This window comes from Malania oleifera, chromosome 7 (genome assembly GCF_029873635.1).
Source record: "Malania oleifera isolate guangnan ecotype guangnan chromosome 7, ASM2987363v1, whole genome shotgun sequence".
NCBI lineage: Eukaryota > Viridiplantae > Streptophyta > Magnoliopsida > Santalales > Ximeniaceae > Malania > Malania oleifera.
Genome location: NC_080423.1, coordinates 1558737 through 1614826, shown reverse-complemented (window position 1 = coordinate 1614826; position 56090 = coordinate 1558737). Strand labels below are relative to the sequence as shown.

At 36.7% G+C, this 56090-nt stretch overlaps 1 protein-coding gene across 2 annotated transcripts; it reads right to left on the bottom strand.

Moving 5' to 3' along the window:
- Positions 1–2327: 2327 nt before the first annotated feature.
- LOC131160004 (proteinaceous RNase P 1, chloroplastic/mitochondrial) lies at positions 2328–46369 on the bottom strand. Of its 2 annotated transcripts, XM_058115284.1 has the most exons (7): positions 46240–46369; positions 44348–45676; positions 31954–32043; positions 31674–31855; positions 15314–15434; positions 2743–2811; positions 2328–2647 (listed from the first exon to the last, which is right to left on the bottom strand). In XM_058115284.1, the coding sequence occupies exons 2-7, from the start codon at positions 45533–45535 to the stop codon at positions 2519–2521; spliced, it is 1779 nt and encodes a 592-aa protein (XP_057971267.1). In that variant the 5' UTR covers positions 45536–45676; positions 46240–46369; the 3' UTR covers positions 2328–2518. The 2 variants fall into 2 exon arrangements, with proteins under 2 accessions (XP_057971267.1, XP_057971266.1); XM_058115283.1 differs by lacking the exon at positions 46240–46369 and having other exon boundaries at positions 44348–45686.
- Between the last annotated feature and the right edge of the window lie 9721 nt (positions 46370–56090).

Below are 56090 nucleotides of genomic sequence, written 5' to 3'. Positions count from 1 at the left end.
CACATGTTGGGGGTGCAAATCCCCATTTTTGGGCCTTGTTTGTAAGGATGGAGTATAGTTCAATTTTTCCATTTTATTTTTATTGATTTGTTAACCAACCCACTCTGGACAAAATTAATCATTGCTTGATCCCCTCTATTATCTAGCTTTTTCCTCATGAAGATCAATCCAAAATTTAGTGATTTGTCACCTTAACCCTTTCCTTCTTAGTTGTGTATTTGTGTGACCCATCACCCTGTATATTAAGGTTTTTGGGTTACCTTAGCCATGGGTAAGACTCTAAGTCTCCTTTCTCTATTATCTTAGGTTATAATAATCAATTTTTTTGTTTGTGTTATCCTCACACAAATGTGTGCAAACTTGCAAGACACCCTTGTATTGAATCTTAAGAGAGTAGTGACCATCAACTTAGTGCATTAAGACTCATCTTTAAGGGGTGATGTCTATCTTTTAAATAGTTCATCTAGTGTGCCTTAGATGACTTTAGGATACGTCCTCTTGATATACCTTTGCATCCATTTCTTAATTTAAAGTGTTGCTATATGCCAACGGTGGATCTTTACGTTTATGATAATATGATCATTAATGAGCCCCTATGGCTTCCACATTCCAACTCTTCCCTTTTCTATTCATGTTACTTTTTCCTATCATGCATCTCAATTATCACCCTATTTTTTTCTCAAACTCCTCTTCTTTCTTTACAATTCCCCTATCCTCTTCCCCTCTATCTTCAAATATCCATTCTTTTCCATCCTTATCTTAATGACCCTCCCCTACTAGGCTTTTTATGGACTTATCTCTCCAATGCCCATCTCCCAACCCTCCTCCCACTTCTATAAATGCTCATCCCATGCAAACATGTTCTTAAAGGACATTCATCTTCTCATCCATCTACTAGAGTAATCTCCTTTGCTTCTCCTTTGGAAACCACTTGTTTTTTCAGGTAATTAAAGATCCAAACTAGTCGAAAACCATGGTTGATAAGCACAATGTCCTACTTGCCAACAACACCTAGTCTCTAGTTCCCCCACATTCAAGCAATCACATGGGGTGTTGCAAATGATTTTTTTCATCTAGAGTAGCATAGTGATTATTCAGCCAAGTGATTAAAATCAAGCTCGAGTCATTTGCCAAAGGCTTCGATCAATTGGAGGGTGTTGATCACAACAACACCTCAAGTTCTATTATGACATCCTCTAGAATAATATAAGTAATCATCAGTTTAGAAATATCTTTTATTTGAGAAATCAAGCAAGTTGAAGTTCAAAATTTTGCTCAAATGATTTTCGCCATGGAACCATGTTCATGTAGCAGCCTCCTAGGTTCATTGACCCTCAACAAAAAAACTATCCACAAATTGAATGGATCGCTTACACACTCAAGAAGTCTCTAAAAATGGATTTTATTTCTTGTGACAAGACAGTTGATCAAGACATTCACATCAAGCATATTTCCATGAACCAATTGTCAACATTTATACAAAGGGTTGAAGCTCTACCTTTCTTCGCTTAATTCAATTTAGGACAAGCATAATTTGCCTCAACCCGCTTTGCTATGCCTCAACCCGCTTTGCTAGCAAGAGGGTCGTAAGGATAGGACTTGATCCCATGTGCTCTTATCTTCTTGTTACAATACATTTTCTAACTTACGTATGCTCTTGTATTTGAATTGCTTCCAAATGAAGTTAGGAACTAGATGATCTATTACTTGTAATTATATTTGTATCGTAGTTTGATAATTGGTTAATTGTTTATACTTCATGATGCCATCCTTAATGTCAAGGATTATATTAAAACTTTAAATTTTACCCCTAACTATTTGTTTTTATGGCAACCACATATGGAGGTGATAATGAATTGCATCCCTAGTAAAAAACTAGCTCAATCCACTACCCACTCGATCCCCACGAACAAAGTTTTTTCCCTTGTTCCATCCTCGTTTTAATTTTGCAAGAAACAATAACACCACATTCCCACCTTGTCCTCCAACCCTTCTCATCTTTAATCCTCTTTAGCCCATGTTTAGAGTACAAGAACTAATCCATAAGAGTGAAAACCCACCTTGAATGCAAGTAAATCCAACTTTTTGAGATTAGAATGCTAGGGATCATTCCCAATACATCGTACCATTAAACATGAATTTCCAATCCTAAAATTCTAAATTGGGTAATTAAAAAATTAAAAATCCCCACACAATAATGATTCCGATTCTTAAATAATATCAACCCATGAGTGAAAGAAAACGAGTTCCATTTCTTAGGAATGACAATTAGTAGACTTAAAAATTCCTGATCTCACTTGTCCTTGTTTCTCAGCTTTAATCGAGCCTTTGCAATACACGTTCATTTTCATGGAATTTATAAAGTAATGATACAAGGGGAATAATTATTTTACAAATGAAATCAAAAATGTAATTGAAAATCATGATCTGATTAAAATAAATTATTTGTACTTTGGGAGCAAAAGAATATTTCTACAAACTCTCTCTCTCTCTCTCTCTCTCTCTCTCTCTCTCTCTCTCAGGAAAATAGTCTACTTAGAGAATGGGATGAAAGAGTCCAGGGCCTGGTGGCACACACCCATTGCCTTGGGGTCTCAAGATCATTGCCTATGACGGTTGGTACATGCCAACTACCTTTTGCTGATTCCTGCATGGAACACAAATTCATAAAAATGAGAGTTAAATGAAGAAAGCAAAAACTTGGTACTTCAATGACTGAGAACAGGAGTCATGACAACATACCTGAGTAACAATCGAATATGGAGGAGGCATGTGGAGAGCAAGTCCATGCCTCGAGAAAGTTAATCGGACCTGCAGATTGTTATGAAAAAAAAAATTACTATTCAGAGTGCCAAATAAAAGAATGTATTGTTTCATTAGCCATGCAGTCTGGTTCAGATGCTAAAGCTGTATTTGGATTCTAAAAGCGTAATCCAAGGATATGGACAGAGAAACTTCAAGGTGCAAGAGAACAAAATCGGTCAACTGATTGTACAGACTAAAAGAATCCAATACTGAAATATCACAGTAATCCATCTTGCGTTCAAAGTCAACAAATCACAAAGGGTTCAGGATAGTCATTCAGTCAACAAGAAAGCAAAGCACAGGGATGGTGTATAAGAAACAAAATCCAGTACAGATTTCTGTACAAGGACTAAAATTGCTATGTTGAAAAAAATGACCTCCAATTCTTACAACTAAATAGGATAGAATGTGTATAGTGTTTTGGCAGGATTTGCACGTAGGTTCAGGCAACAGCTGTCCACATGTACAACATCTTTAAGGAAGCACAATTCACAAACAACATGATTTAGCGCAACAAAGTTGGGCCACATCTCCTTGATGGGAAAAAGAAAAGGTCAAATCAGAAATATCTTCCTCATAGGCATCATCAGCAAATACTCAATATCCACTCAAAAACTCTGATGGTTGTCAGAAATGTGAAAATTTTTGCAAGTTCCAAAAATTGTGCTGCAAAGTATATGAGGCCCAGGAAAAAGCAAGCTCAGAAACCAAAGAATTTATGACATAGGATTAAAATTTTATCTGGGGCCTATTTTGAACCTTTCATGGTCTGATTGAGTCGTTTGAGTCCTAGCTTAGGTTTTCTTCATGCTAGTTAGCTGATGATTCGGCTTAATTTTTCATTTCTTTAATCTTACAGAGTAGAAGAAGCAATTTGGGCATTTCACTTGGCTGGACATTTTTTCCCACCAATGACCTCTCTTAGAAGCATTTTGGGTTTAGTTGAGTTATTGTGTCATAACATGTGGCCTTCAGTACGAAGAAGTTTTGAACAGAAGGTCAAAGCTTCAATTTTGTGAAATTTCTATTTTGTAATCTGTGTCCTACTAGAATTAGGAAACATTAAAACATCTCTATGCATTTATGTGCCATTTCAAATCACAAAGGGACAAGTTTTAGTCAATTTTCTTCACAGGAAGTAAGCCGGAAAATTGTGTAGGATATTCCTTCATACTGAATTTTCAGCATTGCTAGACTAATTTCACACGAGTATCCATAGCTTCCCCTACTTTATCAACCCTAATCATTTTCTCCATTATTTTCCTACATCAAAACTTGTGCTAAACATCTCCAAAATTCCCCATAGAACCACAATTCACTTGCATCCTAGATTGCAAAGTGTTGCAGGCCAAACATCCTGCACTATTACAACAGTTATGGCACTAATCACAGTAGCTTGGACTTGGGCTTGTCAGCCAAAAGGAAATCACAGAACCATCACATGAAGTATACACAGTAGTCAAGGAGAAGAGTAGTGAATCACATGATGAAAAAGACTGCAGCATTCATTTGATTAAGCAACATCTGAAGGCTACAAGTGCTTAGTGAGGGACCCAATACAAGGTAAATACAATTATAAGGACTCAATATTAAGGTAATTACAATCATAAGTCTAGTGAGTTGAACAGAAAATAAACTTGTCCCTTTTCAATAACCTTTAAGAGCAGTTAAGGGTGCAATTAATACAAAATTAACTAAGTTCATATAATTCTTGACCAAGAGGTGCAGATTCAGTGGTTATCTCAACCAAGAGGACTTCAAATGTAATATTATCGAGTAACTGCAGCAAAAGATACTTCAATTAATTTGATAAAAGTAGAAAAAACATGATCAGTTTGAATTACGATACGCCTACATTTAATTAAACAAACAGGTTCAAAGGATTCCCCTTGGGGTTGCTCAGGTGGTAAGGTGAGGGTCTTGTCTGCCACATGCTTGAGGGTTCAAGCCCGCTGCCCATGAGATCATACTCAAGATATTAAGGGTCTGCCAAACATTCCCCGGGTTTGGTGCCGCAACATAGTGTCCAATGCGGCGCAATGGTGGCAAGAGTCCCCGGGTCATAAAATATATATATATATATATATATATATATATCTTAACCCCTAGATCCCTATTTGTAGGTGTTGAGACTTGAGAGATAGTTTGTCATACCCCGTGGAAGAAAGGCTTAAAAAGGATTTGATGTTACTACCCATATCAACAAGGTGCACATTTCTTTTCGGGAGCCTTCCCATAAGAACTTCACGGTTAAGCGTGTTTGGCTTGGAGTAATCTTGGGATGGGTGACCTTCTAAGAAGTTTTCTCAAGAAGTATGTGAGTGAGGACAAAATACACTGAAAAGGACACGTGTTGATCTGTGGGGTCAATCATTAGTCCAATAGGGCTCGCCCCCCACTATTGTCTGGTCCAGGTGGAAGACGAGAGACGCAGTGCTCCCTAACAGACCCAGATTAGGGCGTTACACAGTTTTTGCCAGTTCCTTCTTCATGGCAATTCGCAAGTTAGACACGTTCCTTGCTCACATAACTCCGATAGTCCAAACATTGCGCCCTCACTTGCTCTATGTTTGAATTTTGAAAAAGGAACTTCTAATATCGCTTTCAAATATCTCCATGACCAACACTTGATTGAAACAAATAAACACAAGGTTAACAACTATTCCCATGCGCAATGACTCTAAATTAGATCCATCAATGTGTAACCTTATATTTAGAAGTTCATAGCCTTCCTTTTGATCTTTTTAAGCCCCCTTACTTCAATTCTTCTCTACTCACAGTCTTTTGGCAAAACACCTCCTTTGTGAACACCCCCTGGCTTATCCTAAGTAAACCAGAGTCTCTGAATCTAGGGAAACAAAAGTCATGGATGGCAAAAAGACTATTTTCACTCCAAATAAGCAAAACTTCCACCCAGATTGTTTCATGGGAGTTGACGCCAACATAGCTTTCATTTGGCTATTTTTATCCCCATTTCCTCTGAAACATGTATTTCTTCAGGTTTCTGCAACTACTAAGCTTGTCATGGGTCCAGCTTTCCCCGATGGTGCTCTAGCAGACCTCCACAAACTATTTCCACTTAACTCTGAGAACCTTTAATTGTACCAAAGAGTTTCTGATGAAACTGTTAACTAGTTGAACTGGAAAAAAATGGAGAAATAGTACAAAGAAGATTCGAACTAGAAAAAACTGGATGATTTGAGTCTTTAAAGAAAGAATGATATCATTGCAATCGCTGATATTGTTAAGGACATCAGTATCACTTGCGAGTATTCCATTTGTTGGTCGCCTCTATTCAACATTTTTTCCTTTTTTGGTCCCCTACAACTGTTTCTTTTTAAAAAACCTAAAATGGTTCTGGTAAGAGATTCACAAATCACAAGAATGAGGCCTCTCACATTGAACTTTGGGGCAATCCTCCCTTGATCTGCCCACTTCCTCCTTCATCTAGAAGCTTTCTCTAAGTAAGCTTGATCAGTCTCTGCATATTGTTTAGGTAGATACAAAAATTGGTCTAAGCCGAACTCTGATCCTTGAATCAACATTTGATAGACAACCAACTGCTACACCTACCATCATAAAAGAGAAAAATGCTTGGGAGGCCCTAAGGGGCATTCAGGGGACCTCTCAAATGCTTAAATTAGCTCTCACCCACAGAGAATGTAATATGTATTTGAGAGTTACCAAAGAGAGCAGTCCTTACCTTAGAGCCCAGAAGCCCTTTAAAATATAAGATCATGCAACAGGTAGATCATTAATAAAGGGCTATGGGAGTTAAAAAACTAGCCCAGGGAATGTTCCCAATTTCTGACTCCATTTTAGATTTGGCTATGGAGATTGTGGGTTGCCATGGCCAACTACCTTCTTGGGGCTATTTTCCCCATATCAGTGGCCACTGGCCCCCTACTTTCAAGCCAAGATATTTTCTGCCTTGGGTAAAGGAAGTAGTTCTTTTCTTTTTTCAGGCTCTAATTCAACGCTCGTTTCCCATTTCAGGCTGTAGCCCTCACAAATTTAAAGCAAACACAGGAGCTTTTTTTGAGCTCTACGCCCCTTTTCCATTTTGGGCCCGTAGCCCTTGGAATCTTTGCCCAACCTTTTATGCAATCAAAGCTTTTTCTGAGCTCAATGCTCTGATGACCTTAGAGCTCCAGGTTGAGGGATAAAGCCCTAACTACTTGAAGGCTACAGACTAAGAATTAAAGCCCTGACAAACTGAAGGCTAGGCTGAGGGCTAAAGGCCTAAAACCTGAGAGCTCCGGGCTGAGAACTGAAGTCCGGAAGACCAAGGAGCTCCAGGCTACAGCTGAGGTTTTTTCTTTTTATTTAATCAGTGAAGAGAAATTTATATTAGAAAGGCATCAAGGGATGCCATCCCATGATACAAATCATCAACCACTCTGTAGAGTGTCGCAAACATCAAGGATTACATTATGAAGAGAAATTTATAATAGCAAGGGATCAAGGGATGCCATCCCACGGTACAAAACATTAACCACTCTGTATAGTGTCGCAAACATCAAGGATTACATTATGATCGTTAGCAATTTACCCACTAAGCCAGCTGGAACCAACAGCAACCCACTGCTCCTTGCAAATCTGAAGCAGAGTAATTGTATCTTTAAAGGCTCTCTAGTTTTTTTCTTTCCAAGCACACCTTTAGATGGAAAGAGGGATGAGGTTCAAAGCCTTTTGCTTCTACTTGGTGGCTCTGAGGCCTTTCCAAACCCAACTCTCCCCTCCAACTGAATTTGCCATAACCCACTTCTGCCCACTCAAGGATAGAACCATGTCCCACAAGTTCCTTGTCCAGGGGCAGCTTCCAGAAAACAACCAGAGGCCAGCCTCGAACTGGAGGAGCTTGCAGACCCCAGAAAACAAAAGTTTGTGAACCAGAGCCAATCATAAGCTTCCAACAGGAGGAAGCTTGCGAGCACCCAAAAAAGAAGCTTGGTGTTTTTTTTCTGGAACTTATTATTTACTAAGAAATATAAATGTAATTCAGGAAAGAGAGTATTGCCTTGCAGAAAAGAGAGTGCCGCATTTCAAAAAAAAATGTCAGTGAATGGAATTTTGATTCCTACCACAGGCGAAATTACTATTCCAGAAGAAACACTATTCCATTGAAAGGGTGAATTAGCACTCTGGCCGGAATGCTATTCCACCCTCATTATGTAAACTAAACATCGGAATGAGAATTGAAGTCTGAATTCCAATTTCGTTCCAGCCTATTTCCATGAACCAAACATAGTGTAAATTCCAGCTTTTATCTCAATTTGTTAGTTTGGGAATGGACTAATTACTCTTACTCTGTGTTTGGGAGAGGCCTTGGATTTTGATTTCTATGGATTTGAACAAAATTCGATATAGTTTTGGATTTGTGTGGATTGATAAATCCAAAAGTATATCGAATTTTGTTCAAATCCACAGAAATCCAATTTCAAGGTTCGAAATCCATGCTCCCAAACGCAGCATATAGTTCATTCAACCTAAACCTTCCACACCAATTTAGACGTCAAATTAAGCTCCAAGATTTTGGTGGGATTGATAGTCTTAAGGAGTTAGGTTTATTTTATCTTACTTCTCTTGCAAATTCCTAATGTACGGAGTGGTGTATGTTGCAGAATATTGATGACGCTATATGCATTGTATATATACCTTTATAAAACCATTAACTGTGCAGTCCAAGGTCGTATTCGAAAGGTTATCATTGACTCTGATGCTCAAGTTGTGGCAGACCTCATTAAGAGGGTCAGGTCGAGTTTTTGCGATTTCATCCCAAACAAAGCGAATGGTCAGGAAGATGTAAATAAAATGCCAAAAGCTGCTTCTACAACATAAGCTTTAAAGAAGAGAGACATCAACAATAAATAATAGGAAAAAAAAAAGTCTCTATGAAGAGAAAAAAGGCAACATATATATAATTATAATATATCACATATATATTACATGATATGATGGATATGGAATATGCTTCTATTGTCCTTTTGATATATTTGCATGTTTGCTTTGTTTGCTTAAGCTTCCTTGTATTGTTTAAATGAATTGAGAAACACCAATTTTTGCCATGAAGAAGACTGGAATGATAGTTTGGTGTGCTCAATGCATTTTTTCGGTTCATTGCCCTTCCTAACTTGTAATTAGGTCTCAAATCCAGATTTCCTAAAAAAGGGAGCCTTTCAAAAGTTGTTTATTTATTTTGGATAGAAAAAGAAGTATATTAAGGAAGAAGAAACAAGTTACAATCTAAGAGAGGATAAAATATCCTAAGCAAAAAAACAAAAACAAAAAAAACAAGAAACACAGCGAAAGAAAGAATAAAACAAGGGAAAAGTGGAAAAACTAACAGAATCTAATTTAGAAAGCCCCTCTTAAAACCCCCACCATCATAATTCACAGAACACGGCAAATTAGTTAATTCCGGCTGGCCTTTCTTCACCTTTCTAGTGCCGCCATCCAGGCGAGCTTCAAATCCTCCAGGATCCAACATCCATAACCCCATCTTATCCAAAAGATGTTGAGGTGCTACATCCTTTCCATTAGTTTACTCCATGGGAATAGGAAAAATCCCATCCATACACGGTTGCTCTTCTCCCAGATCATCTTCCTCAAAAACAGGATTCCCTCCAAATCCTCCTTCACACACATGATAAATCCCCAAGTAAATCAGATGACTCAGACATATACCGTTGCTGTTCTCGAATTTCATCCAATAACAGACATCATCACAAGCAAACTCACTAGCAACATCACGTCCATCCTCCAACATATCTCCCCATTCCTTTTTCTCCTTATCATTAACATGCTTTTCTTTTGAACCCGTGTCTAGACAGTTAAGAGCCACCTGCATCACTGCCCCATGAAGATAAACCTTACTGCCCCTACCCTTCTCATTGATAATTCCCTCATCACTGCTTTGTTTCCCACAACACCAAGATGAACCTGAAGATCATCCCCTACAAACTGCCTGAACCTTCATATCCCTAACCCTATCGATACTAGGCAAAGAATGCTCATCAGTCAATCTCATTGTTCCTACTTTTCTCACCCACTAAAGAAGCTGGAACATCATCTGAATTCCCAGATCCACCTGCGATTTCCTTACTTTTACAGAAGCTTACCTAACAAGACTTACCGATCCATAAGCTTGCCAAAAAGATGTAGCCACCTCCTCCGAGTGCAGATCAACCCTTTTAGAAAGATTAGAAGTTCCCTTCATCTGCAAAGCTTGAGGAGGCACCATTCAAGAGACTGCATCTTCCACTCCTCAACAAATTTTGATTGTGGCACCTTATTCATATTATAGGCCAGGCTATTATGGGAATTATGAGTCGTACATACTTTGGGCTTTTAACTTCTGGTCTAGCTGAAGAATGCCTTCTTTGAATACCCAAAATGTGACTCAAATGCTAGGTAATATTTATATGCCCAGCCCCACCCACCCTAAGCTCACACCATTTCCATTCAACTCACCAGGATCACTTTTCATAAGGCCCAGCCACTCCTCATCCTCTTGCATCCCTTCTCAGAAACCCTAGCCGCCTCAGTAGAAGTAGCCACCACCTCAAACTCTGAGTCAATGGCAGAGGATGCAAAGCAAGGCATCAAGCTGAGCATTGCACTCCCAAAACAATCAGAGATTTTATTTGTTCCTTTCGTCACAACACTGCTCCAAAAACGAATATTACTTTGTATCCCCTTGCCTCTATTGAAAATTCAAAATCATTAGCCATAGTGCAAGATTCCTTAGCCATCGCACAAAATCCCTGCACAAAGCCTCGCCACCCATCTCCTTTAGACCCACTGGGAATAAAAACAGGAGTTCTTTTACCTTTCCATCCCAACCCTAACTCCAAAAAATTCCCCATATTTGTTAGCCAATATCTTACCCTTCCAATCCTCATGCTCCAATAACCCCTTCCCAATTTTCCAGAAAATGATGGCATACCCTCCGAAAACCATTTCTCCAGCAACGAATACAATCTTACCCATCAATTTCGATTTGCATTATGCACTAGCACAACTAAAAACTCACCCTTTCCCCTTCTGTCCAGTCTCAAATTGAAGGTTTTCCCTTCAATCTAGACTGATATCCTGCATTCCCCTTCCTTCATGGCCTACGGCAATAGGCTGGAGCTCCAATGAGCATAATGAGGAGGAGGAGGAAAGTTTCACAAGACATGAGAGATCTGCAAGATTGGGATGAACTAGTTGCTCTGTTGGGGAGCCTTTCTAAAGTTTAGAGTCAAATTTTGTTTTTTGCTTGTTTTCCATAAAATTGTAAGACGGAAACTCATCCTTTTACTTGGATTCCTATCACTTGGAATGTCGTGGCTAGAAGTGATGACTATTTAAGTAGGGTTCTATCACTCAGTTGTATGTTCTAGAGGTGGTGGCAAACCCTGTTAAGGTGTTTGGGGGCTAGGTCATAGAGAGAGAAATAGGTCTAAGGATTTAAGTTTCCAAAATGAAATATTCTTAAGAATATTTCCCAAATTTTGAACTTCTACAAAAGATTGTCCAAAGAGAAAAGGAAAAGGGGAAATGTAGAGACCCAGAAAATTTAATTTACGAAAATAATAAAGGAAAAGAGAAAGGGAAAGAAAAGAAGAAGGAAGAGTAAAGACAAAGGGGAAACAACAGGGAATCGTCAACGAACCTATGTCTCTTGTCGACGAGCATCCTTCATTGGTTCGTCGACGAATCATTTATATTTGTCAACGAGAAAGTACCGAGAGTCAGGGAATTTAAGATTCGTCGACGGACCAGCTTCTCTCGTCGACGAGTGTTCTTCATTGGTTCGTCGACGAAGCACTTAAACTCGTCGACGAACACTGGCCTATAAATAGGCGTTCCGTCATTTTCCAGCGAATTTCTCTCCCTCACTCTCTCTCTCTCATTAGGGCTTCGGTCCTCCTTCTCTCTCTCTTCAATTCTCGCTCCGTTTAAACCTGTTTTGACGATCAGAAACCACCACAAGGATCTAGGGAAGATTCTCTACAACTTAATCAGAGCGGATCGTTGATTTGGGGTTCTGGTGCACCACTTCAAAACCGAGCTAAGGGTGTTAAATATTAGTTTTATTGTTAATTTGGAGTATATAGGGCCTAGGAAATGCTAAATGAGAAATATTCTGGGAATTGAATTGATTAGTTTGGGAAAAATGTGAATTTCAGGGTTTTGAACTTTGAACGTCGTGGGGCGTGGATTTAGGGTTATTAGCAGGCCTCTTAGTAAGCCAAGTAAGGGGAATAAATTATAACAACTATTTTGGAAAATAAATTGTTGATTTAAAGTATGTGAAAATGAAATATGATATTTTGCCAGTGGTTATTATGTTATAAATAGTAGATGAAAATTGTGTGGCATGAGAAATATGATATAACAAGTTTATACTGGGAATGTAGTTGAAATTGGGATATATGATTTGCACTGAGGAAAATGAGATTATGAAATATATATATATACTGAAATGATTTATACAGAAATGAAGTTATGGGAAATCTAGTTATGCTTTATATACATAATTGTGATAGTATGATATTTTTATATGGAAATGATGAAAAGTGGCATACAGAATGGTTTTATAGAAAACGAAGAAATGTGATATATATAGATGTGCAATCTATTGGAAAATAATGAAATGTGGTATATTGATATATTTTATTGAAAAATGTTGAAATACATGAGATGAGATATACACTATTATGATAATGGAATGTGTGCAGAAAATGATGAGAATACTACTGAGGTGATGAGATGAATGTGAATACTGAATTGTGGATACTGAAATGGGAATACTAAATTGTGAATACTGAATTGAGAATATTGAAATATGAATATTGAGATGTGGAAATGAGTACCCTGATGGACTGTTGTTGATAGAGAGCACGGTACCGTTGCTAGTGAGATGATAGTGCAACCACACAGTCTCGTAGAGAGTGTGGTGAGACAATCGAATGGGCCTGTGAAGGGTTGTGATGCCCTCCTGAGGTCCGGACCAGGATTGGGGTAGGTCATTCGTACTACAGACACATGCCCCCTTGATCTAACCGGGTAGACCAACCGCGGTAAGGTCCAGCCTTCAAGCCGCACAACCACGTCATAGGGGGAAGCATGACGACGAGATGGGAATATCCTCAGGGCAGCCATGAGTTACAGACACGTGGTGGATTCTATACTGGCAGAAACTCATGAGCTGGATTGTGATTACTCATTACAGACACGATAATGAACAGCCAAGGGTTACAGACACGTTGTGAAATATACTGGAGGATACCCATGGGCTAGAATGTGAAAATGAAAATGAGAAAGAAAAGCTTATGAAAGCTATTGAAATATGAATATGAGAAAGAAAAGTTTATGAAAGAAAATGTGAATATGATTTTGAGAAATAAAAAAGTACGTATATGATTATGAAAATGATAAAAGAGCTTTAGAAAAATATGTTTTACACACATATATGATTATGAGTACATATCTATATATTTTCTCCTAGCTGTTATATTTATTAAAATTGAACGTGATATGATGTAATTGAACTCATACTGCTGCACACTGTGAATAATTTATTCCGTCTTACTGAGAGGCGTCTCACCCAAATATTTTAATATTTCAAGGAACCATAACAGACCAAGACATAGAGCTCCGAGATAGAGGGGAGTTGGTAACCTGAAAGATAGGGTAAGCGTTTTGTGTTGGGGATGTGTTTGTGTAATCCCCTGAAGTATGTTATGGATTTTTGGGATGTGTATGGATGTATAGAACTCTGGTTATTTGTATTCGGGATGGTATGTAAATATGAACCTCCGCTATTAGGTATGTTTTTATATGATGGACTTATCACCCGCTATTAGGTATGTTCTTATGTGTGATAAATTCTTATGTGTGCTAAATTAATTAATAAAACAAAATACATTAGACACTTCATTAATCTATTAGACACATAAGACATACGAATAATACAAATAAAAAATAGCTAGAAAAGAAAGAAGGTTGAAGTTGAAAAATATAAAGGTTGAAGTTGAAAAATATAAAACATAAATATCACATTACTAATATTATAAAAATAAAATATTTTCCTAACAAGTTAGTATTTTCAAATTGTTAATTAATGCATCTATTGTGAGTATTTAAAGAAATAGTAAATTTTGTATCATTGTCATCCTCTTTATAATCTTTCCTCCCTCTTGCCACTTGGTATATTGAGAATGATATATGAAAGAGAGGGGAAAAGTGAGAGAAAAAGTAAATAATAAAATATTCTTTTGGTGTAACAGTCTTGTAGCGGTTACGTAACTGCCATAGCGGCCTTTACGTAATGGTCGCGGTCCGTAACGGCCGCTACGGCCGTGATTTTTCTTCCCACCGATTTTGCGGTGTGTAACGGTATCAGTAACCCAAAAAAGCGCGTTACGTAACAGTCGCGGCCTTTATTTAAAACCATGGTCTTGTGGCCTCTTGTCCCATGCAACATCAACACTCCTTGTAGATGCTCATTAGAAGAACCTAGAATAACTAGCAAATGTGGAGGCCAGATGGAGGAGCGCAAGTTGAAGAAGCAGATGATGAGAGAATATTGTGTAAGAAGAGTAGACAGTGCGATGATACTTCTAGTATCAATATGCAGTCTTTATTACCCACTCTTATCCATACAAACCTAGTGCTTTTCAAGTCATTAGATGACGAGATAATTCTGATGATGAAAATAAGAAAAATTTTCAACATTTTGCACTTGTTTTAGAGACCTCAGGGGTGACATTGGGTATTCAAAATCCCAAACTTATTCAGATATCAGACTGGCAGGATAAGTAAATAGCACAACTCAATTTTAGGATTACAATATATTCAACGAAACCTTGATGTGGCTGTTCTTTCTTACTGAATGTAAAAAGCTAATTTTTTGGATATTAATGCATCATCCTATTTATCAAAGTACCTCAACTGATACCTAGTTGTATAGCTAATTTGAAATGTACTAGGGTTCACAAATACAGTTTCCGTTAAGCTCTCTTAGGAAGTGGCAGCAAATACTAGAACATTGCTTCCTAATGATTCTGAAATGAAGGGAATTCTTTCCTGCTTTAGGAGATTGCAAACAACTAATAAAAGGGGAAGTAATGAGAATATTTGAGGATGACTAAGATGGTATGAGCACTTACTATAATAAATTAGAGGTTGATGGTTGATCACCTTATTGTGGATTCAATCAAATGCTAACACAGAAAAATGTTTTCCTTTTTTTCATTGGAAAGAACTACAAAGGAATACAGCTTTAATTTTGTGTCAGTTATAAGCAGTAATTACACATTATCAAAGAAATTGTGGAAATTAAATCTAGCCATAAATGCATATTGTGGTACTACGATGTCAAGCTATGCAAATCATTGAGAGAGAGAACAATAAACAATAAATGCATTATATATGGAATGTAAACCCTAATAATAAATGCCTATTGCACAGCATTGCTTCGGTATCAAATTATGCCAGTCAACAAAAGAGATAATACCTGATGCTTTTCTTTCCACCTAGGAAAAAAGCTAGTCCCTAGCAATTGGAACAAGTGGTCCCTCATCTCATCATTTGTCACCAGCAAACACTTGCAACTAACAGCTGCATACAACCAGTACCTGCAAATAACATACGAAATGATATGGCAATTGGCATAAGCACAGATCATATTAATTTGTTCAGCCCACCGCACATCTATAAGGGATCAATCAGACTTAGATGGTGATCCATAAAATGCTGTGGAAAGACAGGACAACAGAATCTAACACTACATTGAGATGATCCTTTTTTTATTAAAAAAAAAAATTAAAGAAAGAAGAAAGGATTACAAAAAGTGGAGAACAAGACATCCTCTAAAGATCAGCTAAAAGCAATTTAAAAAGCACAGCTCTCCAATCCCTTTGAAGATCAGACAACAAAGCCCCCCAAAAAATTCCCAGGGTACATGATAAACAAAGAGGAAAACAACTCTATTCCCATAACAAGTGGGAAGATATTGTTTTGGCATTGAAAATCCTCACATCTCTCTCGAACCACAAAGTCCAAAGAATACCATATATTGCACAAACCCAGAAATCATCCCATTTTCACTTCTCCTAAAACTCCATAACAACACAAGCATAAAGTCATGTACATTTTATGGTGATACCCATGCTACACTAAAAACAGAGAAAAGGCTAACTTAGAGCTATCTAGCCACCCAACAATGTAGAAACAGATGCAAATTGATCTCACAGGACTTGAGGCACATCTTGCAAATATCTGAGCTAATGGCCTTACACATCTCCTTACTTATACCAAGTCATTCGTACTAATCCTGTTAAGAGTTGAGCCCACTCCTTAGCCTTCCCAATGATACTGTTAGAAGGAAAAGAACAAGAGGCTGAAGGTTTTCATAAATGAAGGAAGAATGACTTTGACTAAAAGGAACCTGAAGAAACCCTAGCCAAACCCTCAAATCGCACACTCATTGGGGGAACAAAGAGATCTAATACACTCACAAAACAGTAAGCCCTCCAAGCTCTCTTTTATCAAGTCTCCTCAAGAAATGGAAATCCCAAGAAAGAGAGGCCCCCTCCAAAGAAATAAAGGATGTGATTGTAGTATCACTACGGAGGATAATCTGAAAAGAAGAGGCCTTAAAACCTCCAATGAATCCTCTTCCACCCAAAGATCCTACCAAAACCAAACATTATAGCCATTACCAACTTCAAACCAAGTAAGAAAAAAGAACAAATTAGCAACCTGGGAAACAAACTTCTGAGGGCTTGCTTGAGAAACACTGCCACCATCGCCCATTCCAATAGAGACTATACTTACTTCTTATGACCTTGTGCTATAGGAAGTTAACCACTAGCAGAACCTCCATAACCATTTCCCAACTAGAGAGATGTTTCTAGACACCAAACTAACAAGTGCGAAAACCCCTTCTAACATCGGTCTCCTAACCACACCCCGACTAACAAGATGATCCCTCTTATTATCACCCTGCAGACCATATAAAAAAAATCTCTTATAAGTCTCTCCAAAGACACTATAACACTCTCATGAACTCTAAAAATGAATAAAAACAAATAAATAGGAATAAGAGAACCAAAGAAGAGGATCCTAGGCGCAACGTGTAAAGTTGTAGCCATGTGACCTGCAGGTCACAGGTTTGAGGTGTGGAAACAGCCTCTTGCAAATATGCACGGTAAGGCTGCATACTATAGACCCATCATGGTCCACCCCAACCTGAGACCCTGCATACGTGAGAACTTTGTGCACCTGGCTGCCCTTTTTTTTTTAGTAAAAAGAGAACCACCAGTGAGGGTAATACAACCCTTCCAAGGACAAATACGCCCCCTTCCACCATTCCGACCTTCTACCCACATTCTCAAGTCTCAACCATCGGATCGTTGCAAGCAACAAAATTAAGATTAGCCTTTAAAGGAGACCCAAATAAGACAAAGGCCAAGCCAAAGACTACTAACTAAAGTCATAAACACATCTAAATCACCATGTGTCATGTTGATGTGAGCCAAACCGCTCTTAGACATGTTGATCATCAATCCTGAAATCTGCTCAAAAATTGTCAGCAAAGAGGAAGCCTTTTAAAATTTGTCAACACTATCTTCGAGAAAAAAAATAATATCCAATAATTGAAAATGAGACACTACAACCTGCTCTACTATCCTTAAACCTCTAGTTGTCCCAATCCTTAGCATGAGCAATCAATCCACTAAACACATCAACCACCAAGATGAACAAGAAAGAGAGGGAATTCCCTTGCCTGAACCCCAAGAAACCATAAACCATTCCCTAGGTTGTCCCTTCACTATAATGGACATGTTCATACAAGGAAAAACAACCTTTGACCCAAAGCCCTTCTTAAACATTGCCGTATCCCAAAAAAAAAACTACAAGGCTTTTTCAAAAATCAAATTGGAGAATAAGACTCCCACCTCTGCTCCTTTTAACATCCTCGACCACCTCATTAGCTACCAAGTTGTATCCACAATTTGTCTGTCCTTGATGAAGCAGCCTGCACCAAAGTCACCATGTTCCCTAAAACCTCCCAAAGCCTCTTAGATAAAACTTCAGTTAAAATCATGTAAAAACAAGTGATTAAACTCATAGGCCAAAAACTTCTCATCCTCCCAGACCATTCCTAGGGGAGCATAGGCAGATCTTCATTCTCTTCCCACCACCCATTATGATGAAACTGACAAAAAATGAAACCCATAACACCCTCCTGAATCACATCCCAGCTATCTTGAAGAAAAGCTGTCATAAAACGACCTGGAACTTTATCCCTATCTATCTCAAACACTGCCTCTTAACTTCCTTGATATCAAAAGGACTCTCAAACCAGAGAACTTTACCTCCTTCAATGAGGCTCCAACCTAGTCCCTCTATCATCAATCTACTCCGGCAGTCCTCAGTGTGTAAGTCGCAATGAACCAATGCCTTAGTAAGACTTTTCCTCCTCTAATTAGCCACCCTATGAAACAATCTAGAATTACAATGCCCCTCCTTGACCCCAAGACAACTAATAACCTCCCTCAAAAGAAGCACCTACAAAACATTGCTAAGAAGAACCCATCTAGCCCTATCATCCTATCCCAACAATCCAGTCTCCTCCATCTGTCCAGGGGTTCAATCCCAAAGATAACTGTCATTTTTTGGCTTTTCTACATTGCCGAAAGTTTCTTTATCCACAATTTCAAATTGTTTTCACAAAATTTACTTTTTTCATAAATTTAAACCCAGACCACCCCTTTGACCTTCTGTCAAATAAATCTTGACACACGAATATAAGGGTGTGTCATGCACATATACTCAAATCTGAATGATTTATTGAACCAGATTAGAATCTAAAAGCACTGGAGGCTAATCAGAAATAGGCCTATTGAAAACCTACAGGACAACATTCTGGAACACATCATCCCAATCACTAAACAAAAAATTAACAATAAGAGAAGAGCTGTCTCTCTCCTGAAGCTACCCAAGAGAAATGACCATTAACCAAAGGGAACATCCTAGAGACCACAACCTTGAAAGAAAAAATCTAACCTCCTGGACACCCTTACCCCCCTCAACCTATCTCTGGAATTCCAAAAAAAAATGAAGTCACTCTTAGGACCGAATGCAGACTGCAAAGACCAAAAAGACCAGCTAACTAGAAAAGAAGGAAGCCTGCCAGTAGGGCTATGCAAACGTGAGGTGTGAATCAATAACGAACCAAAGTAGTTTAGTTAAAACAGTCTGGTTACAAATAGAAATTCAGTTCATTTTTTACAACAGAACATAGTTTGGCTGGGTCTTGCTTATGCAAGTCAAAAGAGAGACTAAACCGTAAAGCAATGGTTTGGTTACAAATACAAAATGGTGCAGTTCAGTTTTATTAGTATAACTGAATATGGTTTGATTCGGTCTTGGTTTTGTCAGTCAAAAGACTGACTGAACCATAGACCAAAGTTATATAAAGCTAAAAAACTGGTTCTCTACTAGCCTACTTCTCTTTTCAAAAGATCACGGAATCACTCAGCCATTCCTCTTTCCTCAATGCCAATTGCTCACTAGACCAGTCACCTCCTTGCCACTCACCCAGTTGTCGGTCGTCAGCCACCTACACTAGTGTACTGCTGCAGCTCTGCCCCTACCAACTGCTGTCAGCTATGGCGATCGACGCCATTCCGAGCTCCACTGCACTGCAGCCCCTACCCAATCGACTACAGGAGTGCTTAGCTCCAGTTCTCCACAACTCTCAACCCTATATCAAGGTTCTCAAAAGTCCGATCTCGGTTCGCAGACCTACTCTCATTCTTCTTTATATCTTCTATGAGTTTTTTGAACAAGATTCACCAAATTAATCTCTCAACAAGTTTGATTTGAAACCCTAAATTACAAAACGGTGTATTTGATGATTTTGTCATGGATATTTACAGGATCTGATGACTGATATGATCATATGAATTATGATAAAATCTTTAACGCATGGTTCAGTTTAATTATCTTCACCTTTTTTCAATCCCGGCCCCACCCCCTTGTCAATTTTCATATCTTGCACGTGGTGTGGTTTCATTATATATATATATATATATATATATATATATATATGTGCACACACAACAACAACAACAAGCCTTAAGCCCCACTAGGAGGGGTTGGCTACATGAATCCCTCGATCAAAAGCGTTTTCCTCTATTAGATTAAGGGCTAATAAATTCTTCCCCACTACCTCATTCCAATTTATTTTAGGCCTACCCCTACCTCTTTTCATGCCAGGCACAATAACTAGCTCACTCCTCCTTACAGGTGCTCTACTAGGCCTACGTCTCAAATGTCCAAACCATCTAAGCTGCCCCTTCCTTATCTTGTTTTCAACCGGTGCTATGCCTAAACTATTACGTATATGTTCATTTCTTATTTTATCTTTTAATGTTAAACCACTCATCCACCTTAATATTTGCATCCCAGCAACTTTTATTTTTTGTGCATGTTGTTTCTTAGTTGGCCAACATTCTGAACCATAAACCATAGGTTGCCTTATAGCATCTTTTATGGGCACTCTACGATCACACAACACACCTGACACACTTCTCCATTTTACCCAGCCTGTTTGAATTCTACCTACTACATCTTCTTCGATTTCCCCTTTAGCTTGCATAATAGATCCAAGATATCTAAATCTATTAGTGCTATTAGTCTCTTGATTATCAAGTTTAATCTTCTCTCTATTGCTACTCTTTACATTACTGAAATTACATTTCATATATTCTGTCTTATTCCTACTTATCCTGAACCCTTTAGACTCTAATGTGGCTCTCCAAAATTCTAGCTTGGATTCCACTTTGCTTCTACTATCATCAATCAACATGATATCATCTGCAAACAAGATACACCAAGGGATCTCATTTTGCATATTCTTAGTTGGTTCATCAATCACTAAAGTAATAAGGACTCAAAGTAGAACCTCGATGTACACCTATTGTGATAACCCAAGGAAATGTATTGCACACAAACTGTTTCAGTTTAGCACAATGATAAAAATAAATTTGCTCAGGAATTCTGGAAAAGAAAAATGGTATTTTCAGTTTTTGAAGCTGCAGAATGACCAGTTCCGTCAGTTCAGTAGTTGGTTCTGGGGTGAAGTCAAGTTTGGTTCGATGTTGTTTTCCACTGTACCGAAAAATTCAGTTCTCTTAGATTTTGCTCCAAAAGACAGAACTGACCAATTGCACAGCCCTACCCACAAAGGCCTGAAGACTAAGGTAAACCTCCAATCTGCAAAAAACCCTCACCTCTAACAAAACCAACAAAGAAAAGACCTAGCAATGCAATCCCTAAATAGGAATACTTTGGTGTCTCACACTATTTGTCCCTCAGACACTCCCAAAGAAGGGAGAAACACCCAATCTCTAAACCAAGAATTCCAAATACTCCTAACTAAAAAACATCCACTTCTTCTAAGTTAGATTCTTCAAGAAGCAGAATATCCCAACTAACCCTATTGACCAATTCCTTAACCACTCCGCGCTTATTATTACCCCCTGACCCTGCACTCCAAGAAAGATGCATCATTTAATCCCACTAATAGCACCCAAACCCCTGCCTCCTTTATCATAGCTAAAATAGAAGCAAGCCCCCCATGGCAGTCATATAACAGTGCCTTGAAATTTGCATTAGGTACCATTGGAATTGGAAGAATACCTGTTGAAGTTGCAATGCTTTACTGTTTGAGTCCTTACCTGTTCACTCCCAAGGTTCTAGGCCAAAGATATTGGAGAAGATTCAGGCATAGCATTATATATATGTATTGTATATACAAAAATTATGGTCATTATAATGCATATATATACCATAAGTTTTGTTTGTGTGTTTAATTTGTTCAACAATAACATGCAATATCTGTATAGGCAAGACCCTTGCTCTTTCTACCTCAGGTCTGTGGTTCAAGTCCTGTAGGTGGCAATTCTCCAATTTTTTGTTAGAAGGGATTAGGCCAACCCACCAGCCCACTGGGTCTGGCAGAGCTGTCCAAGTAAGGGTGGGCGCCTAGTTTTAGCCAAGTTGACACCATTTCACTTCAAATCTGGGTTTTACAATGCCTTCGGACCCTGACCAGTCTAGGTTTTGAATCTATGGTTGCAAGTTCCCAAGCCATCTCAGCTTTGTTCTTTTTGTTTTTAGGTTTTCTTCTTTGTTTTTATCTGGATTTGCCCAGATTTTTTTAAGGAGATTTCATATTCTCCTGGCTGTATATTCTTAATCTATCAATAAACTTATTTTTTTGCTACCAAAAGAAAGTGCCTTTGGATTCATTTTTTTTTATATAGAAAAAGAAAATTTTATTCATAGGAAGAGAATTTACTCAAGGGAGAATGAGACATCCCCCTTAAAAAGGCCTGGAATTATCCAGTTGAACCAGCTAAAAAAATACCAAAAAATAATAAATCAGCTATCCATAATGTTCCTCCAATCTCTATGTAACTCATGGAAACTCATTCCTCTAAAAAAACCCAAACTAGCGCACCACAATGAGGCCACATACTGAACTTTTTTCCCAAACCAGCACCCTGTTCAATTTCTTCCCATTGAATATCCTTGCATTACACTCCAACCATAACCCCCATAAAACTGTGAATATTCCACACTTCCATAGAACTGCTTTATCCTGTCTCCTCCCATAGCCTTTATAGGTAACAACTCACCAACCGAAGAAGGGCAAACCCAGCTCTCACCAGAAATACCAAAAAGTATATTCCGAATCCTCCAAGAATATCCACAGTACAAAAGAAAATAAGGCATCTCTGAATTTTTGTAACAAAAAACACATACATCAGGAGAGAGAGCCTTCAAAGGTCTCCTAATTTGCAGCAAGTTATTAGTATTAATTTTATTAAGCACAACCAACGAAATGAAAGCCTTAATTTTTGGAGGAGCCTTAGCCTTTCAGATGAAACAATAAAGTGGGAAAGAAGAATTGGAGTGAGTCAAGAATTCAAAAAAAAGGATTTACAAGAAAACACACCCGACTGATCCAAAGACCAGGACTGAACATCCCTTCCCGATGAAAGATTACTCCCATTCAATAAAGATAACAAAGAAGACAGATCTACCATCCCCTTATCATTAAAAAGCTTCCTAAAATGGAGATTCCAGGAAACCAATGGACTACTCAAATCCCCAACAAAGAAAGATACAAATCTATTTTGCTCAGAGCTTAATCGAAAAAGACGAGGGAATGAATTGGATACGGATGCTTTACCCAGCCAAGAGTCTTTCCAAGGATAGGTCTCTCCCTCTATTTATAATACAAATCAAATGCATTCTAATGACCATAATACCCTCGCTAACTCTCACTACTAACACACTTAATAATAAAACTAAAAGACTAAAATAGCCATTAACACTGCCCCTCAAGCTGGAGCATAGATACCTTATGCTCCTAGCTTGTTGCAAATAAAAATTTAACATGACCACCCCCCAAAGCTTTGGTAAACAAATCAGCAAGCTGCATATCGGACTTCACATAAGCGATAGTAATGAGCTTCTGCACAAGTTTCTCCCAAACAAAATGGCAATTAACTTCAATGTGTTTCATTCACTTACAGAAGATCAAGTTGGAGGTAATAAGAAGAACAGCTTGATTATCACACATCAACTCCATAGATTTAGAATGTGGAAAACCCAATTCTTCCAACATGCTCTTCAACCAAACAAGTTCACAAGTAGTGTGAGCCATAGCTTTTTACTCTGATTCAGCACTCGATCTGGCCACCACAGTTTGTTTCTTAGTCTTCCAAAAAACCAGATTATCACCAACCAAGATATAGTACCTGATTGAGGATCTTCAGTCGGAAGGCGACTCAACCCAATCTGCATACATATATCCCTGAGTATGCATGTGACCCTGACCTCAATATAAAAGACCTCTCCCAAGTGCACCTTTAAGATATCTCAAGATGCGAACTGCTGCATCCCAGTGACTTGGAGAATCCAGAAATTGACTCACAACACATTGCAAAAGATAAGTCTAGCTGAGTGACTATGAGATAATTCAACTTTGGTTTTGTGAAATAATGAAGGGTTGTGGTGGTTCTAAGAAAGGCAGCGATGGGAGGGTGTTCTCCAGCGATGGCTGAGTGTGATAGGGTTTAGGTTGGATCATGCTCTGATACCATGTTGAGATTTTGATTAAATGAATGACCTAACTCAAAGATAGGTCTCTCCCTCTATTTATAATACAAATCAAATACATTCTAGTGACCATAATACCCTTACTAACTCTCACTAATTAACATACTAACACACTTAATAATAATACTAAAAGACTAAAATAACCATTAACACCACCCATTCTCATCCAACCCAAACTTGCTTAAAGAAGATGAATTCATTAGAATAGTAAGAACACAACGAGGAGAATAAGAAATCCCCCGAAACAAAAAGAAGAAAACAAAATTTTCTTATGCTATTGAATCTTTTACAAGCGTTATTTTACCTACTATGAATGTAGATTCATATAGGGCACTACATATAGCTCATTACGGACCTGTTACATTTCTTACTTTATCTTTTAGAGTTACATCGCTTCTATGTCTTGATATTCTCATTTAGCAGCACTTATTTATATGTTTGCTTTTTGGTGGCTTAACATTCTTTTATTACAACTGGTCTTACCCATCTTATAAAATTTTCTTTTCGCATTTTAAGGTATTTGACAGTCACATAGCATATCAAATGCCCTTTTTCCGTTTTAAGGTTTAACCAATTTGTATGCATTTTCCAACTTGAAGAGCTAATCTGAAATTTTCGTCGTTCACCCGCTTGAAGGACTAATCTAAGATAGCATAATCTACATCATTTTGAATTTTCTTGGCCTTTTTTTTATCAAATAAGAATATTTAATTAAGAAGAAGAAGAAGAAGAAGAAGTACAACAAGGAGCATAAGAAATCCTCCTTAAAAGATACAAAACGAAAAAAAGAAAAAGCAAAATAATCAAAACAACATTGCCAGCCAATCAGACTGTAGATCAGAAAATTAAAAGCCTTTGAAACATTCAGCTGCAAAAACCCACAAGAAAGCCAAATACTGAATCCTATCCCAAAGCATAATTGAAGATATCCTCTTTCCTGACAAAATACGAGCATTATGTGCCAACCAAATCCCCCACTGCAAAAAATTGCACACATCCACAGCACAAGAAGCATCTTTACCCTTCCAAAACCTGTAAAATAGATAGCCAACTAATCCCCCACCAACTCTAGACACACCCAACTTTCTCCAAATAAGCCAAAAAGATTATTCCGCACCCTCCAAGAAAGGAAGCAATGACAGAATAGGTGAGAAGCAGATTCTGAATTTTGAAAACAAAAAGAACATACATCCAAAGATAAAGCCTTCAAAGCCCTCCTACTCTGCAACAGATTAATAGTGTTAACTCTATTAAGAACGACCAACCAAATAAAAGCCTTTCTCATAGAGGGGCTTTGCAGTGAAGCAGGAAAGGCAAATTTTTTTTTGGGGGGTGGGGGAGCAGGGTTAAATGCTCAAAAAAGATTTAAAAGAATACTCCCTAGAAAAATCAAGATCCCAAGAACAACAGTCTCACCTTTTGGAAACTAGCGTAGCATCCAACAAACTTAATAAAGAGGCAAGCTCCAAAACCTCCCTATCATTAAGAGACCGATGAAAATGGAAATCCCAATAGAAACCAGCCCCATTAGAAATCAAAAATGAAGAAATACATTCACTGTGCAAAGAGGACAATCTAAACAAATGGGGAAAAGATGAGCAAAGCAAAGAAACCCTCACCCAAATGTCTTCCCAAAATTGAACAGATGCCCATCTCCCACAATAAAATTTGTGTATGGAATGAGATAGTGAGTAAGGATTTAAAAGCCTTGAATTTGTTAAAAGGAATTGCCCATGATCGTATAAATTCGCGAAAAAGGATTCATGAAGCCAACTCCACCTAGTGGGACTCAAGGCTTGGTTTGTTGTTGCTGTTGTTGTTTAACAAAAAGAGCATATATGAAATACCTTCCATGGAATTTCAAGAAGAACATATCAACCCCAAATTAGAATCCCACTCATTGTCCTATAGACCAAATTTACTTTTAATGACTTTGTCTCAAAGGGAAGAATCATCCAAGGGAAAACACCACAACCATTTACCAATTATCAAATTTTCTAGGCCATTAATTTTAAAAAATTTATCCACTATATAATTAAAATTAAAAGGAAAATTTTATAAGACGACTATAAGGCCAACTATGCTTTATGGTTCAGAATGCTGAGCAACTAAGAAACAACATGTACAAAAAATGAAAGTCGTTGTGTGAGCAAGGATTTAATAGCCCTTAATCTAATAAAGGAAAATGCTCTGGATTGAGTGAATTGACAGAAAAGGATTCATGTAGCCGACCCCACCTAGTGGAACTTAAGGCTGGTTGTTGTTGTTGTTGTTATCCGCTATAGGATTAAAAAATTTGCATTTTCATATATTATTTCATTTAAAGCTCTAGATTCAAAAAGCCTCTTCCAATATTTGTACTTTTATATTATCATCTTCTGCTTTCAAGACACTATCATCTACAATATATATATATATATATATATATATATATGCTATGGAAAAAACACTACATCCTAGAGAAAACCTAATAAAAATAAATATCCATAATAAAAAAATCTCATAAAATAAAACAAGCTCCCAAGATATTTATAAAAAAAATAAAAAATAAATAAACTTAATCCCCTAAAATAATAAATTTTAAAAAAAATCTTAAATTTAAAAAATATTTAAATGAAAAATCATTCCCAAAGTCCATCCCGTTTGTCCATGGTGTTCATTTGATCTCTTTTTGTATTTAGTCTTTTCCTCCTCTTCTCAAGAACTCATCTACTATACTTGGATAAATTTTTCTTTAGTTAAGAAATCCCCTTTGTTTCATATTCAAGAAAATAATGCAACAGTCTTAACGCAACTTCAACAAGGTATTATCCACTTTAGCCCACTAGGCCTCACAATTTTGGCCCATAAAGGTGTCTCACAAAGTGGGGACATAATCCACCCATATACAGCCAAAATCTCAATGTGGGATCATGACAAGCTCCCTCTTCTAATTTTTGATGCCCCCATCACAGTGGCCCACACTCCTATGTGTGAGAATTCCCACATGGTAGTATCTCAAGGTGGCTGCAATACCAAATGTGAATGTATCGCCTCAACTCCAATGAGGTGGAGTTTTGCCCCACAAAAGGAGCCTCATAAGGTGGGGATTTAATCTGCCCTTATATGGCCAAGATCTTCCTAATATACGGTGGGATCATGAAAAGGAAAATAAATGAGGCTTCAAAACCCTTGCTCTCAGATTGAGAATAACCAAGTAATGAATAAGACATAATACCAACAAAAGGAAACATTCAAAACTCTAAATGATGACACTTTGGTTCTTTTAAAGCTAAAACAGCGGGCTTGGCATTCAATTGACATGAAAGGTGAGGAACACATCAATTTCCGAAACTACTGCACCTTAACCCTTCTCTTAGTGATATTATAATAAAGTTGACAGTCTAACACCATCAACTATACTGGTAGTGCCATAAGTGAATTCCTATGGTCATGTTGTCTTGATCAAATTATCAAGTTTATTGTCTTGGCATTTCCTAGAGAATGTTAATCAGATGTCTCCCCAAAAATGGCTAAATTTGCTAGATCTTTAGTATATAAGGCCATTCACAATGATTGAGGATATGCCAACACTCGGTCGGTTGACAAATTCAGTCTGGTACAGATTCCTAAGGGTTTGATATAACTCACATGATGCAATATGAGAAGAAATATTTGCAGGGAAAACTGGGGGTAAAAAAAACAAAGAAATAGTGATTTTGATTTCAACAAGTCATCAATAGCCAAGCCACAAGGAGAGCAAAGGGCTTCACTGGAGCAAGATTGGTGAGGAGAATAGAAAGTACATGGCAGGTAGAGGAAAGGATAGTTTAGTTACATCTAGTGAGAGAATTTGAGGATCATGAGGTTGACCGTTATGCCAATTTGGATATATCGAAAAAGATAAGAGTCCTGCTAGAGTCACAGCATATAACCATGGACCTACAGGACCAGTAGATGCCACGTGTCACCACAAGGTTGGGCTGGTATTGAGAGATAAATTTGCATTTATGACAGGGTTGCTAATTATGACATCATACTCTCGATAAGACCAACAAGAAGGTGCTGATCGATGTTATATACAATATCATACTCACGTAAGCATAACAAAGGTGGTTCAATCTCACCCACTCTTACATTGCCAAATTGCCAGCATAGCCAGGTTTATGGGCGACCTCATTTTTACACAGTCGAAAAAATTCAACTAGTATAATGGTTAGGACCGAATGCCCCAATTATGACTTCTACTATTGCAGTGCAGTAGATATCCAGGGGCAGAGGATGTACTAGACCCTTCTCCCTCATTTACTACTACTGATACAATTTTTCAATAGAAAATTATCCTAACATAACCTACCCAAGTGCCCAATTCATTCATATCACAATCTCAAAACCAAAACCAAGCCTTAGTCCCACTAAGTGGGGTCAGCTATATGAATCCTTTTCCGCCAATTTATGTGATCATGGATCATTTCTTTTGATAGATTCAAAGACATTAAATCCTTACTCACTATCTCCTCCCAAGTTATTTTAGGTCTACCCCTACCCCTTCTACTGCCCCCCACAGTAACTAAGTCACTCTTCCTCACAGGTGCACTATAAGGCCTACGTTGCAAGTGTCCATACCATCTGAGTCGTCCTTCCCTTATCTTATCTTCTATAGGAGCTACACCTAACTTACCACGAATATGTTCATTCCTTAATTTATCTTTTAATGTTATACCACTCATCCATCTAAGCATCCTCATCTCGGCAAATTTTACTTTTTGGATATTATGTTTCTTCGTCGCCCAACATTCTGATCCATATAGCATAGCTGGTCTTATAGATGTCCTATAAAACTTCCCTTTCAATTTTAAGGGTATTCTACGATCACATAGAACACTTGAAGAACTTCTCCATTTTACCCAACCTGCTTTAACTCTATGCATTACATCATCTTCAATTTCTCCTTCAACTTGCATAATAGATCCAAGATATTGAAATCTACAAGTGCTATTTATTTCTTCATCATCAAGTTTAACTTTGTCTCCAATATTCCTCCTATCATTACTAAAATTACATTTCATATATTCTATTTTATTTCTACTTATCTTAAAGCCTCTAGATTCCAAAGCTTCTCTCCATAATTCTAACTCAGCCTCTACTCCATCCCTAGTTTCATCAATTAATACAATATCATCTGCAAACAACATACACCATGGAACCTCCTTTTGAATACTCTTAGTCAATTGGTCCATCACTAAAGCAAAAAGATAAGGACTCAAAGCAGATCCTTGATGTACACCTATGGTAATTGGAAATTCTCTAGTTTCTCCATCTATAGTCTTTACACTAGTCATTACTCCATCGTCCATATCCTTAATGACATCGGTATACCTACAACATACACCCTTTTTTTCTAAAACCCACCATAGAACTTCCCTAGGTATCCTATCATATGCTTTCTCAAGGTCAATAAATATCATATGCAAGTCCCTCTTCTTTTCCCTACACTTTTCCATTAATCTTCTTAAAAGATAAATAGCTTATGTGGTAGATCTCCCAGGCATAAAACCAAATTGATTTTCTGAGATCTTCGTTTCCAACCTTAATCTTTGTTCAACTACTCTTTCCCATAGTTTCATCGTATGACTCATAAGTTTAATTCCACGATAGTTATTACAATTTTGAATATCTCCTTTATTTTTGTAGGTATTAAAGTACTTTTCCTCCATTCATCTGGCATTTTCTTAGTTTTTACAATTGTATTAAATAAATTAGTTAACTATATAATTCCGTTATCACCCAAGCATTTCCAAACTTCAATTGGGATGTTATCTGGTCCCATAGCTTTCCCATTTTTCATCTTTTTTAGTGCAAACTTAATTTCGTTAACTCTAATTTTTCGAATAAATCTTATATTTTTAGTCTTTTCCTCATTTGACAATTCTAAATTTAAGCCTTCTATTTGGTTTTCATTAAACAACTTACTAAAGTAACTTCGCCATCTTTCTTTAATATCTTCTTCCTTAACCAAGACAATATCATTCTCACTTTTTATACATTTTACATTTCCTAAGTCCTTGTTCTTCCTTTCTCTAGCTTTAGCAAGTTTAAATATATCTCTTTCCCCTTCTTTTGTACCTAATCTATCATACAAACTATTAAATGATCTATATTTAGCTTCACTAACAGCCCTTTTTGCATCTTTTCTTGTCTCCTTATATTTTTCAAAGTTATCGTTGTTTCTACATTTTTGCCACGTTTTATACCAAATTCTTTTTGTCTTTATGATTTTTTGTACACCTTTATCCCACCACCAACTTTCTTTGCTATTTGAGAATCTTCCCCTTGATTCGCCTAAAATCTCTTTTGCTATCTTTTTAATAGAGTTAGCTAATCTATTCCAAAGAGTATTTGAATCTATCCCATCCTCTAAGGTCCAATCCCCATCTTTGATCATTTTATCTTTAAATTTTATTATATTTTTTCCTTTTAGGTTCCACCATCTAGTTCTCCTACACTGGTTTATTTTATCCTTTTTCTTCCATTTTTTAATGCATATATCTAACACTAAGACTCTATGTTGTGTGGTTAGACCTTCACCTGGAATAACTTTACAATCCTTGCATGATACACAATCTACCCTCCTAGTTAAAAAAAAATTTATTTGACTTCTATTTTGTCCACTTTTAAAGGTTATTAAGTGTTCTTCTCTCTTCTTAAAGCAAGAATTCATTATACTAAAATCATATGACATAGCAAAGTCTAAGATCATCTCCCCAGACTCATTTTTGCCTCCATATCCATATCCTCTATGTATCCTTTCATAATTTTTATTATCTCTTCCAACGTATCCATTCAGATCTCCTCCTATAAATATTTTCTCAGTCCCTGGTATGCCTTGTACAATACTATCCATATCTTCCCAAAATTGTCTCTTAAGATTTTCTGCTAAACCAACTTGAGGAGCATAAGCACTAATGATATTTATTATCTCTTGTCCTAATACCATTTTGATTTTTATAATTTTATCCCTTACTCTAATTACATCCACAACGCTATCTTTTAAGTTTTTGTCTATAATAATGCCTACTCCATTCTTATGTTTTTCTTTTACAGTGTACCAAAGTTTAAAACCTGATTTATCGATTTCTCTAGCTTTCTCCCCCACCCACTTAGTTTCTTGAAGGCAAATTATATTAATTCTTCTTCTAATCATTGTATCCACAATTTCCATGCTTTTACCCGTAAGTGTCCCTATATTCCAAGTTGCTAATCTAATCCTAGTTTCCTGAACTAACGTCTTTACCTGCCCACGTCTAGAACGATGCAGGAACCCTCGCATATTTGACACCGTACCCGGGCGCCAACACAGCGCGTCGCTTCGGGGCGACAACCTAGCCCACCCTCGCCCACTTTTCGCTACACCCGGGTGGTTCAAGTGCAACGCGTCGCTTGTAGGGGACGCCCCAGCAAATATTCGGTAAGGATTCATATCATAGTGATCTGACAAATTTTACGCTGGCTGTCAGCTACCTAACGCAACCCTCCTCCTTAACCCGAACTTGGGACCGGCTGTGTGTGAAAAAATTAGGACATTTAAGTGCATCACAGGCGGAGTTATTCATATCACAATCTATATAATTAAAAACAATCTCTACCACCAAAATCAGCAAAACCCACTCATATCCCCGGAAACAAGATCTTACCAATCATCGTTTGAACCAAGAGGAGTGGCATAAAGTGCGCCTGATTTTCTCCAACTCTCCAAAAGATTCTTGTTATTAGGACTCTTTGCAGGACCACCATATACACGACCCCTATGCAAAATAATAAGTGGTAGTCTCTTTGACGGACTCATTTGGCGTAATTGATTAACAACAGAATTAAGCTACAAAATGAAAGAACAAGTGAACACTTCAACTATCCATATCTAGTATCAAGGAGTACAAAGATAATAATCAAACAAATCCTCAGTATCCTCCTTACCTGGAAAAAGCTGAAATTCTGTTGATTGATAAGGCCTACATTTGCACCATCTACAATTGCATCAAATGGACCATGTTGTTGAAGCCACTCCTATATTAGTTCAGCTTCTCAATTAGGCAAATGTCATTGAAATCTTATGTATGTAGATTGAGTTAAAATGTAATTGATTGTGTAAACATCATGATGGAACATTGTACTTCTTGCATGTTAAAGTGATACTGAAGCAAACCAATGAAAATTAATTAAGGTTCAGATTCTATTTGATCAGAGGTTCAGTTTTTAATTTTTTTTTGAATAAAAACCCACACGACAATCTCCATATAATTTGATAGTCTAGTTCTAGAAGCTATAATAAAGATTTATAGCTATCTTGGGTCCTACCATGCACAGGACGTTGGGTATCTTTTTGTTTTTTTATGTTTAAGAAATAAGTTATCATAAGTATTTTTGCCTTACCATGCATACGACAAGGCTGGATATAACTTTGCTCATTTGCAGGGAATTTAGTTGGAGAGGAGAGCGCAAGTTTTGAATGGGAAAGGGCATGCCCTTATCATTACTCTGAGATAGAATCCAGCTTTTGGCATCTCTTTGGGGCTTGGGCTGTCTCCACCAGTTGATTTAAGGGGGCTTGTTTTTCAGACTTTTAACATGATTGGAAAGCTATTTTGATGTGATTTATATTTTCTTGTTCTCTTCAATTGTAATTATCTTTTTTTTTTGGAAGATTTATTATCCTCTGCTTCGTATATTATCTTATTTCTTAACAAAATTTCTTTGGTTTTTAACGTGATTGGTAGGCTATTGTGATGTGATTTCTATTTCCGTCTTCTTTTAAATTGTAATTATCTGTTTTTTTTTTTTGGAAGATTTGTTATCCTCCGCTTCATACATTACCCTCACTATTTGAAATTTATTTGTTTATTAGAAAAAAGGTTTAATTTAGGGTTGTGAAAGAAGGAACCAAATTTGATTAAAAAATCATTGAAGGGAAGGAATTTGATACATAAACACACTGAAAAGCATTGGGACACTTAACCAATCCCTCTACTATCTTGGATGTACTTCTAATTAGCAGGATGCCTTCTACTGTCCTCAGAAGGAAAATTCCCTTTTATGTTGCATATCCTAATGTTGTAGTTTCCCATTTGCCTCATTTTTTTTTATGCACTTATTTTTATGGGCGTTCAGCATGCTGATCAAAATAAGTTTTCTCCCTATGCAATTTCGTGTGTGTTTCTATTGGATATCTACAACTCAAACAGGCTAGAAGTGTTATGATCCTTGAATTCAAAAACATTATACAAGTACAAATGTGACATTTTTTAGGGAATACCTTATTTTTCTTGTGAAGGATATTCACTGGATGAATCTATTCTTGGTATGACAGTTGCTAGTGATTCCTCTTCCATCGAGCCTCCTATTCCTACCTTCATCCCTATTCAGGATAGTAGGATACTCCTACCAATGTTTCAAGTGATACATTTGCCATTATGCCATGGAAACCATTTGAAGGTTATAAAAATCAGACTAATACAGCCATTCAGCCTCCTCTTCAGTCCTCAACTGTATCAAATTCTTGTTTGGGCAATTCACCTCAATTTGACTTAGATTTGCCAATTCGTAAGGTATCAAAACTTTTAGTCAAAAGTCCTTAGTCACTTGTCCTACTAGTAATTATGTTTGCATACTCAATCTTCCTTCTATTGCATGTCCTTTTGCTTTGTCTATCTCTGTTGTTTTTCTTCCTTCTTAACAAGCTGAGGCTCTTGCTAATCCTAGGTGGAAGCATGCAATAGATGTAGAAATGGAGGCCTTGAGTTCTTGACGAGCATGGGAGTTAGTGAATCTTCCTTGTAAAGGAGTTTGTTATGTGTCGCTGAGTGTATACCAATTAGTATCAGCCTGAAGGTTCCATTGAAAAGCTAAAAGCTCAATTGGCAGCCAAAGGGTATGGTGGTATACCCAGACATAAACTGTTGATTACTTTTAAGACTTCCTCTCTTGTAGCTCAGTTGAATTTTGTTTGAGTCTTAGATTTTTAGCCATTAATTTTATTGGCTGTCATACTAGTTTGATGTTAAGAATGCTTTCTTGTATGGACCTACAGGAAGAGGTGTGCATGAAGCAACCTATAGGGTATGTTGCTCCAGAGGAGAGTGGCAAAGCTTGCATACAACCATGCTCATGGCAAGACGGGCAAGGTTCGTAAGTTGCATACAACCATTTACAGGCTTAAGCAATCTCCTGAAGACTGATTTGACAAATTTATTGTAGGTTTATAGAGTCCACAGACTATTCTGATTATTTTGTGTTGTCATGAAGAACAGGATTCTCATGTGGTGCTTCCTGTGGTTTATGTTGATGCTATCATCATCACAAGTAACGGGCTCTCATGGAATTGCAGATGTGCAAGTTGGCATCAGAAGTAGTTCCAAATCAAGGACCTGGCAATCCTTCATTTCGTTATGTCCTTGGTATTGAGATTATTAGTAGTAAAGGATTAAGCTGATCAAGTTATGACAACAAATATACTTGAGACTTTTCCTATGATGTTTTGAGCTAAATCAACATACTCCCACGGATCAGAATGCGTAGTTATCTTGAGATGATAGAACAGGTTTTAAAGATAAGTGTTGTACAGATATTGGATGGAAAATTTTCAGGGCCTGTTTGGTTACAGTTTCAGATACAGTTTTTTGTATCCAGAAACAAATTGCCCCTTGGATCAACCTTAGCAAAATGCAATTCCATTGTCTTCATTTGTGTGAACAATTTCCAAAATTGCAAACCAAATGCGTTTTGAGTAATAACAAATACATGTTACAATCCCTTGTTTTTATTTGAGTATTAAAACATATTTTAAATGTTGTTTAATTAATATTTGTAATTAACATTTTTAGTATTTAATAATTAACAAATGAATGAATATTTTGTTTAAGTAACATTTTTTTTTTTTTTTGGATAGCAAAAGAAGAAACATTGATAGAGAAAGCAGATACAGTACAGGAGAATAAGGAATCCTCCAAAAAAATAAAGTGAAAAAAAAAAAACAATTAATACAAAATAGCAGACCAATCACACTAAAGAAGCCAACAGCCCATAAAGAAGCCAAACACTGAATCTTATCTAAAACAAAAACCCAAGAAGTTTTCTTCCCCTTAAAAATGTGATTGTTCCTTTCCATCAAAAACCCCACAACACAGCAAACAAACCATATATCCACTTTTAATTGACCTTTTAAATAATTTCTGGTTGAAAAAGTAAATAAAATTTTAATTGAAATTTTTAATTAAAACTTTAATATTGTCTCATTAACAAAATAATTAAATTTTTCCAATTAGTATTTTCAATTAAATTTAAAACATTTTCAAATTAATTAGCCTTTATGTTAATTTAACACTTTAAATTGCCATTTTTAATATTTTATATTAAATAAAACAATATATAATTATTATTTTATAATTAAAAAATAATATTATTAATTTATGTTTATCATATAATTAGTTTAACAATATTTTTATTATTGCCATTAATTCTTAATTAATAAAATGACCATCATGCTCATTCGTTGTTTAAATTTTTTACAAGTTTGCCACCGCTTACGAACAATAGCTATTTACAAGTAACTAGAAGAACCCCAAATTAATTCTCAACGTACTTATTTTGCTCCAAAAAAACAAAAAAGTTTTGAAAAAGTACTTTTTTGTAATAAGTACTTACTTGGAAGTTGGAAGCAACCCAAATGGCACTTTTTTGCACAAGTACTTATTTAAGTACTTCGAGCAATAAGCACTTTTTTAAAGTGGTTCCAAAAGAGGGCTAAGTGATGTTAACTCCCACTTTAGCATCCCAACAATTTTGTAGAAGTTCAAATTTAATGATTCAATCATTACAATATGTAAAATTGTAAATATTGAATCATGAAACATGTTTTACCTAAATAGAAGTGATCAAGGCATGCTCAAAGTAATAATTAGATGAAACCATGTTCTAGATAAATATTTATATCATAGTTACTTGAAAAAGCTAACAACCTATCTAACCACGTATTGCTATGAATGTTTCAAAACATGGTACAGTTTTGTTCTGGAACACCAAATCTAAGGATTCAAAGTTTTAATTCAATATTCTTCACAAAACATATTTTTTATTAGTTAGAGTGGAGAATTATCGCATTATAAATTCTATTTTCAGTCATCATTAATCTATTTCACACAAGAAAATCTCTTCTGGATTTTGAAACACTTCAACATCCTCCTGCCAAAATATACAAGTTCCCTTACATATTTTTGGCATAACAATAACATTCCACATACATTGCATACGACAACCCTGTTCCTGTTCCATGAATCAGAATGTTTTGTGTTCTAGGTAACATTGATTTATATCTTGTTCACGTAATTTTTAAATAGCTAATTAGATGAATATGAACATTTGTCAAGGTCTCAAAGCAAGTCAAGTTCTTTAGCTTAATCTGAGCTTTAGAGCCATACTCAAGCTCAACTAATTTTTTTGAAACTAGGCAGAGCCAAGCTTGAGTCACATAGATGTTAAACTAGCCAAGCTCCAACACTGCATTTTAAGCTTAATTCAAGCTCAAGCCGAGCTCGAGCAGCTCAAAACTTGGCTTGATTCGGCTCAGCATGGCTCCTTCCTGCGGATGATCTAGGAGAGTGATTCTACCCTAGTTCCCAACAAACTGAAGTCCCCTGTCTCCTCTCTCTGCTGTACAACCTTTCTCCACTGCTGCCTCATACTTCCCTAGCTATTGAATATTTGAACAAGAAATCAGATTTCTCATATTCACAATGTGAATTAATATATGGAGAGTGAGGAATGAACACCATCTTCGATAAGCAGAAAACATTGCAGGGAGAAATCAAGGTCTTAGCTGTACAAGCTAATAGCATATTAGAACAGGTACCTAAGGCTGCAAAGACAACACAAATTTGGGAATATCTATCATTAGAAGAATTTTAGGGCCAAAAGGACCATTAGTGAGTATGAGTTTGCATTGGTTAAAGAAATGCACCAATTGCTATGACCATCTATAGAAAGGAAAACACCTACATTCAACAGCTTTTCTAGCTCAAAAAGGGCGACTTTGTACTTTTAGGATGTAAGCCAACACATCTATCAATGATCAATGGATATCTAGTTGAGGGCCCACTACATGATCAGACTATAAAACTCATGGTGGAAACCATAGATTTTGAAACTATAGGATTCAAAGTGTAACGTTGAGGACCCACTACATGACCAGACTTTAAAAGTATAAAACTCTTTGTGAAAACCATAGATTTTGAAAACATAGGTTACAATGCAGAAGTTTAGGTTCTCTAGAATCCTTTTTGTAATTTCTTTCAAACAAATTCCTATTCTCCTCAACCTGCACCTTCATTCCTCCTACTTGAGAGTGAACCTCACCTGTGACATCTCACTCTTTCTCTGTCACAGCCTGTAGCTCTCTCCCCAACTGATCTGCTACAGCCCCATTGATTCCTAGAATAACATAAATCGCACTCCATGAAACTTTCAGCCACTTGCAATGCAAAAAAAACAAAATTGATTTACTGCTTCACCCTTTTCATTACATAAGGAGCATGTGTTCTCTGCACATAGTACACACAACCTTTTTCATCAAATTAATGACAGTTAGGATTCTTTCCCATGAAGCCTCCCAAGTAAAAAAGGCCGCCATGAAACCTCTAGGCGAGGTTGCTCCCACCTAGACTTCAACTGCACGTGTAATAGTAGATCAATTTTTAAAGGAAGTGAAGATGAGTTCAAAGTTGACAGGCCTCAAAAGGTGTTGATAGGAATTTATGTTATAATTGTCAACAAATATCTCAATATAGACTCTATAATGTAATTTCATTTTTACTTTTTATTTTTTAACGGAAAGATTTCATAATAGATGTGGTAAGACCCTGGGGTTTTCCCATAGAGGAATTAGGGCAATTGAAAGAAAGGAAAATAGAAAGAAAAAATAGGGTTCGTCACTTCGAGGGGATCTGCTCCAAATTAGCCAAAGGCTATGAATTTATGTCATTACTTGAATGAAAAAGCCCCATAGGGTTACATATGTGTAGGATAGGTAACCCTACTCCAATTAGGAATGTAAATATCCCAATCCAAGTCTTGAATGGACTCCATCCTAATTGATTTGGGAATCCAAACACATTAAATAAAAATCCCAATTGATTTAGGAATCATAGCATTAAATAGAATCCCAATTGAGTTGAAAATCATAACACATTAATTAGAAATCACAATTGATTTGGGACTCTTTAACACATTAATTAGAAATCTAAATTGATTTGGGAATCCTAACATTCTCGCCTCCTTCAAATCAGCATTGTCCTCAAGGCTGAGCAGCAATAAACTCTGGGAATCTCTCCTCCAAGGATTGATAAGTTTCCCAAGTTACATCTCAAATGGTAAGTGAGACCAGTGAATTAAAACTTCTGCGACATCTTGATTTCTATGTTTGGCCACTTGGCTGTCTATAATTGCTTGTGGCTGCACTTGAACCTCACTAGTATGTGCAATATCAGGCAAGTGGTGCTGCATAGTAACTTGCTCCCCTAACTCCTTTTTTAGGCAAGAGACATGAAAAACTGGATGCACCTTAGAACCTATTAGTAAGCCAAGACGATAAGCAACAGGGCCTATATGTTCCAGGATCCTATAAGGCCCATAGAACCGAGGGGACAACCTCACTGAAGAACAAACAATCACAAATATCTGTCTATAGGGTTAGAGCTTGAGAATACCCAATCTCCCACTAGGAATTCCCTTTCATTATGGGGCTTATCAGCTTGCTATTTCATACGAGCTTAAACTGCAATAAGATTTTCCTAAAGGAACTGAAGAACTTTGTCTCATGTAACACCTTGTCAACTTGATCAATTCTGGATGATCCAGCTGAATACCTAGCAAGAACAAGAGGAGCTTGACCATTAACAGCCTCGAATGGAGTTAACTTGATAGAGGAATGTTAAGTGGTATTGTACCACCATTCAGCCCATGGCAGCCGTTGCACCCAATCCTTCAGTTTGTTGCTAGAAAAGCACATGTTAACAACTTCAATTTGCCCATCTAATTATGGCCATGGCAGCCATTGTGCCCAATCCTTCGGTTTGTTGCTAAAAAAGCAACAAAGATAAGTCTCCAAACACATTTTAACATCTTCAATTTGCCCATCAGATTATGAAGATATGTAGTGCCCATATTCAATTGTGTTCCTTGCAAATGAAAGAGCTCCTTCTCTTTGCAAATGGAAAAGCTCATATTCAAGTTGCTGGTAAAAGACTTTGTCACAATCACTAACAATAGACTGAGGAATTCCATGCAACTAGACAATGTTCACAACGAAAGTACAAGCAACTCTTGCAGTAGTATAAGGCTGAATTATAGCACAAAAATTAGCATATTTTGTGAGACAATCCACAACAACAAAAATAGTAGATTTACCATGAGAAGATGGTAGTCCCTCAATGAAGTCCATGGAGATATCAGTCCACGCTTCTTCTGTGATAGGAAGAGGTCGTAGAAGGCCTAGACTCACCACTGTTCCCCTTTTTGTCATTAACAAACATCACATTCTACCACGAACTTTTTAATTTCACCCTTCATTCCCTTCCAGTAAAATTCTTGAGAAATGTGCTTGTAAGTTCTAAGAAAACAAGAGTGACCTGCAGCCGATGATGTGTGATTCTTGCAATAAGGTTTTCTTGTGGGCTGAATTAGGAATTAATAAAATCTTCCCCTTATGCAGTAAGTTTAAAGAGCTCCAAAAGTAAGGAGGGACTGAAGTAGGCTCTTTGTGTAGCTTTTGGAAAATACCTCTAGTCCCCAAATTTTGCCACCATTCCTTCCTGATTTGTTCAAGAGTAGTACATGCAGGTACAAAAATAGCTACAAGTTCAACTTGTTCAAGAAGTCATGAGAGTGCATCTACCACCACATTCTTGGCCCCCTTCTTGTAAATAATCCCATAGATATAGTCCAACTACAAAGTGACCCACTAATGTTGTTCCGTGGAAAAAATTCGTTGCTCCAAAAAATACTTCAGGCTCTTGTGATCAGTTCAAATTTGGAAATGTCGACCAATTAAATTTGGTCTCCACTTTGAAACCGCAAGCACAATGGCTAGCATCTCTTTGTCATAACTCATAAACAGAGGTGTTGATGTGGGATGGAGGAAAAGCTTTATTGGTAAAAGCAATGGGACGTCCATCTTGCACTAAAACTGCATCAATGCCAACTCATGATGCATCAGACTCAATGATGAACACCTTGTTGAAATCTGGCAAGGCAAGAACTAGTGTTGTGGACATTGGCTGCTTAAGCTTGACAAAGGTTTGTCCAGCGTCCCCACTCCATTTGGATGCATCCTTTTTTAGTAGAGTGGTTAGTGGAGCTCAAATCTTTTCCATAATCCTTGACAAACTTGTGATAGTAACCAGTCAACCCCAAAAGTCCTCACAACATTTAGATTGTTTGTAGAATAGGCCAATCTATCATCGCTGGCATTTTAAAAGGATCAACTAAAACACCTTCTTGGGAAACAATATGCCCAAGGTATTCCATATGCGGTCGAGCAAAGCTGCATATAGATTTCTTAACAAACAGATGATGCTCACGAAGAGTGGTGAGTACGGTTCACAAATGGCATAAATGATTGTATATCAGGATATCGTCAAAAATATATGAGAACAAACGTAGGTAAGGTCAGAAAATGACATTTTCATGAGACTTTGGAAGGTTGAAGGTGCACTGATTAACCCAATAGTCATAACCAAGAACTCGTAATAGTTGTCATGAGTTCTATCACAATCTTCTGAATGTCATCCTCATGTACCCAAATCTGGTCATTGCCTGATCTCAAGTCAGGTTTGGTGAACTACTGGGCACCTCCCAACTCATCTAACAACTCATCCACAACCAGCATAGGATATTTATCCTTAACAGTGTTTTTGTTTCATGCTCAATAATCAACACGCATTCTGCCAAGAGCGATCCTTCTTCTTCACCAATAAGACAAGAGAAGAATATAGACTGACACTTGATTGAATTTACCAGCATCAAACATTTCTTTCACTATATTTTCTAGTTTTGCTTTCTAAAAAAAACGATTGCGATAAAGATGGACATAGTAGGGACATTACCTGGTAGTAGAGGAATGTGGTGATAATGTGTTAGCTAAAGTGGCAATCCTTGTGGCTCCAAAAATAGGTCAGAAAATTCTGAAATAAGATATTGTAGCCCTTCATCCTGGTCAAATTGATGTTGTAACTCCTTTGATGCTCGAAGTAGTACAAAGCAGCCATGTCACTCCTTTTTAAGGAGCTTCTCCATACGAAGGCTTGAAACTGTACCACAACATTAGCCTTTGAGAGTCACTTTTTGGTCGTTCATGATGTACTTAATAACCGGTTTAAAAAAAATTTTAAATTATATCACCTAAAGTCCTTAACCATTTGATACCCAAAACCACTTCCCAGTCTTCTAGTGGCAGCAAAAAGAAATCAACATACAACCCATGATTCTACATAATAAGTTTAACCTTCGGACACTTGCTCTGACATGTCAAGGTCCTTCCATCTGCAACCTTCACATCAAACTTTTCACATTGCTTCACAGGATAGGCTATCTACTCAGAAAATTTAGTGTCCATGAAATTATTAGTGTTTCCCGTATCAATTAAGATAGTAACAGGCTGGTGTTTTAGGAAGCCATTAATTTTCATGGTTTGAGGATTAACATACCCAGATAAAGCATGAACTGAAGAAGTGATAGATTCATTATTATCGTCAAATTCCATACCTTCTTGATCTGAATCAGTGGAGTCAACCTTAACCTCTTTTGGCTCCACTAGTTCAATCATCAAGAGTCAACCCTTTTTGCAATGGTGCCCTCTATGCCACTTCTAATCACAATGCCAACACAAGCCCTCTGTTTTTGGCTCTTGAAGTTCCTCCTAAGTCAATCGTTTGGGTGAAGGATTGTAAGGAGCAGGTGGTGTGATAGTGTTGCTGACATTTTGCTTCTTAATGGTCTTGCTCGAGTGACAACGTTCTTCTCCCAATTTCTCTTCTTCTAGCTGTGCAAAGGAAATTGCAGTGGTCACAGTCTGAGGCTGACACACTTTGACCTCATGTCGAATGTCAAGTAGGAGACCTTCAATAAAAGTACTGACGAGTTCGCTTTCATTCCATTCTTTAATCTTGTTAGATGGTTCCTCAAATTGTGTCTAGTACTCCAAGAAAATGTTAGTTTGGCATATTTGGCAAGCTCAATATTCTTATACAGTGGGCTCAAATCTGACAAATAATCTAAAAACAAATTCTGCTCATGAAGGCATTTCATAACGAGACCATCCATACCATTGAATAGCATCACCATCTAGATTAATAATAGCAGTTTCTAGAGTGTGGGAAAGTGAAATTCAGTCCTAAAAACCTAACCAATAGAGTCATCACTATCCCACTGATGAAATTCCACCTTCATCTGAGAAGGACCATGATCACACTGTCCTTAGTAACCTCCTTCATGCACATACGACTGCTCCCCACCATTAGCTAACATAGAGGCATCATCTTCTCTCTCTTTATGGGAGGATGCAATGAGTAGTTTAGAGAGTGATCCCTGGATATCTTAAAATTGAAGACATATTGCTAAGTTCAGCCTTTAGCCTAGCTTTCATCTAGATTCTGCTGAATTTTGTGAGGCCATTGCATATGAGTGAAGACCAAGAATTCCAAGATCTTCTTTTCATCGGCAGGTTAACAGGATCCACCAGAACACCACCTCTAATACCAAATGATAAGACCCCAGGTTTTTATCGTAAAGAAATTGGGAAAATTGAAAGAAAAGAAAATAGAAAGAGAAAATAGTGTTGATCACTTCGAGGAAACTGCCTCCAAAATAGCCAAAGGCTATAAATTATATTATTGCTCGAATGAAAAAGCCCCGTAGGGCTACATATATAAGATAGGGAACCTTACTTCTATTAGGAATGTAGAATATCCCAATCCAGTCCTTAATGGACTCAATCTCAATTGATTAGGGAACCCTAACACATTAAATTATAATCCAATTGATTTGGGAATTATAATATTCCAATTGATTTGGGAACCATAACACATTAATTAGGAATCCCAATTGATTTGGGAATCCTAACACATTATTTAGAAATTCCAATTCATTTGGCAATCCTAACTGGATATAGCATGGAACCTGCCGCTTTGACACACTCGTTGTTGTGTAGTGAATGAGCAGGTTATAAACATGTCTGTTTATGTTGCTAGTTCACAAAATCTGAAAATCAGGTTTTATGGTTTTGTTGTGGGCCTCGTGGTAAACTCTTGCTAATAGTACTCTAATATCCAAGACTAACTTTTGTAGATTAAATCATTCATTCAGTATGAAATTTTTAATTAAATTTTTTAAAAAATGACCATGTGAATTTAATATGTAATTAAATAAAAATATCCATAAATTTAATTAAAATTTAAAAAAGAAATCATCATTTTTATCATTTTTCGATTGTCGATAGGATTTTTCTCAGAGGACTAAAAAGTGGGTTTAAAAATATAATATTTAAATAAAATAATTATAACTACTTTCTATTTTTTATTATAATATTTTATAACTTATATCCTTTTGCATTTTTATTATTTTAATCATATTTTTAATTGTTCTTCAATTGAAGGCCAAAAATTAAAATGAGTTCAATTAGGCTTTTAATTTGTTTTAGTTTTGGTAATATTAACCTAACCGATAGCTACTTTTCACTTTTTAACGTGTTTCTAATTTCCAGCTTTTGTTTCTATAATTTTAACAACGATACCAAGCAGACCCTTAATTTTTGTTTTCTTGTTTGTCAAGTCATGCTCTTACATTATTACTTGCACTGTCACTGTTTGTATTGCCATAATGAAATTTCAATAACAGGCATTACTTTGATACAATTGTTCCCATGCAATTTCAACAAACTCAGCAAACAACATTAATCAAGACATTGATGAAACATCATTTTGGCCCTACGATAATTCCTAAAGGGGCTTTTTACTTGAAATAGAGCGGTTGAATTTCAAATGCAAACTACATTAGCCATTTGTATGAAATGAAAACTAATTTGCTCCATCAGTCATCAAAGAAATACTGCCTCACAGTACATAATGATACTATCAAAGCAAATGAAAAACAGACAATTTTTCAAGCAAAAAGTGTTAAACATTCACACAAAAATTATTTCCTTTGGATCTCACGCAATACGTTAGTCATTTGCATGGTCTTAAAAAATGTTAAAGAAACCATTATCAACTCAATATGACTCGATTGAATTCTTTAAAAAGGAAAAATGGGGAAGCTAGTGCCACACCTGAAATTCCTTAAAATCAGCCATAACCTCCTTTTGGCACGCCAATTTGGTCAATGAGCTGGCAAATTTCTCTGTCTCTAATGGGTCAATGTCAATGCAGACCAGCCTCTCACCACATGAACCACACACACCCTTCTCATCTATTTGAGTCCTAACTACGTTCCATTTTCCACTTCCCAGCCACCCCTGTCCATGCCACCCACCTCCTCTCTTTGCAATACCTTCCCTCACGTTGCCCACATCCAAATTCTCATCCCCAAGTTCCACAGCTGCTTCAGAGTTGAACCAATCCTCCACAATTGTAGCAGTTGATTCTGAGACCTGTCTCACAGTGGATCGCAGGCGATGTAGCATCTCGTACACTCTATTGCCCTTGTTTGCATCTGCACTGAGCTTTAGAAGGGCAGAAAGTCCAGCTTCATCAGCCACTACCCCAGATTCAGCCATGTGGGCATCAACCTCATAAGCCTTATCTGCTTCCCCCTTCTTACAAAAGCCAAGGAGTGCTGGCTCATAGGACCTCAGCTTTGGTAGTATACCATAACTCTTCATCTGCTTCACGAGATCAAAGGCCATTTCCGGGTCTTCCATTCTCGCAGCTAGCCTTGCAGCACTCGTAAATGTAGCCTCATTTGGGGCAACTCGGTCAATACCCATTTGCCTAAAAATTTCAAAACCCCTTTCCAAACCTGAATTCAACACAGCTGCATCATGTGCACCACCACACACCCCAGCAGTATCCGGTGAAGAACCATGAGAGGAGCACAAATACAGCAAAACATTGTAATGGTGCTGGGAAAGTTGAACTCCATTTCTCCGAGCATCATCATAAAGGTGAAGGGCTTCAACAAGATTACCTTGCTTTGAGCACATGTCTAGCTTGTGTCGGAGCAATCCCTCAGGGGACTCTCGACGTGCCTTCTTCTTGGATCTGCTGGACATACGTGATGATTTATAACTTGGTAGTTTAGCAGTAGCAGAGAGAACGGCTGAAGTACAGAGATGGGTCAATCCATTCATAGAGAAGGGGTTGACATTAAAGGATTTGGTACACAGAGTGGAATGGGAATGGAGAATGGGATGATGATTCGGGTATACTAAGAGCAAGGGAAGCTTGGTGAATGAGGAGAAAATAGGAGAGTTCCAAGCACGTGAGGGTGACAAGTAGTAGCCCACGCGCAGCAGCATCACTGATGATACTTATTCAGATGATGCTTTGATGATGAACAAATCTGAGCTAAGCTAAAAGCATGCAAAAGGCATGACCTCTGGTGCTGAGGCAACCAAATCTCTATTTCTTGGAGACCATTTTCTCCCAAATCACTATCCCTGTCATAAATCATACTGCATCAAAACAATATCACATTGAATGTATCTTAGCACTCTTTTAATTGTCATTTTGTTCAATAATAAATACAAGTTGAAAGAGACAGAATATGACCCTCAAAACAAATTAAACTTATAACAATTAATTAACCCCAAACAGATTAAAAAAAAAAAAAAACAGAAAAACAGAAAAGCAAGTTAATTAAATTTCCATTAGATAAAAAGCTCCTTTATACCTTTACTCATTTGAGAGACCCTTCCTGAAAATCTAGTTCTCAATACACATAAATGTTCAAAAGGGAAAACAGCATTGCACCGCAACAAGAATAGAAACTAAGAAAGAGGAGCGTTAGATTATCGATAAATTATACAAACAGAAATGGTGATCCATCATATTATCAGTAACCCAACTGGGTATGTTGCTGCATGCGTCCTGCAAATCTTTGCACTTTGCCCTTGCAAACTACTGATTACTCTGAGTTTGATGCGCCATCTTCGATTTCATGTATATCACGTCAGTGTTCAGCGCAGAAAAGGGATGGGAGGAAGAAGACGAGTGAACTTACCCGGTCGGCGACAATGGCTGCTTCCCCTTGTAACGGCCGACAATGGCGGCGCGGAGGAGCGGATAAGAGAAGTAATCCCTGCTCGGCTGCTAAATTACCACAGAACAAAATGATTTCGCGACAGAGCACACGGAACCTTCGATTTGGTAAGAGGAAAATAACTCTTATTTTTAAAAATATTATTTTTTTTTTTAAATGTTATTTATTTTTAATAATGTTTACATGAACAATTTTGAAAATGATGTATACAAATTATTTTCAAATAGTTCTAATAAATATTTGAAGTATTAAAATTTAAGATGACAATTGTAAAGGTCTTTTAAATTGTAAATAAATTATATAATTTTTTTGCATTGAATTTTAATCTTTCATCTTTGATTTGAAATTAATTCTAGAAAAAATTTAATAATTAAAAATTATCTTAAAATAAATTTGTATGTTGACATATAATTTGTTAACAAAATGTTAAAAGCTAGACCATAAATAAGGAATAGATAATTAAAATCTAATTTATTATCTTGACTTTAGGGTGAGCATTTGGTCATAATTAATCAAATTAACCAAAAAAAATTCAGTTAAAAAATCTCATTAACCGAACTAACCGAAATTTTACATTTAACCAAACTCAAAATTGATCGAACTTAATTTCGATTAAATCGATTAATCGATTTAATATTTTAGTATATATATAATATAAATTTTTAATATATATATAATATAAATAATATATATAAATATTTAATGTGTAATATATAAAAAAATAATTAATATATAATATGTATAATTATTTATTATTAATTCATTTAACTAAATTATTCAAACCCAAAAACCGAACCGAAAATCGAAAACCAAAATTCAACGAAAATGAAAATCGAACCGAACTGACCGAATTTACTCAATTAATTCGATTTTAACCGAAATATGCTCACCCATATCTTAACTCCACAAATAATTATGCATTCAATTAATCTTGCTACTAATTTAAAACTTTTAAATATTAAGAAAAATTTTAACAAACAAAATAGAAGACAGATACATTTAAAATGATAATCTAGTGAATTATTGGGAGTATAAGTTTTTTTTTTCGTAAAGACGTGTGCAAATCACGAGCTCTCCAAGAAAAACTCAGTATAAAACCACAACTCAGTATAGGACCGTAATCCATATTCTAACTCAAATTTTCATAAGAAGCTTTGTAGCCAAAATAAAGATGAACGGGCTAAGAACGCTTTTGCTCATAGGTGCCTCATTGGTTAAAAAAAAAAAAACAACCCAATGCACAAAGCTCCTGCATATACCGGGTATGAGTAAGGGGCAGCTCATGAGAAGTCTGTAAGACGAAGTCTTACCTTACATGTTAGCAAATGGTTGGTATAAAAATGATTCCCCCACCTTTTTAATTTTGATATTAGGATCTCGTTGTGATGTTATTCCCCTTTCATTCATTAATGCTAAAACCATTGAATTCATTATAAATACTGATTTTAATATCATAAAATTTTTGTTTCTGCGTTGTCCAAGCATTAATTTCTTCTTCCTCTTCCTTTTTTTTTTTCTTCTTCTTCTTCTTCTTCTACATCAAGTTGGTATCAAAGTAGCTTTCAAACCATATTCACTACACTATTGTTGTTTGTCACTAACCAAAACAAGTTACTGTTATTTTGATCTAATTTTCATCGCTGCAATCGATCAATAAGAATTGTTCACAATAGATCTCATTCCAAGATTAGATTTTGGAGGATCAAAAGTAGCTTAAGATTCAATTATGTGTGCATTTGTGGATAGCTGAACTTTATATGTAAGATGGCGTGAGTGGTGTGAGAGGTTACCTTGACATTATTGATTGCTTAACTTTATGGCCAAATTTGATTTTGGTTTGAATAATTATTGCAATCCTTTATTGATTTTCATATTCTTCGATTAGTTTTGTCATTAGCCTTAAATTTCCAGCATCAAAGGATGCTTACTGCATATTTTCAATTGATTATCATTGCTCTTCTTATTGGGCCACCAAACTTTTGTCTGAAATTTAATCTTAGTATACCCTAAATATATATCAGGGTCAAAACAGTTGACCTGCCATGAAAGGGCATTAAGGTGCAACAGCAATCAGGGCCATTATTGCTCAAGGATAGCTGCTCTAAAGGGGTCAACCCCATGCAAGTCAGAGCGATCCATGCCCGCGCCACCGACAACTGTTATCAGTTCCTTAAAGGCCAGAGTGATTCATGCCCGCGCCATAACTGACCAATAAATCATCATACACCCTCGGGTCAACTTCGACCACTCTAAGTAGGGCTCGGGCAAGAGGCCAGGGTAAGTCATTCTTAATCCACTTTACTGTTGCATTTAACCTCTTTGAAGTGTTCCCTTACTTAGGCATCAAAGTGGTCCCTTGGAGTACACCCTGGGTCTTCTAAGCCTACTTTGTTTTCACCATTTTCAGGTCATTGGAAGTTGGAGCGCAACGTCTCAACTATTTTTATCCCACAACAGTTGGCACCGTCTGTGGGAACTGCTTCTGAGAGGTGCTCATCTTGCTTCCGACCTCTAATTCCCGAACATGACAACAACCCATGGCTTAAGCTCTGGTCATGCCGCTGGTAAAGAATCACCCTAATATGTTCATTCCACCCCTGTAGATCATTCGGGGGTCACCAAGGAGGAATTCCTCGCTTTCCAAAGGAGAATGAAGGCCTCGTAGGAGAAGATGATGGATATGTTCAACCTACTCTTGCAGCAAAAGAGTAAAGAAGAACATGTCCCCCGCCAACAATAGGTCAACCCCAGCTCACCTAAGAAAGCATAGAACGCGAAGGAGAGCGAGGAAAAAACTAACCTCACTAAGAAGGTGGAAGACGTGAACAACGTAGGAGTAAACAAGAAAATATCGAATGAGTTAGAGGAGAGGATAAAAAAAATAGATCAAATAAAGAAGATGATGAAAGAGGGGCGAACCAACCCCTCTTACGGGGAAACCTCTTTAAAATCGCCGTTCACCAAAGAAGTGATGGAGGTCCCGCTTCCCAACAAGTTCAAAATGCCGACTTTAGAAAGGTACGAGGGCTGGACTGACCCGATCAATCATCTGGACACCTTCAAGGTGTTGATGCAATTGCAAGGCGCACCTGACATCATCATGTGTCGAGCAATTTGATTACGTGCTTAAATTGCGTAATTAGGTGCTTTAATTCATGCATTGGGAATCCTATTTTGTATTTAAATGCCTAATTACTCTCAATATTTTAAAATTATGTTCTATTTATAATATTTGAGTTTTATTAAGTGATTTATGAAATTTTGGTATTTTTTCTTGTAGGGCAACTATCGGAAGCCAAAAACCAACAACAATTCTTCGTAATCTTGGCATAACTCTCTCATCCAACCTCTGATTCAGATGATTCAGGATGCCATAGAAAGATAAGAAAATGTTCTATAATTTTCATGTTTTGCATTTTGTAAAATAATGGATGCATCAAGATCAAAATCAGGAAATTAAGTCTACAACTAAATGATTTGGGATTAATTTTTATTTTTTGTCCTTAACATCATTTGCTAATAATTTTTTTCTTCATCCTATATAATTTTTGAAGATAAACTTATTTTGTCGCTAAAACTCAAGTGTTTAGGAATGAACTTTATTTGTTACGTAAAATCTAAGATTCAAGTTTCATATTCTTAATGGAAGAACATTTTCATCCTTGAAAGTTATCTTTTGGTTGTAAACTTATGTAAAATGACTTTTGATGACAACTTTTTAGCAATGTGGAGGTGACGAATTTTTTCAATACTAAGGTAATTTTAACGACAAATTTAAAGTTTTTAAGAATCATAAAAATAATTTTTTGTAATGTATATGCATGAATTACTTTATTAACAATGAAACGGTACGAAGGGTTGCAATTACAAATGAAATTAAACTTCAAAGACTATTATCTTTTTTAAAAATTTCATGAAAATAAATTAATGTTTAGATTGAAAACTTGAAAACACTTTTATTTTTGACCAATTATGAGTAATTTGTGTTTCGTTTTTAAGTGACTTCTTTGTGCAATACTTTGAAAGAGTCCAAAGGCACAAACATGTACAAATAGTGGACAAGCCCAAAAAGATAAAAGTTGAAAGAATATATGTGCCCACAAGTCACCTTATATGTGTCCACAAGTCACCGAGACCACAGAGATAAGTACAAAATCAAGGAAAAGAGATATAAATACTTTTATTTTAGGATATAAATTTTAGAATTTAAATTTGAACTCTTGTATATTCATTTAGATAAGATATAATATATAATTATATTAAATTTCATACAAATTCAAGCAAAATCAAATTCAGTAATGAAAATTCATACTCTTAAATGCTATCTAATAAATGAGACACTGAATTTCTATTTCACAATTAGTGAAAGACGAAACCAAGAATCACATGCAAGGCTTAAAAATAGATTCTAATAAATAGTCTCTTGAAAATGACTAGTATATATGGAGATGTTGGGAATTAAGAACAAATTCCTGAAACCTGTAAGAAATAAAATAGAGAAAGAATACACACCAAAGAAAAATCAATCACATGCACAAGACAGTATTTACGCGATTCGGCAATTTTGCCTACATCCACGGAATTGTAGGGATTTCACTATTATCAGGAAGAAAATACAGAGAGTGTGGCTGTGACAACCTGAATAAAATGATATTTAAAATAATAAAGAAAAAGGAGAAATATCAGAGGTCTCGTCAACGAACACAGGGGAATCATCGACGAGGGCATAAGACGGCCTCGTCGACGAAGCCAAATTTCGTCGACAAGGAAATACTGAGAGAGGTTTTTAAACAGACTGAATTTCATCGACGAGGAGTGGATTTCATCGATGAAATTATTGAAGGACTCGTCGACGAGATGACGTGGCTCGTCGACGAATCCAGTCCTATAAATACTAAAAATCCAGATTTTAACTTCACAATTAAGCAAACACTCACCCTCTCTCTCTCTCTCTCTCTCTCTCTCTCCCTTCGGCTCCCTCTCCTTCTTTCTTCGATTTCGGGCCAAATTTACGCCGGATCAATAATCTGAAGCCACCACGACGCTCCTGGGGAAGTTCTCTCTAAATCTGCTGGAGCGGATCCTTGGTGAAAGCATGTTGGAAATCATCCCTGAGTTGAGGTAAGGCTTTTTAAGCTAAATTTGGTCATGCGGTAGTTATAGGAAATGATATACGCACGAAAATACTAAAGTTTAATACTGAGAGTTTTCATTTTCTGAGTAATAATCAGGAAATCCTACGAGTGTTAGACTATGATATTTTAAGGGGCTTTCTCAGTAGTCAAGTAAGGGAATAAATTAAAGCAGTTATTTTCTTGCAAATTACTATTATTTATAAGCAAATTGATTTCCTGAAAAATATGTACGATATTTGAATATTATGGAATGAATGCACGTTTGGGAAAATACTGCTATTATGTTGAAACGTGTATATATGTATGAGATGCCAAAAATCATGATTTTTAGAATACAATGTATAGTTTTATACAGCAAATATGTGCGGCATGAATTTTTATGTGGAGAAATAGTATGATATGATAATGATATGAATGTAGTATGATTTGAGAAAATATGAAAGTATACACTACATTATGATTTTGACAAATACATGATAAAATGATTATTTTCAAAATGACGTATTTATGTATGATTTCGGCGCGAGGCCGTATTTATGTATAATTTCGGCGCGAGACCGTATTTATGAAATTATGAAAGATGTTATATATATATCATGTATTATATGTTATCAAAACCCGAATGTTAGTTTAGTTCAGTTCAGGAGCACGGTACCGTAACTTATAGATCAGATATCTATGATCAGATTAGTGCTAACCACCCCACGAGGGTGTGGGAGATGGATAGTTGATGTGACTTTCAGTAGAGTGAGGACGTCCATCTGGCAGTCCGGACCAGGGTGTGGCGGGTCCATCGTACTTACAGACATATTTGACTCGGCAGTGGTCGGCCAGCCATTGTCGGATCCTGCATTCGGGTTGCACAACCTGTCATGGGGAGTAATACATGACATCAGCTAGCTATTCATCCTGGGTATATTTTCAGTATTATCAGATATAATAGACGATTTATGAATGATATGAGTTACTAGAAAATATGAAAGTATATGATGATTCAGTATGTTATGATGAATGTATTTATATAATTCAGAATACAATACCCAGAGTATCTACATACGCACATATACATCATTATCACAAACTCAAAAAAACTACTCAACACTGGAGGAATTACACCTCCCCTAGTCTAGAAACTCACCCTGTGTATTAGGGTCTTAGCTCCCAATGGTCACGGAGCTCTATCACCTGGTCTATCCCTATTCCCTAAAAAATTTAGATAATTTGGGTAAGACACATCTTAGTAAAAAGGAATAAATTATTTACAGTGTGTGGTCATATGAGTTCAATTATAATACACTTTACTTTTCAAATCATCGTTTCATATGAGAAAATACACTGATATACACATTATCATAATCATGTAGATATACACCACAAGTTTTTATAAGTTTTAAAATCATTTCTCAAATTCAATAATTTTCAACTTATATTTATCGCGAAATTCCTGAGAATAGGGAAGATTACTCGCCTATACAGATAATTTCCCTCTACCCTAACACGTTATGCAACCACCTATGGCCACATCTGATACCTATCAAGGCATTCACCTTACTTAGCAAGCCCTTAGGCCTCCAGTTTCACTTCGCCTCAAATATGTATATTATCAACTCACACGGATCCATTTCTTAATTTTATCATTATTTATTTCTCAATTTTCATTCTTTCTTTCATTTCTCATTTTAGCCAATTTTATCATTCTTTTAATTTTCCATTTTCATTTTACTTTCCGGCTCATGAGTATCCTTGGTATCAAATACCAGCATCGCGTCTATAACTCATGGCCACCCTGAGGGTCTTTCTATCCATGTCATGCTTCCCCCCATGGTCAAGGTTGTGCGGCCCAAAGGTTGGATCTAACCGCGGTTGGCGACCCGGTTAGATCAAATATCATATCACATATCGCGTCTGTAGTACAACTAGCCGGCCTATAACCCTGATTTAGACTCAGGGGCCCAACAACCCTACAAAATGGCACAGTCGACTGTCACGCCACACGTTCCAAGAGTCCGTGTGGTTGCACTAACACCACTAGCAATGATACCGTGCTCAATATCATAACCATCCAACAGGGTTTACTACCACATACCCGTAATCATTATGCGGTATTATCAATCATATTCCAGTATATCACAATTCAGTTCAATATAAATATTCTCATCATTTTCTGTTCACATTTCATCATCTCGTAATATCATATATAATATTTCATGTATTTTTCACATTTTCCCAAAATACTCATATCAACAATTTGTACAAACTCATTTGTCATGCACATAATTTCCACTCACAAATAAATATCACATTTCATTATTTTCCAATATCTGTAATTCACAAAATCTCATTTTCCAGGCAAAACATTTCCACTCGTATATAAATATCATATTTCATTATTTCTCACTAATCACATCAATAATTCTCATTTCAATATTTTCTCATAAATTACACATCGTTATATTTTACACTCCAAAATATCACACTTTAAAATTACTCAAATGCCACACAATTTATCTGATATTATATCGTAATAATTTTCAGACAAAATATCATATGTTCGTTTTCACATATTAATTCAAATAGAAATTCTAAAAGTACTGCTATAATTTATTCCCTTTACCTGTCTTATTGAGAGACTCGTTAACACCCAAATTTTACGCCCTTGGCGCCAGAAATTCAACTCCTGTAATTTACATTTTTCCCAGATTAATTAATCTATTTCTCCAAAATAATACCTATCTAACCTTCCCTAGGCTCCATATACCTCAAATTAATATTTAAACTAACATTTAACAGCCCCACTTAATTTTCTGAATTTTATTCGCGGGTCCCAAAATTATACCCGCAGCGCTCACCCGGACCCTAAATTTTAGAAATCCTACTTTAACTCCAGATGCTCAATATTTTAGCATTTATAAATTAATCCTAATTAATTAAAAACAAGCCCCTTAATAATCCCCGTGCCCCAAATTTGAGATTTTGCCCACGACGACCCCACGAGAATTCTATTCTGCTAGACTTGTAGAGAATCATCCCTAGATTCTCGTGGTGGTGTCCGTTCGTCGATTGGACATATATTTTGTAAGAAATTAAAGAAAAAAAAGGAAATTGGCTTACCCCAAGAGATACGTGTACGCCGCTCTTACCACCGATCTGTTCCGGTAGAATTGATGGCAGCGGAAAATGAAGTCCAGCGGTATCTTCTGATTTTCGATTGGGCGAAAATCCGTCATGAAATTGAGGAGAGAGGGAGAGAGAATGAGAGGAGAGAGAGAGCCTATATGCACAGGAAAAAGAAGAGAAAAGAAGAAGAAGAAGAAGAAGAAGAAGAAGAGAGAAAAAAAACTAAATTAAAATTTTGAATCTCCTAAAGCTTCTAGCAAGCTTGAGGAGGAGGATAATAATAATAATAATAATATATTTAATTAATATTAATAATAATATATTTTATTAATAAAATAAAAATAAATTTTAATTAATTTTTTTCTTTTTTTAAAATCTGATTAATTATTTAATTAATTAATTTTTTTTTTTTTGGAATCACTCCAATAATCTTCTATGTTACTTTTTGGGGTTATTACATTCTCCCTTTCTTATAAAAATTTCGTCCTCGAAATTTGCTTATTCATCAGCTTTCCATCCTTAGAGAGAAAACACTCCAATTTTATTAATTATCCTCACTTATGGCGGAGGAATACCGTGGTTACAAAGAGGGTTCTGGGAGATTACAACTATTCAAAATTTTTCCAAAACCATTCACATTTTAAAACTAAAAATCCTATCTATCTTACGTTACACTATACAAATAAAAATATACAATATTATTCCATTCTTTTGACTGGCCCAAGTCTAATCTCTACTGAATAAGTGTGGATATCTCTGACGTATCTGATCCTCTAGTTCCTAGAAAGCTTCCTCAACTGCATGATTGTGCCACAAAACTTTCACCAGTGGAATCTTTTTCATGCGTAGCTCCTGTTCCTTCCAGTCAAGAATCTGCACTAGCACTTCCTTATAAGCTAAAGTATCTCTCAACTCCAGTGCTTCATAGCTAATCACATGGAAGGGGTCTGGGACGTATTTCCTCAGCATAGAAACGTGGAATATGTCATAGATCTTAGACAGGACCGATGGTAATGTTAAATGATAGGCAACTGGACACACTCTTTCAAGAATCTCGAATGGTCCAATATACCTAGGGCTCAGCTTACCCTTCCTCCCAAACCTCGTAACTCCCTTCATCGGTGCCACTTTCAGGAACACATGATCTCCTGCGTCAAACTCCAATTCTCGTCGACGAGTATCAGCATAACTCTTCCGCCGGCCCTGCGCTGTCCTGATCCTGTCTCTAATGAGTTTGACTTTATCCTGAGTCTGCTGTATCAATTCTGGCCTCAATACACGTCTCTCTCAAACCTTATCCCAATACAACGGGGATCGGCACCTCCTACCATAAAGTGCCTCATACGGTGTCATCCCAATGCTGGCCTGGTAGTTGTTGTTATATGCAAACTCAACCAGTGGCAGATACTGCATCCAACGACCTCCAAAGTCCAGCACACATGCTCGCAGCATATCCTCCAGAATTTGTATCGTCCTCTCTGTCTTCCCATCTGTATGAGGATGAAAAGCTGTGCTGGACGACATGTAACGACCTGCTTAATTAATTGATTTTTTTTTTTA

What these genes read in the sequence shown, in the direction of transcription:
- LOC131160004 (XM_058115284.1), bottom strand. Translation starts at nt 45,535, where the DNA reads ATGCTGCTGCGCGTGGGCTACTACTTGTCACCCTCACGTGCTTGGAAC. An exon ending in CTGATTTTAAGGAATTTCAG is followed by an intron (nt 32,044 to 44,347) that starts GTGTGGCACTAG and finishes GAACTAATATAG; the next exon opens with GAGTGGCTTCAACAACATGG. An exon ending in CATATTCGATTGTTACTCAG is followed by an intron (nt 2,648 to 2,742) that starts GTATGTTGTCAT and finishes TGTTCCATGCAG; the next exon opens with GAATCAGCAAAAGGTAGTTG.